Below are 72,089 nucleotides of genomic sequence, written 5' to 3'. Positions count from 1 at the left end.
TCATTTTTGCCAAAAAAATTGATTTGAAAATATCATTGTGTGTATAAAATATAACTATATACTCTAAAAGTATCATATACCCACGAATAATACTATTACCCACAAGTTTCTTATGACCAAAGAAGAACTCCTTTTGTGCTCAACCTGCGGCATCATTTTAACAGTTAAGCACTTAATAACTGAATGTTTTAAATACGAAGAAGACGCAAAAAAGTTCAACATCTCATCTAACATAGGTCCCAACACAGTAGACATCAACAACATGATCAACTTCCTAAGAAAAACTGACCTTCTCAACCAAATTTAGATCAAAACGGTATCGCAACACAGCTTCACACGGCAGAACTACAAACAATGTACCTATTATTCTTAAGTATTTCGGTATTTACCTAAATGTATACATATAAAAAAAAACTGTAACTAATGGCCTTTGCAGCCGATGTAATTTAAGATGAATAAAAAAAAAAAAAAAATACTATTAAATTACAATAAAATAGCTAAAACCGTTATTCTTGGTTATAAATTATAATATTATGTAATTTCATCCAAATTCGAACTTAAAATGTATATAAAAATAACCGTGTACTATGTAGGTATTTTAGATTTGTTGGTTACAGTATGAACTATTTACAAAAATCGATGTTTTTAACTTTTAAATTTTCAATCTTTAGCTATATATGACATACGCCCAGCGATATGTAGGACGTTCCCAGCAGACTGTATAGGTACACTAGTACCGAGAATACGGCCATGTACAGGTCGACGGTCGGTACACGTACATGAGCAGCTGCACGAGCCTGGACACCATCGTCCAAGTGTCCAACTACCAAAGATCTGAAATGAGGACAATTTGATCAGCAAATATTAACTGTGGGTCAGCTGATCTCCTGAACCCTCTCCCCCTAGATCCGTCCATGAGGCTGTATACCAGCACCGGTAACACCAGTGGTCCAACTAGGGATATTCTGATTTCTGAGGGGACTTGTGCACCTCCCAGTTTAAAATGTGCACCCCCAAAAAATAAAAGACCATTATACATAACTTCAATGTACTCGATGTATAGGATGACTGCAGCGTCGTGTAAGTTTCCACACCACCTATATGCTTGTTAAACTACATTATATCACATCGTCCATGTTGTTTATAATCATGAGGTATTACACCTAGCGCGTTTTTTTTATTGTGGTGTCCCCTGTAAGCCTAATCCACATCGCAAGCGAGATCACGCGAACGCCGATCGACTACAATAATATTGTAATTTACTTAGATCGGTACAGCGAAAACTGCACTAGGTAGTCTTATATAACGTTTTTCGTTATTTATACATAGATAAAACATATTTTAATATAAATAAATATCAAATTTAACGTTGAATAGGTTTTAATTTCAAATTTTTAATTTTGTCGCAACACGACATTCGCACATTTTCGGCTTACTAAAGCATTGCATTTTAGTGTGTTTCAGCCTCTGGAAAGGCGAGCTATAAGCAGCTTGTGCCGAGGGATTTATATTTGTCACATATCATTATAAATCCAAGAGGAGTAAAAATACAGTAGCTTTAAACTATTAAGATGATATCCCCCAAACCTTATTTAAAATTCAACACTGTCCTAATATTATAACTATAACTATATAATTATTATTATACTTATCATATTTTTATTATATATTATATGATTATTTATTTATTATTATTTAGAGATTACCATAGTCCTGTTTCTACGTCTCCTACCACTCACTGTTCCTATATTGAACCTCTTTAATCAACCTATTTTAATTGTTGTGGAACTCATTCATAAACATTTTTATACGGCCCTGGAACAAAGTGTTTATTTTGTGTGCGTGACGCCGGCCGACGATAGTGGATGATATGTTTGGTATGGTGATGAAATGGTGAAGGGACGACAATATTAAATACATACATTTTACAAAATACTTAATACATACAATTTTCTTACTTGGTTTAGACATCTATAGTTTAGCTTACTTTACGCCGACCAAAACTTATATCAAAATAATTCCATATCGTCACTTGGACTTTAACTTTAACTTTTCTATAAAGCTAGACGGGTGATGAAACATTGTAGGTGCGTAAAAATATTTCAGTCTTCAGATACCTATGTGACCTGAGAGATATAATCCTTCATTAATAATTGCATTCATTATTGATGTGTGTACGTCTAAGAATCTAAAAAGTGTAATTGTTTTATTCTGAAAATAAAAAGAACTTATACTTTATGAACTAAAAGAAACTTAAAAAGTCAAAAAGAATATAAGAAAACTTTTAGAAAATAAAAATTATAACAGTAATCGGAAAAATATAAATATTATTAACGAAAGTAAAAACTGATGTATTATAATATTATACAAAATATGTATTTTGAACAAAATTAAAACGGTAATAACAATTAATAAGAAAATTAATAACTAGGCAGCATATTATTGAGCCAGCATATCTATTATTTATTATAATAATAAATATGAATAACTTGTTAGTGTACGTTTGTTTATATTATTGTGTTTGTGCCCAACACACGATACAAAAAATTAATACCAATTAGTTATAGCTATCCAATAAGGCTGCCCCTCTTTACGTTCATAGTACATGTAATATTTAAAAAACTACTTAACAAGAGATTAACGATCAAAGTCTTCTTGTTTAAAGCTATTCTAATTCTAGTCCAAATGAGTCAGAATTAAAAAGTACCTACTCAACTGAATAAAAAATACTGTAATGGCATTATTTATTAGGGTATAATTGAGATAGCTGAGGTGGACCACGTCATCCAGAAGTCAACCAGCAGTAATTTAAATAAATACAATTTACTGGCCGAAAAATTATGTAGTAGTCACAATATTATTTAATATTTACTGTTACTGTTTCACAAAAATATTCCAAACATATAGGGAGGTAGTACATAAATATACATTTTAAATTATCGTTAATAGGTAGACAGTGTTAAGGGGTAATCATACAGGAAATCTTTATAATTTTTGCACTCCTAAAAATATTGGTCTAGTTGCGCCTGTGTGGGGAACACTTCAACCCTGCCATATTCTAAAGGCCAACGGTCGATTCGACGTTGCCGAGGATCGAGTAGGCCATATCCTGCGAGATGTTCCTGTTTCCTGGCCATCGTGTCCTCCGCGAAGTCCTCGGACCATACACTCGTTTTTTGCTGCCTGTTTCTTCTTCCACCTGGTACACGTCCTGCAGCGTGTTTATTTCCGGCTGACGATTTTCTGACGATGGCTTAGTACCTGAAAATAAATAAATACATAACATAAACACCTAATAACCAATAAGTCACCGATGAAGCTTATTTTAATGCACATTTTTGGTTCCGCAAACTTGCCTAGTATAATATACTAACATTTTCAATTCAATTAATTTGGTTTTAGTTATTATTTTTTTTAATCTTAAATACTATAAAATAAATAATAATAAATGTACTTACACGAACATTAATTGTCTGTCGAGTAAAACAGTGTCTTTTTGATGTATTTCCTATTAAAATATAAGAACATGTTTTTTCGTAATATTTTAAATTGTAAGAACCATTGACTGAACTTTTTTTATTTATTTAAGTGTCTAGTAAATTTAGGTAAGAAAAACCTTTATGATAACTTTTTATTTCACCTATTGCATTAGTATTTGTACCTATATGTGTATTAATACTTTGTGCACTGTACTTCATAGCCTCATAGGTAATGAAATTATATTATAAATATAGCCATATTGATTATACTTAGACATTAAAAATAACATTGTTTATTTATTTAAGTGGTTCTTGAGTTAGTTTCCAAATTATTATAAAATAGTCACATGCCTCGCATCTTAAATGTAATAAAAAGTAATGACTAATGTCCCTTTTAATTTAAAGCTTTTTTAATTAATCATAAAATAATAATTAAGATAATGAATACGATCTACTCGGATTGTATTAGTTAGGTAATATTTCAGTGATTTTGATTTATATAATTTAGATATTTTTCTGATTTATTATTTACGTACGCCACCTAATATAATATAGACTATAATAATCAGCGATAAACGGATAAAATATATTAGTTTGGTACCTACATACTGCGCGTATCACATACTTTCAGTCATTCCAACATAAAAAAAAATTGTACATAGTATAGCTAATAGCTATAATTATTATAGGAAATAGCCATTAGGTATGATTTAGAAAGATATTTGGTTGAATATCTCCAGACCAGTAAAAAATGTGTTGTCCTTCCATCAAGTGACCGTCTGTCATCGGATATTAGTTAAATAAAATTAGTCTATAATCTAAATTCTAATGATTAAAAACCTATTATCGATATTTCTCTGTATCTTAATACCTGTAAGTGGCTAGGTATTAGTACGGTATAGTAAACGTCAACTAATATTGTAGATAATGGGTAAACACAAAATACCTAGTTGAAATATTATGTATAATAATTATAATATTATCGAGTTAGCATTATATTCAGGGCTTGAAATAGGGTTTTCGGTAAACACCAGTAACCGGTAATTTCCCAAAATTTTGGAAAACCTTTAATCGGTTACCGTTATTATAAACCTATTTGTACTCCCGGTTATCGGTTACCGGTTACCGTGACAATTTTTCAGCTAACATAAAACGTTATAATAACGTAATATGTTTTAACCGGTTAAGAACCGATTACCGGTATTTATAAATATTGACTACTGTTACGGTAATAATAATATATAATAATATTATGTTTAATTTATTTTAGCTACATAACGACGGTCTCCCTCATCGTATATTGTACTGGGAAATCTAAAAATAGCTTGATTCCTATAACACGAATATTGTATTAAGTATACGGGTACAAAGGTATAGTACAATTTTTTTTTTAGAAAACCAGTATTCAATTGGTTACCGGTAACCGACATTTTTTGAAGCGGTTATCACTTAACGGTAACCTGTAATTTTGAATCTAGTACTGGTAATTGGTTACCGCTAATAACAGGACCGGTATTCAAAAAATTTTCAAGCCCTGATTATATTATATTATACATTTATCAGTGTTCAGTTATCACTTATCACTATTGCATTTGTATAAATAGCGTGTTGTGTCAAGTGCATATCTTACAATTTACGAACAAGTTATTGTAAACTTGTCACAGTACCTATTTCAGACTATTTCTATTGTTTGAACGATAAGTTTTTGTCATAAAAATGTAATGGTGGTATACTAGTATCGAATATTGAAGCAAATAACTTCAATAACACATTAAAATTATTTTTTTATGATATTTTTAAATAAGTCTACTTGACAACTGACAACGGTCAAGATATAACGATTAAAGTAATTTTATTTTGTATTTTTAAGAAAGCGTCTTATTTTATTGTGTTTATTTTCGTGGAGTTATACAATATGAATTATTAAGTGTGCTACTATTAATAATTGTAAACAATATACAATTATCATTATTTAGTTTTTATTTGAAATGTTTGTTACAGTATTTCAGTAATTCTAGTCTGAGCACGAATATTACGCGTACAGTCACTTCGCAGTCCTCACAGCAATGCATTTTATACCGTACGTTGGAAGGACTATAACAAACAAGTACCATGATTTATGTTATAAACATAAACACACTTGTTTTTTTTTTATGAATTTTTAACAAATTGAGAATTAATGAATTTTGTAATCCTATAAACGTTTACGACATGGTAGCAATGATAATTTTTGTAGTTTTCTAGTTTTAAATAAAAATAAACCAATAGTCTTTAAATATTGTAATAAACAATCGCCATTTTATGGTATATACACTTATTTTGTAAACAAATGTTTACTGTTATTTTATTAAAATTGCAAAAATATTATAGGTATTTATCCTTATTATATTATAATTATACTATTATGCTCTACAACATTTTACTATTAACAAAACAATTTTACATAAAATATAACCATATAATTGTTAGGAATTAGGTAGGTATCTACCAATTAAACTATTACAAACGTAAAACATAATATGTTTGAATATGATGGAAATTAGAAGAAGATAGCCGATATAGGTACATGTTCGTATAATACACATTCAACACAATATAAGAATGCATTATACTCTTCTTGTAATGTATTTTATAATATATATATTTCTCACACAAATGTGTTTAAACTTTGAATTAGTGATTTAATGAATTGAAAACATTTTTTTGCTCACTATCATAATAATTCTATTGTAGTATTTTAGTTTTTACTAACTAAAATTCATTCAAATCATTCAACAGAAATCTAAATTCTCATATCTAACAATATTTGCTTATGGACAAACTGTCCAACTGTAAGGATTATTATTATAGTTTTTTAAAAGGAAAAAACATGTTCAGAATATTCAGTATTTTACGTATATATTTTCTGTTGTGATGGATTATACCATCAAAATTTACATTATGTTTATTATTTACCATATTTTGTGATCTTAGCCATTTAATTTTAAAGTTTGACTTATAATATTATACAACTATTAACTATATAAGATGTATAATATAATATGTTTAAAAACGTACAAAATAAAGCAATAATTAAAACTCCTCTATAGTGTGTGACTAAATGTATTCAAATTCAATGGACTCCGCAACTACTCAAGACGACAAGGCTCGAGTACTCAACGCGTACCTATATTATACTTGGATCAACGATTGGTAAGTTTAATTGCGACAAAAGAAAAAAAGAAACGTTTAAAAGCCATCGCTTTTCTGTGGTTGTTTGACAGATACCCTTATCTCCCAACATTTTATCGTCGATGGTGCTTATTATTACATGAAGTACTATGTAGATTGTAGGAGTATTAATTGTGTATTTGTGTATACCCACGATCTACGTATAAAATATTTAAATAGCTTCGTATCAGAACATTTTTATACTATCCACAGTGGTATACTTCAAATTCCCTTCAACTTTAATCTACAATATACATTTATATTATTCGACACAGTGAACAGTATTGACGTATTGTGTACATTGTAATTTGTGAGTATATTATATAATATTATTATACTTCATACTATAGGTACTCGCACATGAACACCACTCAATCGTCGGTGGATATTTTTTGGACCAGCGTTGGGTACTTTTTGTACCTCTACGAATTACGATTTGTGTACTCTATGATTAACCAATTAATGTTGGTATGGCACTATAATACTAGGTTACCTATTGGCTATTATAAACTGTAATATTATATATGTAATAATATTATGTTACTTCGTCAAAGTTCATTGATAGAGCGGTCTCGCAGCAACTGTAATATATATTTTCAATCGGGAAATTAGTCAAATGGACTTACCAAAATGGATGGGTTGTAGCTGACGTGTCGATAACTCAATACTGTAATAGACACGTCCAGTGTCGGAGGTCGGTTAGAGAAGTTGATATTCTTGTTTGTATTTTTATTTTTTATTCCCTCTCCAGTCCCAACCTTTACCTCCCCGCGTCCCCGGTTCGGCCACGCTAAACAAACACCACATCGCTGGAATAATTTATTAATTATAGTATTATACTTTAAGGTAGAGGTATATTATAGAGATTGGTTTAAGGAAATAATTTATTCGGAGTTTTGTGTTCGCCGCACTCATGCGAGTCCCAAACCAATAAACCATTATAATACCGTAGCTATATACCCACTATAATACTGCTAACAACTAACTAAATACTAACTAGACCGGCCAGAGGGACAACGGCCACGATATACAGTGGCATATTTACGATTATGACACGCGGGCACAGAAGTCGGCGTGCCGTTAGTATAATTCAAACAAGAAAAGTCAATTACCAAATGACGACGACGTGCGGTTGTTTGAACGTACCTATATTAGTTGTATTTAAATTTTCGGTTCCGTTTGTGTGCAATAATAATACCTATATTTTGTATACAGATACAAGATAGTTTGACACGCGAGCACGTCGATAGTTGTTTTTACTTTTGTTACCTATTATACCTATAATATTAAGTTCGGCCATATTAAATTTGTACTATTTATTGATATTATAGATAACTGTAAGAAGTACCTATACCTCAGTCCTACATAATATATTATAATATTTACATTTTACAATCTAACGTGTAGAAACTAATAATAATATATTATAATACGCATAAGGTGAATATACTATATTACTATATAATATATAGGACTTGGGTACTATATATTATCACTACACTCGTATATATAGGCACGTTTATGGTAATTATTGGTAGAGTATAGTGGTCGTCGCGCCCCGGGTTATCTATCTGTCAATAGGTACTCGGTTACTATGGAATCTAATTAATACTTGCAATAAATAAGTTTTTAGCTCGAGAACTTGTTAAAGAGTTAATAGTTTTTAATTTAAAAAAAAAAACAAAATATCGATTGATTAATGTCATATTCCTACCTAATAATATAATAGTCGTATACACGAGTATGTGGACATATCATTATTTTTATCTTGTATGAAACATTTTTGTTTATGAACATACATACCAAACGATAAGGACAAATGTATCATTGACATGCAAAATATAATGTTTTCGCCTTTATCATTTAAAATATAATATTATACTAAGTATAAAGTATTACCCTATTACTCATAACCTAAGTAAGATATATACTATATACGATATAAGTACCTACACACAAAATACTTTCTTATAACCTAAACCTACTGAAAATACAATATAGCTAAAAATTACAATGGTATATAGTTATAGGTAATAGGTAGGTACATTCTGTAAACGAACTTAATTTATATATGGATTACATTATAATATAATATTATTATTGTTTGGGATTTTTTTTCAGTCCGTTCCGTTCTACCTACAAACGTACAATAATTCCGCCAAAAATGACTATTCCTAATAATTTGCTCCCGGGTAAAAAGGGCTTAAGTCAATTTTTCACAAAAAGTTTTTTTTCTGCAAATGTAAAGCTTAATTTTTGCTGATTTTTTTGGTACATTTGGCATAAGTCAGTGACGAATATTACTCATATCATTAAAGAAATAAATAGGGCATATCTAAACATAACCGTTTCTACGTTTGATAGAAAAGGCGTATGATGCCTGGAAAAAAAGACATAAGTCAGAACAAGTGAAATAAAAAGGGCATAACTACAGTTATCTTGTTAAATATTCATAGTAACAATAGTATTTTAATGGTTACATGCATTAAGAATGTAATATATTATATATATAATATAAAAATACCTTAAATATGTATGGATATAATTAACTTACAAGTAGGAATTTTCAAACTTTGATACTGCTGTCGCAAAAAGTTGGTAAAATGTACTTAAGCTTTTTTTACCCGGGACCAGAGCTATATATATAATAATATAAGTACCAGAACTGCGCGCATCATTCACACTTCAAACACGTATCATAATATGGTACTTGGCGGCCTTATTGTACCTAAACATTATTGTAGTACTATATTATAGTGCCCATATATAGGAAAAAACAAAACAGTTGTTTGTACTATAAAAATAGTAGGATTGACTGTACATTATAATTGCTATAGCTGTAAGATTAATCAGATTTACTAAAATATTACAGTCAAGTTATTATAGTTATTCGAACTGAAATATGTTGTTTTAACTATATTTTTTAGTTAATTCAAACATAAAAAACTCCATTAACTATAAAATATAGTAAACCTAACTATAACTAATAACTATATTTATATAGTAATAATAAGTAAATCATTTTAGTTATTTTACCTATTAAATAGTTATATTTACTATAATTTGTTTAACTATAATATTATAGTAATTTTTTTCCGTGATAGTGTGCAACATAAAATATATTATTATTAGATACGATACTCGCCGGATGCGGAGCCTTCGTCGTATATTTCCCGGCTCACGTGCGATCCAAAACGATCACACCGGTGCAGTTTACACTGGACGCGTATATATACTTACCGATAATATACACCGATTGAAAATACGTTCTATATATCTACGATTTATATTAGATATTAGAACATGTTTAGACACGCATAACAAGACGTATCGGTGAAGAGTGTTGTTTATGATATCAAATTATATGACGTAATAAACGAAAAATACGCATATGTTTTCAAATTATCAAACACAATCGTAAATACTATAATATATTATAATGGTTAACTATCAGCTATTACGATATAGTTCTAAAAAAAATGAAACGTTCCGAGAGGTTTAAAGAGTTTAAGACGTAAAAATATATTGAACTAGTAGACATTTTTTTTTACTAATCGTTTTAATGTGCTTAAAAATATATGCTATTTTTATACACGCTCGTACATTTTACAAGCACTTCACGAGTACAACATATTATATTATTTCGATCGAATTCAGTATTTTTTATGTCGTAACTATATTTATTACCATAGGTTATGATAAAAAAAAATTCAAGTAAATTAAATTTTTTATTTATTAATTTTACTTTAATAATACCATGTGAGTTCAGAGATTAATTAATTTAGGAGGGAAGGAGGCTATGCGTAACTTTTGAAAGTGCCTGGCCCCTCCACCATTCCAGCCTCCTTAGTTGAGCTTATGTCCATAATCTATATCCGTTGTTCATTGTCATATTAATTCTAAAACGTATAACTTATTAGGTAGGTATAACATTAATATCATATAGGTACATAGTTACACAACTATAATATAATAGGCATCTGGCTATAATTGAATAAACAACTTAACCGTTTTAAATGCTAAAAACGAAATAATATAATATTAAATATAATGCCATAATGTAATAAATAATATCTTGGACCATAGTAACGAGATTTGTTTATTTAAATTTAAGTTTTAAGAATTAATTATGTACACGACCACAGGCGTCCGATCAAACCCATATACCGGACGAACTTAGAGAGAAACGCTGGTTGAGTTAGATAGAATCATCGGGGAATGTCCAGTGGCGCCAGACTAGAATGGCGCCTATACAATAATGAGACATACTGCACCGAGGACAAAGAGAGGACTAGCGGCGGGCAGACGGACCTGGACGCCACGAGGCCGATCCCGAGTGGACGCGGTCGGCCTCCTCTGCGGTGACCGGGCCACGTTCTCGTTGGGCAGCGACGACGGCTAAGGATTGGTGTACTACAACGTAATATGCGGCCGAACTGCCGGCGGCGGAGGAGGAGGGTGCGAGCTCGACGGCGGAAATGGATAAAAAAAAAACTATGGCGTGCAGCGGCACTTGCAGCGGCCGAAGAAGAGGATCGGGATCAGCGAGGACGAGTTTGGAGATCAGCCGCCGCCGGAGGACCACCGAAGGCATAATGTCATGGAAATGCTGCCCGCGTCCGGGAAACCGGCCCACCTGTGAGCGAGGACGGTGTTCGTTCTGCTGTGGTCGGGGCGGGCAAGCGGCCGGGCGAACGGGACTAGAAAGCCTGCTGCAGATGTCGAGGTGCGCGTGCCAGAGTTGCAGGTGTCGGGACCGGGAGATGGTGACAACAGAGTCGAAGTTGAGGAGGAACAAACGGAGTGACGGTGAAACTGAACGGGGTAAGAAGAGACGTAGCAGTTCCGAGAGAAAAGGACTACATAACATTTATGCATAACAGCAAAAGCTGGCACTTATAGATCAGCCAAACCCATGTCCAAAATCCAAATCAAATATTACCTATACTACCAATTACCTGCAAACAGACAACATGACAACACATTACATTATAACGTAAGTTATAAGCATACAGTATTTATGAACTAAAAGTGTTACGACTTATTATATAATATACTATATTATAACAATGTGTCAAAAAATCGTCAAAATTGTTAATAATTATTCTCAAAATTACAATTTCAGCATACCTACGATTGACCGGCGAGCTTCCAAAAGAAACGCTCGCCGGAATTCTTAAAGCCATATCGCACTGCTCGGAACTGCCATCGTCTTCAAACCATTTTACCCTTTTATCAGTTTCGCCGTCATCTCCGAATGTTCCTCATCCTCCTCTAGTCACCATCTCCGGTTCCGGCTGCACGCACGGGCCGCACTTCGATCTGCAGCAGAAGCTTTCTAGTCCAAACCGCCCGGCCGACCGCCTGCCGGACCCCAGAACGAACACTCGGGCCGGTTTCGCGAACGCGGGCAGCATTTCCGTTGTGGTGGTCCTCCGGCAAAGGCTGATTTCCTGCAGACTCGTCCTCTGCTTGGTCCCGTGCAGGCTACTGCCGCCGCTGCATGCCATAGAAATCGCCGTCGAGCACCAGAGCATCCTCCTCTCCAGAAAACTGCCGGCTTGGTTCGGCCGCTTGTTGTAGTGCACCTAGCGCCGTCGTCGCGGCCTGACGAGAACCCCCCGCGGGGGTGGCTCGGTGGCCGCCAGGCGTCCTGGTCCGACAGTCCGCCGAAAAATGTCCTCTCGTCGTCCTCAGTGCAGTATGTCCATAAGCCGGACATTCCCTGATATCAAAAACCAGCGTTTCTACTCGACGGTAATCGACCGGTTGAACATACACAAAAACAATATAGTGTAAATCAGGAATTGGCGAAATACTTTCAAAATTTGTCTTAAAATACAAAATACATTTGATTTTAATGAGTTGTTATTGTCAAATACAGAAGACTTTATTATATAGATACACTTGAAAAAAAAAACCTACATACCTAATAAAATAAAAATAAATTGTAAATTATTTAAGAATAAATTGATGGTTGTTTTACAAAAGCCTAATTGTTTTGATTTTTCCTGAATACGTTTACTCAGCCTGAGTTATAATAGGTTGAGTGCAAAAAACAAAAATACTTTTATTTAGATTATTAAAAAAAAAAGTGGGTAAGTGGATGTCTCTGCTGTACAGTAGGTTATAAGTGGGTCACTGTAATGGATGGTGTTAAATTTGAATTCAATGATATAATATCATTGTATTAGAAAAACGATTCTGAACGAAAACGGTCAGTCAGCCTATAATATCAGTATATCACCAAGTATATTTGATGATATTATTGTGAATAAAGTAATTTATATATAACCTATTTACGTGGAGCCTTGTTTTCAATTTTCAATCCTTAGCTATAAAAGTTGAACATTTTATAATTATTTTTTGAACTTTAAATGCTTAAAAAAAAAAATTGTGCCTATGTATTTTTAAAATTTTTCAACTGCAATTGTAACAATACATCAGGAGCCTTGTATTAAATTTGCATGCTTTTTTACGCAACAAATAAAATGTTATTGATATTTATAGAAAAAAAACTAAGAAAATATGTGTAGGTATTAAGTAGAGAGCCTTTATAGTTTATATATAATAATATATTTATTATCTAGACTCTCTAGTGTTAGCCATTAGGTATTTACTGTCTTAAAATGTTCGATATTGTTACCAAAAAGTAAAAACCGTATAGGTAATAAACTTCGCTGTTTTGACGCGCCGTGTTCATTTTGAAATATAGTGCGCCATCTATCGGAACAAAGTGTTAGTTTTTACTTTAGTACCTCCGTAACAAAATAATCGCGGTACTATCGGTATAATATGGCAATAGCTTATAATCTCCTTTATTTGTTTGTGACCGGTAATACATCATAGCGTAATAATATTATTATTTATTAATTATTTTAAGTATTATTACTCTTTGTATTAATTATTATTCTATGTAATAAATCGTTGATGGTCGATCGATAAAAAGTTATGTACTATTAATATATTTTAATAATATTTAATGTTTATAGGTACTATTGACCATTTAAGTATTATTAATTATATAACTAATATTATTTAGTTTAATGATATATAAAAATAATTTGAAGAAGACGTAGACGTTACCTCTAGATATTTTAACCAGGTAGGTACGTGTTATCTCATCACGTTTTTCTTATCAACGTTCAACGCCATAACCGCAAAAATCGTGTTTACAAAACAGGCTATCGAGCGGGCTATCAAGTTATAATTCAAGTACCAATGTTTTAACTGTCTTGACTTGTAACTTATTCAAACGATCATTCAACCGACAGAATTTTACCGGTAGACGGGAATTATTTTTTACAATATTAATTCGTTTTTTATTTATCGATTTATTCTAATAACTTTAATGTAGGTGGTCTTGTGGTCTTGTTTTACATAGTTGTGCGATTTGAACGAGAAATTTGTGGATGAACATAACATTCTTGTGTCTTATAATGCAATACAATTTGTCGCAAGGTACTTATGTAAATTATAACTAAATACATTTTAAAAATAAAATAACAGGTAAAATATAATAATATTTTATCCAATTCTACGGTGGGTGGAGGTTGATGAGGGTGCCAAATCCCCATATTATGCTTTACCTATTAGTTAATTGTTTATTTAAAATCATATAAATAATATAAGCTACAACATGGTTGGTATAAATTGTTGTTAACACGGTTTACAATCGTTTTATAAATTATTGTTGGTAATTGATTATGAATTATGATAGACCACAGTGGTTATAACTTGTAATCAAAATAGGTTTATAATTTGTGTTAATTCCTTACTTTGTCTGATCAATAACAGTTGAATACATACAACTACAAAGACTTTAAATTTTAATTCAGATATATGTTTTTGACTTAGTTTGATTTAGTTATTTTGTAACTGATCATTTCTATACTGATTACTAGGTATTTAATGTGAATTGAATTTCTTTGAAAAATTATTTTATTTCTTTGATTGTTTAACCTGTTATTTTAAATCAATTTTTATAATTAAACAACATCATTTTATTATAATATTAATTATTATGTTTAAACTTAAAATCACTAATTAGTGATTATTCCTGTACAATTTACAAATAAAAGTTATAGATGATAATATTAGTTTGTTTATAGGTTTATCTGTCTTACTTACTGAACTAATTGCCCCTAAAGTAATTAAATATTATTATTATTATTTTTAATTATTTATTACCATTACAAAAAAAAATACTGTAAATTCCTAAAAAAAGATTAGCTTACTACTGGGCCAAGAAACATTAACATATTAACTAATAACAATCTTACTAATATCTCATATTATTGAGATACATTAAATTATAATTGAATTTGATATAGGTAAGCATACAATATACAATTATCTATTAGGTGAACTATTAATTATTATTGAGACAATGTTGGCGTTCACTGTTTAATATAAATACAATTAAATAGGTCCCATATTTATATTTATATAAGTTTATATGACAGTATTAATATAATTATAGACATAAGTAGTATATTTATATTATATATCTTGTGGGTTACTTATTTGCAGTTAATTTATTAGCTTTTTCCTTCCATTATTGTTTTATTTATGTATAATTTGTACTTGTTTCAGAATTTTGTGGATGAATCATTTCTTAAGTTTACAAATATAATTTTGTAATTTAATCCATTTTTAAACAAGGTAAGTTTAGTCTTCATACTCGTTTTAAGTTTTTTGTTTTGACTTTTGTTCGATAGCCATTTTAAAAATAAATACTCATACTTCAAAAATTGTATGATGATATTATTTTGTTTTACCTATAAAAAAATTAATTAAATAAACTCTGTTCCATGAGAGAACATGCTAGTTCTGTGTAACCCTACTCGTATACCCCCTCGTAACCCTACTATCGAAACCAATTCCCCTATAGCAGGGTGTTATGTGGAAAAACCGATTTTGGTCGGGCTACAGCATGTTCTCTCGTGGAATAGAATATAGGTATGTTTTAAATTTAATTAATATGTACCTATTAGTAAATTATACAACAATATAATATATATGTTTTATAGTAAGAATATAATAATTTATCATAGTAAATAAATGTTTCATACCCTGTGCTTTGTAAGTAATAACTTATTAAGTACATCATTGAAGATACCAGTTTTTTTTTCTTGTTCTTTGTTTATATATTTAATAATAAAATGATTGTGTTATTTTCTTATTATATATAATATTTAATTATTTTTATTCAGGCAGATTAAAATGGCTTCATTCGATCTGAGAAGAGAACTTCATTCTAGAGGACCTCCAGTGAATTTGAATAAAAGTGTGTCCACAAAGAAACATACACTACACTTTGATGGCCGTTTTGTTAGCAAATCAGACCGATACCAGTTAGAATCGTATGGTCTATATACACCTAATCCTGTACTTGAAGGATTAAGTATATCGCATAAGAATAAATTAATATGGTCGGCTCGTTTATCAGATAGTCTATGGGCATGGTTTGTATATGGCCGCAAACTTCTAGTATGGAATGCAGAAAACAATAAAGAAAATAAAACAAATCCTTGTTTTGAACTTGGATTACCAGCAAGTGAAGTGGCTCATCAAGCCGCTCTAGTTTGGGTTTTTGAACCTGAAATAGAAAAGTCGTCATCTCATGCTTGTTGTATAGCTGTGTCTCCTGAAGGGTTGATACGTTTTTGGAGAGACGTCTATGACGAAGTTGAATATTTTGAATACAATACAGATTTGATGGGAAAAGAATGTGAATTCCTATATCAAGTTGACAGTTCAAGGTACATTTTGTTGACAACTACTGCTGATTTGGTCATGGTAACAATCAACATGGATACTGTTCGCCCTCAAATAAGTAGTAAAATATTGACTGAATCTACTGGTTGGCTGGGTAATATATCTATGAACATATCATCTCTTGTTTTTGGTTCAACTGGTCAACAGACTGACCCTAAAACCATATGTGGCTGCGTTTTAAAAAGTTCTTCTGATTATACTGAACGCATATATATAGTTACAACTAATGGTACAACCTTAACTAAGTGGAATGTTTCAAAACCAAATAGCGAGAAACAATTATTTGAAGTAAACTTGGCAAATTCTTTACAAGAAAAATTTTCAATTATGATGTTTAATAGTGTTAGTACTGGGGATATGGATATGGAAATAATTGACATGAAACCAACTAATAATCGTAGTGAAGAGGTTATTGTTCTCATACACACCAAACCAAACCAAGCTTACAATTATTATATCTTAGCAACCATACAAATTCAAGATAGTAAGTGTCCAATCACTTCATTACATGTTCTTAATAATGTTGAAAATTCCTACTTGAATGAATCTACACCTCAGCTACTGATTACTGAACAACAAGCATTTATTTTGTCTAAACATTATATCCTTGTTGTTACTTTTGAACCATTCCAAACCGATGTCATTGGTATTGATTGTGATTTAAAATTTGGTGGAGGTTCAGTGGTAAACAATTACGGTATGTTTTTCACTCAATCTCATTGTTTAACTGTAGTCACTAAAATAACTAACGTGGAATACGATTTCAATGAATCAAGAAGTGTTCTTCAATCTCCAGATTTAAATCAATCCATTGCTGTAACTGCTGAAGTAGAAAGTGGTAGCAATGAAACTAGATTAAAATCCGCTTTTCTACAGTTTGTCAGCCGAAAAATAGACAATTGCAGAGCATTAGTGAAGCAAGCATGTCCAGAAGAATTGACTTCAACTGATGAATCTAGTCTAGATAAAACTGTATTTAAAGTTGGAGAAGATCTTGTTAATGATATACCCATCAATGATCCACGTTGGTTAGGTGTTCATGGTGAACCTACTATCAGATCATCATCAATGGTAATATTAAGTCATTTAGAAGAAAAACAGCAAGCAATTCATTGGTATCTTAAATTTTTACAAGAGCTTGGGTTATGGAATCGTATGAGGCAAATTAATAAATATGAAACTCAAGTCTATACAGGATGTGCTTTAAAAGATTTAAGTGAAAAATTACAAGCTACATTAACATTTAGAAAAATTGAAGTTGAACATAGTGAATTATTAGATACATTAATAAAAGAAGCAGTCGAAAGCAATTGTGATGGTTATTCTTCACCACCAGGCCTTACACACATTGATAAGTTTTATAAACAAGTCAGTATGTCGCACGTCCTTTTCCAGAGACTATGTATATACAGTGAAGAAATTTCTTCTACGAATCGTAGTGCTATAGATATTTGTTTAATTTTATGCAACGTCAATAGAATATTAGTTAAAGTACTTGGTGCTGTATTAGACTACAGAAGACAAAACATTGAATTTTTCCCTATTGACAAACAAAAACAATCAAAAATATCTTGGATTCTATGTGAAAATAATGAAGGCATATGTTCTGAGCTGATAAAACAAATAAATATTAGTCTTGAATTTGCCAAAAAGGCAAATATTACCAAAGAAGTTCGTTCAGAAATTTCTGATCAAGTTGCATTTTTGGTAGATGCCTTACTATCCAGCTCTATTGATGTACTTTCTGAAATGGACAGCAATTACACACAACTCAGGTATAAGCTACTTAAGAAACTTATGGACTTTAAAGAACACCACAAAGTAATTGAATTGGCTGAGAAATATGCAGACCATAGAGTTATAGTAGAGGTTTGTTTTGAAACAAACAATATTGATTTATTGTATAATTTTATGGACAAACTTAACGATCAAAATTTTCGTCGAACCGTGTTTTCTTGGTACTTAGAACAAGGTAAAATTGTAGAATTGTTACGTAATTTTTGTCGCAAACCTAAATATGAACATGACATGGCATTAGCATTGGAAGCCTATCCAAATTATGGTTGGATAGCTGGAAGTCTTTCTGAAAATATTAACCTAACATGTGAATCCCTAAAACAGTGTTGGTCTAAGGAGGAAACAAATGTGCTTAGAAAAAAATACCAATTGAATTTGTACAGAATGGCGGTTTTGGCAAAAAATGGGCCATTATCTAAGAACCCAGAGTTGGACCAAATAGATAGACATTTGGAAGTTATTGAACATCAGATAAATATTCCTGAGTGTGTCTTAGAATTATTAAATTTAGATTTGAATAATATGCGTGTGTTATCTCCTGAAGAAATTTTCTATTTATACTTGCACGAAAACAATAGTACCTTGGATGAAAATCAATGTTTACGTGCTTTGTCTGTGTTACAATTTGTTCAAAATAAAGAAGAATGTGAAGATCTCAGTCGCTATTTGTGGTGTGAAACAATATTAAGAGAGACATTAAAATATCCACTTCACGACCAAGAGATTGGTGATCCTATTGAGTTTATACAGAATCTTCTATTCTTTAAGACCTTAAAACTCATGTACAACAACGGCCTATTAGATATCTTACCATCTTTAGACTGGTTGTTGTTTGCTGATGAATTAGAAACTTTCCATTCAAATACTATGTGGCAGTTTGTTATGAAAATGGGATTTGAACATTGCTTAAGACCTGCTAGTGTTAGTATGGATTTTGAAACTTCACTTGTTCAGTAATTCATAAATATTGATTTAAAAATCTATTAATATTTTTTATATACTTATGTGTATTATTTTAATGTTACGTACATAATGTTTTTAACAATAAATAATAAAAAAAAATGTAAGTCTTTATTAAATACATTTGGTTTATTAATTATTATTCTCATTGGTTACTATATATTATTTTAATTGTGTTCCTACAAACAAATGTAATATTATTGAATATCCATTATGCTGTTAAATAAAATGTTAGTTATAGGAAACTTTTTTTAGAATTTAGTACTACCCGAAAAAGTTATGTATTCTAACTATATTAGTACTCACAGTAGGTTCTATAAATATAATTTGTATGGTTATTTTAAATAATTTGAGATAATTGTTACTACTTATGATCTTTATTAATTAATTATCAACAAATAAAGAAAAAAAAATAGCTTCTACAAAAAACAATATGCACGGTTAATAATTCACTAGGTATGTAATTTCATATTAAATATTGTAGGTAGGTAATATTATAATATTGAAAAAATAATAAATATTAACCTTTAATATAGCCATACATGTGACTTTATTTTACAATATTTTATAGTGTAAATTGTAATTTCTATTGAGAATAGTTGTACAATTATTTAATTGAAAATAAATTAGAATAACAATCAATAAACAATTGTTTTAAAAACACATCAAAAAAGAATTCAAATTACGATAAAATTATAAATTACAAATTTTAGCATTTATTTAATATACAGTTATTATATAGTGCTACTGATCATCGTATCAGTTGTTTAATTTACGTTGGCTACCTATTACAATTATTTTTATTTGTTTTACAAAATAGATACAATAAATAATTGTATAACACGGATGAGCATACATTCACAAATCACAATCAATGGACAATAATGATCTTATACTACTTATAGTATGCCTATTTTTTTTTTACCATAATTTTTTATTTGGCAATTTGTTACAGTTATAGAGCATTTAGCTTAATTTATATAATAGTATAGACAGGAAGAACAGCTTTCTCTGCACTGCCAAATTTTTCCCTTTGAGTTTTGGTGGCAATTTGAATGTTGTTTGTTTCTTTGTCGTCTTTGTGTCTTACGGGGCGTCGGCTCGTTGTTCTGCAATAAATGAAGCAGCTTCGTCAAGATGGAACGGGGTGAGACTGAGAATAATTTCACGAAGATCTATATTCACTTTCTGTAAAAAATATTACCTCTTTCAAAATACTGACTTGCATTCGGTCACTTAAATACATATTATACAAGCAACGCAAATTTTTAAGTCTAATGGAAAATAATTATTCTGGCATTGTGCGAAAAGAGTTCTTGAATGAGAGAGTAGAATACCATAATATACGTTATTATAGGTAGGTACTGTTCGACTTTCCGTTGACCGTATGCCACTTAGCTCCTCAAAGTTTCTGCGAAAGTAAACATGTTTTTCAAATATAGTAGGTTCATTCACTGCATTGACAAACTCTTCAAACGGCGCGCCCTACACAGCAATCAATCCCGGACAAGAAACATAAATTGTCCAACTTCCGATTTCCGAGCCGCCCAAAATAACCGATGACCAACAGGCAACCCTCAGTTCTGGACATTCGCCGAAAGACGAAATCAAGCGGAATAAGCAGTAATAACCCGGGGCACGGCATATTCCGTGTATCCAACTATTCCGCCTTTATGATACGGAGTATCATTCTTACAAGGGAGGGATGGCTCCGGTACCGGGAATCGAACCCGAGCCTCCTGGGTGAAAGCCAGGTATCCTCGGGCGAACCGCGGTTACCTATCTCGAAAGATCAAATAAAACATGTTTAGCTATCTTCTTTTGAAATTATTAATTTAATTCATATGCTTATTTGAAGTATGAAATGAGACTCATGTTGGAAGGGATTTAGACAAGGTGAATGTATAGATATATGGATATATATATATCCACCTTGGATTTAGAGCTTCGTGAGAATTTCGTACAATCTCAGCATCCATTTCTATAACCTCCAAATGTTCAATAGCTTGAAGATTTTCAAACAAATCTATAGGTCATTCATGTTGAATGCAGCGAACAAAAAAACACTTGAATCAAGCAGCAGAGTAGCACAACAAAAGTCGACAGTTGATTAAGCATTTCTGTTTTAGACTTTAGTAGGTACCAAGTCATAACATACCTAATATAATATACAGTGCATATAGATATAATCAACTACGTAGTACATATTACTATCTGAAATTTCAAAACGCAAACAAGTTATGATTATGGTAATGTGTTTGAATGTTTGATGTATAATACTATAATTTATATAAATAATTATAATAATAAATAATAGGTACCTACTTAATTAATATCAGGCGCGTCACTGAGGGGGCGATCCCCCCTCCGAAGGTCGTGAGATATTCTGTTTTTGATTATAATTAAATGCATTTTATAAATTGTGTTAATTGTTAAAAGCGGTATTCAAAAAATTGTATCTGTGGGGAGGGTACTGTAGGTTTTGAACATGTGTGTGTTTGTTTTGGCACAATTTTCGAGTGGGCACCTGTAGGTATCTGCCATGCCCGGATGGGGGGTGGCGGCCTCTCTCTTCGGACACCGTAATTATATTTTCAAGCATTTTTTTACACCATTTTTAATTTTTTTGAACATAACACATTCAAATCAAATATCAGCCAATGGCAAAACATAGGTTTAATTTAAATAAAACATATATATATATATATATATATATATAATATATTCTAAAGCAGATATCTTTTGGAGTATTTCAATACCTACATAAAAATCAATTTTCGGACTACTTATATAGGATTTATATTTTATATAAAACTATTAAATTTAAAGTTTTTATGAGCGGAGTGCCGATAGTGGTACACGTAAAATGTTTATCTAATATCTATTACTCCACAGTCCACTAAAACATAATATATGTACCTAGTACCTATATATTTTACATACATATTGTATAATTTTACGATAATATGTCCATCATTATTAAAGTTTACATAAAATAATGAGACGCAATGATCACGGTATTAGGCATAGGTATAAGAAAAAAATGTGTGTAATATGATATATAAATTAATATAATATATTAAAATAAGTACAATATTGATATAAATAATAGTACAAGTAAAAAGTGTATTAGCATAAGTACTAGGAAGGTACATATAGTAAATAAATCGACCGCCATTATTAAGGCTCTAATCTAATAGAAGCTTTTTAAAAGTTTTTAAAGAGCCCTACCATTACAGCGTAAACGATTTTTCGTATACAAATAATAGGATTCTACTACGATACACCACACGACCCGTTCGTAGTTTAATATACAATCCGGTGGTAGAATAAAATTCATTCGTATACAAACGTCGTTCAGGAATACGGTTTTGTCAAAGTAGTATAAAAAATACAAATATTCAGTACGGATATCGCTTTCTACTGCTTTCAAGAATAGAGGCCCCCAGAGGCAGATGAAACATGAGAAGAGCAACTGGTGTGCGTTTGAGGTCATGACTCATGAAGTCAAGACAAAAGAGTGTGTCAGTTCCGATTCAAAACTCTTTAGATTAGTCATAAATAATAATTAATATTAAATACATAATATAAATATTATGATTTATGTTTATGCTCGTGAGTATTGTTGTTATTCGTGATATCACAAATAGAGATAAGATTACCTCAAGTTTTGTTTTTATTATGATCATGGACCACAATTTTAGTCATTCATGAAAAATACATAATATCAAGAATCAAGATTGATATACCTTTCAATAATCTTTAATCATGATTCGTGATACAAAATATTCATAATAATATAATATGAGAGTATGATGAGTATTGAGTAGGTAACACGATTGTAACATGATCACTGTTATATAATGGTTATGACGTTATTATATAATAATAATATTATATTACCATTTCGTCTTTTTACTACCCTCTCTTCTATCTAGATGGACAGGTAGGTGTATAGTAGTATTTGACAGTATTTTTAAGTATAACATAATGCTAATTGGGTACCAAGTGAATTTGTTCCAATTTAAATAAACAATACATCAGGCATAATTGCAGACAAATTTTGTTTTTATGCGGTAGGTATGTATTTTATTTTATTGTCAATTAAACATTTGTTAAATATGAACAAATAAGCTTTATATCAGTGCAAGTGATTCGGTTCACTTAGATACATTATATTTTTTTTGTATAAATCATTTAAATACCTGTTTGTACTTAAAGTTTGTATTTTTTAGTAATTTCAAATTTTACGAGTATTCAAAGTGAAGATAAGACTTCAGGAAAGGTACTAAAATAAAGTTCAGTATGATAGTATATATAATTAATAATAATTTAGTACCTAGGTATTAATTATACAAATATTATACACTAATACTCTTTGGGCTTGAACATATATTATGCATTTACATATCTTTGTATACTTAATATTTGTATAGTAAATGCCTATGCAATGAAAACTAATTAATTATTAGCATAAAATAATGTTTGTACTCGTGTTTTACAGCCATGGAAAGTTGGAAAAAAATTACATATGTGGTGGCCATTTTTATGTTTCTGATACAAATACGTCCACTAGAGCCATATTTAACAGCTTATCTCACTGGGCCAAATGGGAACATTTCTCTTTCAGAGGTACATAAGTAGTATTATTTTTAATCTTGGTTTTAAAATATTTCTTCTATTACAAAAGTATTTATATGTTAATTGTTTAAATAACAATTACATGTACATTATTAGGTAAGTATTAATAACTATGAATTGATGTGTGAACTTAGTTATAATTTAAAATGTAATGTTATTATGAGTTACCTACGTAACTGTTGTTGTATTTGACACAATTGTATCTTTGACTCGTGGGTGGAAGTTTGTATAATCTGAATATTTTGTTATGTTACAGGTGGCTAACTCGTTGGAGTCCATTAGATCGTATTCTGCTCTTATAGCAACGTTAATAATGTTAATCATCTCAGACTATCTACTGTACAAGCCGGTGGTCATAATCTTAACATTTTGCTCATGTATCACTTATATTCTGATGGCGGGTTTACCTAGCTTAACACAACTAAAAGTTAGTGCTAATATTAAATACATAATGTCAATAATGTTATTACAGTATTCGTATACTAATAATTCCAGGTGTCTATGTTCTTCTATGGAACAGCATACTGTACAACAATAGTAGCATCATGTTATTTATTTGCCTGTATCGAAGACAGAAAACATTTTCAAAAGTCTGCCAGCATCGTGGCTGTTGGTTTGCAGCTAGGAAAATTCTTTGGAGACATCTCTGGGCAAATCATAGTCAGCTCAAGTGGAGGAAGCTATACATCACTGCCATACTGTAATGCATTTGGTTAGTATTTAACAATATAATATGTTTAATTATATTTTTTTTAAAACATGTATGAAATCCTACTCAGTTTCCCATTGTGAAATGGCAGTTACTTCAATATACACAATATTGAATTACCTAACACTTATTTGTCTTACAAATTAAATGATAATAACATTCAGTGCTTAAATTGGGAAAAAATTAGAAGGGAGAAGCAAAGTGTAAAAAAAGTGCGTTTCTGATTATTTAAATTTCTTATTGATTAGGATATGATTGGTTATGGATACGCATAAATATATTCCATAGAGAAGAGGGACTTCATCCCCTCCCCCTATGTCTATATTTAATTTTGAAATAATTTATGAACATTTCTCAAAATTATTTTCCATCTAATTTTGGATAACTTATTAATTATAACCAATATATTGAATTCTAAGTTTGAAATCCAATTCATTTAATTTAAAATTTTTCTGTCATACCTAATTGTGTTATTCAATTTAACCCGTAAGTGGTACGGTGAACAAAAATTATGCTAATGCATGCTGTGGTCTCCTAGACCACTTAGTTTTGTTAATTATATTAAGACAATATTTTTCAATTGTTCCGTCGCATTATTTGTAAAAATAATATAAACAGTGTCAACTTTTATTTGACAATCATTTTTTCACTTAAGTTTAATAATTTTAAAGAAATCAATTAATTGTTTAGACATTTTAAGAAGTAAACCAAATCAAAAAACTGCAGCGGTCTATGGGACCAGACCATACCGCTTACGGGTTAAATAAAAATGCACAGCTAACATATAATAACAATATTAAGTTACAACATTTTTATTAAGTTTCATAAACTCAGCATTATATTATTCACCATCAGTTATTATACTACTATGCCAGTGAAACTTCAATTATTAATCTAAATCCATTTCTTTATTTCAGCTATGTTCTTGGCTACAATTTGGGCTTTTGTATTTCCTCCTATTAAACCAAAGGATTTGTTGACCACAAATTGTCCAGATGAAAAGACCGTGCTTCTCAGAAACAGTAAAACAATTACATCTGACACTCATGAAATAAAATATTGTAGGTAATCATAAACAATAAAAATAAGGCACAATTTATAGAAACATGACAGTAATAAGTAATAAGCAATAACCAAACATTAATGTCTTGTTTGGATTTTATTGCTGGTATATTTACATTTTTAATGTCTAGGTATTAACAGGGTGGATAAAGATTATAAGATAGTAGTTGTTATAAAACAAATCTGGTTGGATTTTAAGACTTCACTCGCAAATAAAATTATACTAAAAAAATCTGTTTGGTATATATTTGGCATGGCGGCATATGTTCAGGTACCTATTTAAATGTTTAAAAATAAATTTACATTTAATGGATTATGTATGAAATATTGAAATTACAATGATTTAATAACTTAATATAATTATATGTATTTAAAAAGTAGTTCATTTACAAACTATGTAATTTAACATAATATCTGGTATATATTGTAACTCTATTTGTTATTATTCATATTTAAAAAAAAAATATATTTAGCTGATATCTGGCTTATACTAGCGCATTATAATTTATAATATTTTATTAATTTGATATAGTTAATGTATTGTAGAAGTATGATAGTATATGGTATAGCAGTGTTTCTCAACCTTTCTGTTATAGCGATCTAAAAATGTAATCTTAGTTGTATAGACTCCTCCTCCCAAAAAAATAAAGTATGCCATTATATAGTAACATTAATAAAACATTTTTTTTTGTTTTGAGTTAATAAGGCTTCAACATCTAAGGTCATCAGTCTCAAGGTTTTACATATAATCACATCATTTTATCACAATTTACAATAATCTTAATTCTATTTAATTCTACATTTCACTTTGAACATTTGGAGAGAATTTATGATATAAATTGCCTTAGAGGATCTTTGATAGATCTTATGTCTGTGAAAAATGTGAAGATATTTCTTGAGTTTTCATCTCCAAATGCTTGTTTTATAGTGAGTAGGTTTCCAAGAATTCATCTAAAGTTGTTAAACTTGTGCATTTGAATACGATATGTTTGATGTTCAAGTGTCTGTCACATAGTTTGCAGGTTGGATGTTCTTCTTAGGTTATAAGATACAGGTGTGTTAAACAAATAAACATTTTGATAAGTAATTTCATTATTTTAATTTAATGTAATGCATTACTGAATAATGAATACTTAATTTTGTTAAAATATATAAAAATTATTTTTAAATTAAATATTTAGGCACACTTCAAAATAAAAAAATAAAAATAAAATTGACGTATTATAATAATACAATTCATTCAGTTTGATATCTTATAATCTTGATGTACTGCAGATTTGTATGGGAAATCAACATATAAGCACCTATGACACAACGGTACCATTGACAATCATCAGCTCATTTAGCAATAGCCAACAAGACAACCTATTTCCCAATACCGAAATAAAATAATACAAAAGTTATTATAAAATATATAATGGATACCTATGTCTAACCACTTGTTATACTTCATATTATTACCATACGTAAAGGTATCAAATAGAATATAATTTAAGAGTTTTTAATCAATTTACAACTAAAATTATTTTTATGTATTTTATTAATTTTTATCTTATATAATTAAGATATTTTGTTGTTATTAGTTTACAAACAGTGATCCATAGGTTAGGAAACACTGTATTTTAGTATATAATGGTATTTTAATATATTTTTTTTTTCATAGGTTTTAAATAATATGAACGTACTGTACTCATATGTTGTTAATAAACATGGAGATAATGATATCTTGTCAAATGGATTTGCTGAGTCAATGGTCACATTGTGCGGTTAGTATTATCAAATTTAATAATCAGTTACCTACATAATATATTAATATATTAATTAATAATTTTGAGTTTTGACTAACTATCATTAATTTTATTGATATTATTACAAGGTAATGGGTTTTTTTTTTGTCACTTAAGTTTAGATTATATTTATTATTTATAGCTCCAGTTTTGTAATAAAGATGGCCTAAAACTGTTTTGAACTATAGTATGTTTTACAACAACTATAAGTCGTCCCTAACGCACTTATAGTGTTTTTTTTTTAGGGTTTCTAAAATTAGCGCGTAATATGTGCTGCAAATTTAAAATTGTTAACGAATATTCTTCTATCCTAGATTGAAAACCCCTGATTTGTGACAAAACCGCCACGAGGTGCGTTGGTGTCAAGTCACAGTTATTGTAAAATGCATTATAAAGATAATAATTTCTGTTGATATTATTTGGACCACATTCCTACAAATTTTCTACAATTAAAAAAAACATATTGTATAAAGCTATTAAAAAATTAAAAAAGAAAGAAGGAATATAAACAGTAGTTAAATAGTTTAACTACCAAAATATATTATAATACATGACACATGAACATTTTTGTATGGTTACATCAATACATTGATGAGTGATGACTAATATCCTTATAATAAAATTAAATACATTAATACATGTGTACGATCATAGTTAAATATAATTTGACATGTGACTACTTATTATAAATATATTTAATACAGTGACACTAGTCAATACACTGCAAATGTGCAAAATGTCTTATACAATTGATGTGTAGTCTTAAGATGACCAAAATTGATTAACTTAAGAAAAAAGGTATGAAATATTTCAAAATTGAAGTATACAATATTTACAATAGTAGTTGATTAAACTATCACACATATTTAAGTATAAATAAAACAAACATGTTACATTGGATATTGTACTAACTATTATTATTTATTAATACATTTATGTCTTAGGTGCATTGGGTGCGTATCTAATTGGTAAATTGCAATTGGATTGGAATTATTATGGTGATATATTTACATCATTTTGCTCTATTTTGATGGGTGTTTTCATGATGTCTTGTTACTTTTATGAGCATATACAATTAATATATTTATCATATATATTATATGGTCTAGTTAGTGAAGCAATATTAGTAATAACCTTGTGAGTATACAATTCAATAACTTTTAAAATTATCCAATAAATAATATAGTAATGCACAGTTAAAGGCAAGGATGTCACTCTATTTAAGTTTATGGTGTAAACAAAAACTACATTATGGAAATTAATCATTTATTGTTTATGGTTTGATGACTTTTTCTTCTGTAAATACTTTTTGAAATTAATAAAGTTATCCTGAAAAAATTAGCCATTTCCAGGCAATTTGAATACTTAAGTAATCCGACCTAACATCCAACGCAAAGTATATTTTACTGTTGATAAATTCAATACTATTTTTAAAGTTCAAATTCAAATGACAAATTTAAAATATTGAAAATATGCATGGTTTTGGTGATTTTGATTAAAAAAAAGTGTCTTGGTTGAGGTTTCTATACAGTTGTCTAATAAAAATAATATAACTTTTTATTAATTTTGTTTAATTTGTATTTTTGTTTGTATTTAGGTGTGAAATGGCAAATCATCTTAAGAGTCATTGTTATTCCCTTGTAATAGGGTTTAATTTATTAGGTTCCTTAGTTATGTCTGCCATTATGACGTTTTTCTTTGTTCAATTTAATTTTTTAGAAATTACTGTCCCTGGACGAGTAAGTAGAACACATAATATTATACATTCATGTAACTTAAAATGTTGTACTAATGTAAGTTATTATTAATTTATTTTAGTTTTTGTTCATTGGTGGATTGTACAGTGTCCTCGGAACCATGTTTTTAATCATCCACTTTTTCGACTGTGAAAAAGAAAATAATATATACTGACTGATATTTATTAATTATTTATTTATTGATATACAATATATACAGTGGCGCAAATAGGGCTAAAATGTTGAGGGGAAGGGGGCTGTAGCCCCCACTTGATACTACATGAAAAGTAACCCGCGAGGGCAATGTCTATATTACCTTCTAAATTTAAAAAAATCATAAAAAAAAAAAAAAATATATTTATTTACTCAAGTTTTATTTTTCACAATAATAATATAATGCCTGTGGTAGGTGATCGGAATAAAAACCCCAGATTTAAATATTACTCACAACCACATGAAAATGATTGAACAAATATTTTTTAAACGCTAATAAGTATAATTAGTTATTACCACATTATTAATATTTAATATTTCATTACAAATATATAATTATAGTAAATTGGTATACTTATATCATTAAAAAAAAATTAAAAATCATATTTTGTATATTATCATCCATATTCAAAGCTTAAAATAAATACCTATTGAATACAATTTAAATTACTTTTATATCTATATAATATATAAAATTGAATGTATGTGTGTCCATATTACCATGGCAACCATTTATATATTATTTTGAGATTTCCAATGGAAATTTTATTATTATTCATATAGAGTTGGCATTTTTAATGGGCAACAAAGTGCACGGTATCAGCTAGTTTATATTATAATTTTCAAACATTAACAATAAGATTTTGTTTTATGTTATGTATAATTCTGTAAAAATGAAATCCCTGAAATATAGTATTACGTTTCCTTATAAATTATAATACCTCAAATTTATTAATAATAATAATAATTATTGTAAAAATGACTTCTAATAATAATAATTATTATTATTAGAACTTGGAAGTCATTTTTTCAAGCTTTACTTATAGATACAATATTTGAAAGATTATAAAATAAAAAATAAAAATATTTCAAATGATCGATACATCAAATAATACAAATAATTATCAAACAATAGTTAATGAATGTAGGTACCCATTCTTTTAAAAGAACCATATGTTATTTCAAATTGTTATACAAAACAAATAATATTATTGTTAATGTTTGAAAATGATTGATTATATTTTAATTCAATGATAAATATTAAATAGGTATACTAATACGGCTATACCTAGAGTATATTTGTAATTAAATATTAATAATGTAGTAATCACACTCATTAGATTTTAAAAAATATTTGATCAATCAATTTCATGTATTTGTAAGTAATATTGTAGTCTGGGGATCCTTTTTCCTAGGGTCGGGGATTTTTTTCCCTGATTGTTCATTGGGGTTTTTTTCCAGGGATTTTTATTCCGCAATTCACTATTTGTATATTATAGTTCAGTGCATATACTGTAAAATTATGTATAGTGATCTTACCAATATATTGACATAAATCGTTTCCTTAAAACAAATACAGGCATACAGCTAATGATGTTTACTATATTTATCATAGGCAATATAAGATAATTAAAAACTTAAAATAAAAATTAGATAATTACTTTTTTTCAAAAAAAAAAAAATTAGAAATACAATTTGTCAAGGTTTATTAATATTTTAGGAAACAATTGAATAATTTATTTTTGTTGGGCTGAGCCCCCCAGCCCCTCTCCCTAGTTGTGCTTCTGAATATACATCATTACCTCAAGTATTTTATATAGTTATTACTGGTTTATTTGAATTCATACACAAAACTATGAAATTAAACCCAAACCTGTGACTTGTAAGTATTTATTCAAATTATATTGCCTGTCTTCAATATACCATTTTTAAATGAGTCATGAAATATTTTTTTCTATTATTAATACATAATAATTATAAATTATTTCGAATGTATGTATAAACTAATAAATAATCTCAAACAACTCAAAACTATTTTTGTCAAAGAAATTAATAATATTAAATGTAAAAGAAAAGAATTGTTACAAAAATGTGTATACTCTTTCGAAATAAGTTTGGAAAAACTGTGCAGCCTTGGAACTGTAGGACTGTTTTGATTTGCTGCAGTGGTCGGCAACGCTGATGGCAGCAACAAGATTGCACATGCTCAAACCATGACACTTTTCCGTCGGGATTTCTTTCCTAACTTATTTGAAATAGTTGATATATGTGTATATATTGATTAGTAAGAAACTTGTTGGTTAGTTCGTTGATGATAACGACTTCACGGGGCGACCGAAGTCCGCCGCCCCAGACCTCACGTTTTGGGTTGCAACTCCGCAAGCAGGACTCAGCCGCCGATCTCGCGTTCCGTCCTATAGGCTTCCTCTGCCTGCCTCACTCTCTCTTCCTCTTCTTAGAGTCAGGATCTCCTCCACCATCTTGTAAAAGATTCTGAACGTCTTATCTATCGTTTAGCACCTAGGCTCTCGCTAGGTGGTCGGTCGGTAGGTTTTCAAAGGCTGGGCCACAGATAATGGCCATAATAAGTGATTATAGAACCTAACTTAACATATTAAGTCCAGCTTAGTTAAAAATTGTAACCATTAATAAAATCTAAAATAATGTAATTTCACCAAGAGATTATAACCACATACTTCTCGAACTATGTTTTAAATTTGATAAATATTTGCTCGAATAATAATATTTCAAATGCATTTAAAATTCAGACATTTGTTGATAAGTGTTAAAATGTCAAGTCTTTAGGTTTGATTTTTGGAGTTACTACTGTATAGCTATAATAATTTGTATGATTCGGTAAATTGACCGTTTTTAGTTGAGCTCAATTATTGTTAATAATATCATAGATATTAATAAAATAAAAAGTTCAATATTCCATGTTCCAATATTTTGGTTTTTCCGAAATTGAGAGTTTTTTTAGAAATTTGTCTATTGAGAGTCAAAAATTACTTGTTTAAAATACCAAGCTGGGGTGATTTTTATCTAAAGATGTGTAGATGAATTGTTCACATCAGTATATATCTATCCAATAATTTGCATACAGGATAAAAAAAAGATGAAGAAATAAATATAATTGCAAAACCAATAAATAGATCCCTTCAGTAGAAATCTAAAATTATAATTTAATGTAAATAATAATTTGCTCTAAATTGAATTTAAATGTGTAAAATAAGGATTATTTATTTTTATTTTTTGGGACTTATTTTGGATAATATACCTAGTAGGTACCTACCTAATGTGTAATTTATGTAATTTACTAATATTTTATAATGTTTTGGTTGCATGCTCAGCGGATTGGTCTGCTTCTTCTTTAAGTGTTTTACTATATTTTTATCTAAATGTATAGGAAAATTCCTCTATGCCCCCCCCCCTCTAATACGCCACTACTCTCATACTCATATGTTTTACAAAAATTACTAAAAACCGTAAATGGGTATATATAAGTAGTTTGTAAATGATGGATGAGTATTACGTCATGTTTAATAAATATTTAAATTTTACGTAAATACGTAATAGGTATGTTAATCTTTAATTGTTGGTTGTCGGTAACATAATTACTTAAATTATTGTTCAATAAGTAGGTAAGTATGTAGTTTATCGGAGTAAAATTTAATATTAGTCATTAATATTTTTTTTTCAAGAAAACGTTATCATCATAATAAATTCATTGTACCCTGTAAAATAGGTTACTATAACACTGTAAATAATAATTATTATGATTCAGTAGCGTATTTAGGAATATCTCATGGAGGGGGTCCTGCTAATTTTCCAAATATATTTAAGTGGGGGGGCTTCGCTACAGAATATATTAACACATATATTAGATGTTTAGATAGATATTTATGGGGCCAATGGGGGTGGGGTGGTCCGGACCCCCAAGGACCTCCCACCCCGTAAATACGCCACTGTTATGATTCACCTCAGTAGCCAGTAGGTACTTACTTTATTACATACAAATTGTGAATTTAAATTTTAGTTGATATAGTACTATGGTCGATCCATATTATTAGCTACCTATATATATATATATAGGTTATAATACCTGTATATACTAACATACCTAGTCACCTTTCTACTGAAGTCAAGTGAACACAAAGCGAGTTGTAGCTGTATAGGTAGCAATTTATAGAAGGCATATTAAGGGTTATTAGTTAGGTATATACTTTATAATATAAAATATGATAATATATTAATATATTAAATTTGTTAAAAAAAAATGAATTTATTTTATAATAATTTGTTCACGTTCTTAGCGATGGAAAGCTGGAAAATAATTACGTATAATGTCGCGGTATATATGTTTTTATTTGAAGTACGACCTCTTGAAACATATTTAACAGCCTATCTTACTGGACCAGATGGAAACGTTTCGCTTTCAGAGGTAACTATTATTATTTATTTATATTACTTACAGATACACAGTTATACGTATACTAACATTTTAACGTGATCTTTGATTTAAGCCGAAACTTACAATAGGTGACGATGGTTGCTAACTGCAATTTACGTGTTTGATTTTACAGTATAGGTATAATAGTTGTATAGTAAGTTAAGTACCTAAATACCTTATTTTTCTTGCGTGGCATCACTACAAGGGGACCGAACTGTTTTCACATTGCTTGGCCCTGGTAGGTATAGGTAGGTACCATGATAAAGATATACATATCAATTATCTAAGCTACCTATAGTTCTAACATTTTAATAGTAACTAATTATTAATTATTAGGTAGGTACCTATGCGTATACTGTTCATCTACTTGTTAGGCACTGAATTGACTATAAGTTACTTAATATTATAATATAAGCGTCAAGTATCTACGATCAATAATTTTTGAATTAGATCAAATTAACTAAAATTGTTATTTCTCATTTAAAATTTTAAATAGGTACTGAATTTTGTTGAAATTTCTGTAAGGATAAAATACTTATAAAGAACATGAAACCTATTATATTTTCAAGCTGAGCACTAGAAAATAATGTTTTTTATCAACATAAAATTAATTCAACCTAAAAAAAAGTAAAAAATTTCTAAAAATCTAATTCCTAACCTATCAAAAATCAACATATTTTATACATTTTTATATTAACATGTTTAGAAAAAAAGGAAATTATTATTAAAAATTATGTTAAAAATGTCATATTCCTACTTATGGTAATTTATTTTTGTATTATAGCCATAAAAACCAATTTTGTTGAAACTGGCGATGGCGTTGCGGAAATATTCCGTTTCTCCATCATAATTTTTTTTAAGTTTATCTCTATTATTTTCAAAAGTACCTACTGAAACGTTTTACCTCCCCACTCCCACCAAAGTACCAACTGCATTCAATTTGTTATTAGAGAAACCACGTAAATATTAAAGATAGACATACTTGATCTTCTCCAAAAAATTCCGTCGTAGGTATAAAATAATATCTATTTTCATCGTTAAAAGTGTATAATAATTGTTCCTCTAAAAATCTAAAATCTGTACAAATGGTAGACAGAATTCCGTTTTTTTTCTTTGTTAGGTACATTAAAGTACCAAAAAAAAAAAAACCATAAAAATAAAAACCAAATTTTTATATTTTGCTATTATATCATATTTCATAAGACTTAAGTTTTAATTTACTAATTGAAAATGTAGATACATTTGATCAGGTGTATTGTCCGTTATATATTATAATATCAAAACCCAATTTGTAAATATTAAATAACTAAAAAAGTATACAAAAACTATTTTAACTATGTTATACTATGTTTCGGCAGTACCTTACCAAATTTTTATTTTTTTACTTTATTTAACTATTAAAATTTTTATTTAACCTGCCTTTTAGTATAATAATGTGAATTCACTTGTATAATGACACATTATTTTTTTCATCGTTCTTGTAAACTAATTATTTACCAAAACCAATTAATTAGGATAACTAACCCATTAAAATGCACATTATCAATAATAATAATAATAATATTCATGACCTGAGCATTAAATTAGTTTGTCTTGTATTTTTCAAATAGTATAATATTATTATACTTCAACCTTTTGTAGTATTTGACTTTTGTATGTATATTCTAGTTATTGAATTTTTAGTTTTTAAATATTCGATGTCAAATAGTTAACTTTAATTAGCTCCTACACTTCTACATCTAATATCTAACAAATTTGGTATAAAAATTATGGTTAAGTGTAATTCTAAATTCGAATCTATTTAAATCAATTTGATTTATTTCCGAGTGTATGTAGGTATACAGTGCAGATATACAACAATTATTATTACGAACTAAAACATATTCTCAATTAAATAAACGTGACTAATATAATTCAAGAAATACTGTTTCAAGATTAAATTATCCAAGTAAATTGCATAATCAAACATAAACATTCATAAGGAAATATTCAGAGATCATTAAAATTATTTAACGGTTTTTAAAAAAATATTGATTGATATAATACTACAAAATATGTAGACAGTAAAATATCTATATTTACACGATTGTGTATTTAATTGATATATTTATTTTATATAATATAAAATCTAATAATCAAACAGTCTGTGCAGTATGGTAGCTTCTTATTTTTTTCTTATTTTATCATGCGAACAAATTAATTACTGTGTACATTGCATATTATTTATTTTATTGGTTACCACGTTGTTATAAATATTAAAAATTAAAATATAGTGTTAGGTTATAACGTATTTTAAAAAAATCGTAGTATTTTTTTAAATAGAAAATTTGAAATCATTACAAAAAACTATTTTTGAAAATTATTTATTTTTACTATTTTTTACATCATTTTTGAAGTACCTACCTACCTATTAATTTTATACTCCGTAGCAGAATATTTTTCTAAGAACTTCAATAATTTATAAAAATAAACTTAAACATTTAAATACATAGTAATTAATCGTCAAAACTCAATATTTGTAATATATTGATCTTTACAGAAAATTGTTATATGTACTACAGAATATGAAAAAAATGTACGCTGTTATTCAAAAAGTAAAAATTAAAAAATGATGATGATAGAAATAGAACATATTATTGTAAAATATTATACTTCACATAAAAATAATGTTTTCAAAAACGTTAATACTTTAAGATTATATAATAAATTACTAATTTATAGTCAATTTATAGTTTCTGGCAATATTATGCATAGGTATACTGTACAGTGTACAGAAAACTCACAACATGATTATAAATTATTACCTATAGATGTTTTGAATAGTAATGGTAGTAGTATGTTGGTAACAATAATACACGAAAAAATAGTTAAAACAAACCGAAAAGTAGGTTATGAGTCTTCAAATTTCAGTGAGATACAGTAGGTACCTTCCAATGTACCCTGATGAATTAAAAATATGAAAAAGAATTTAAAAAATAATATTATACCAGGTGATTCATTTAGGTGTCTACACTCAATATGAAAATGTTTTTTTTTATATAATTTGATGATGTCATTTAAAAAGATAATTTCTGAAAAAAAATAATATTTTTATTATTTTTTATCATTATAATTTCTTTAGTTTTTTCTCTTTGAATGACACCATACATTTTTAATTACACCCCACAAAATATCGTCCATTACTCCGTTCAACTAAACTTCTAAGTATTATAACTTATAACCAATGAACTACTTTTCCAAAATTTGATATTTATAGATTGAAATACTCCAAATAATATTTTACTTCAGAATAAGAAATTAAAAATGGTCATTCAAAAAAACTAAACACTAAAAAAAAAAAGAGTGAAAAATATAATATTTTTTTTTGCAATTAAATGGATCACTCTGTATGTATATATATATATATTATATATGGGCATAATATGGTAAACTCGCATTAGATTTTCTAATAAACTAATGGTCATTAGTCACTGAAACCTCAGTTTTTTATTGGAGATAAGTGTTGATTAAGTTAATCGTTTTAATGAAAATCATCATGCCGGGCGATTTTTTTTTTAACAGTTACTTACCTAATTATCATCATCTCGAAAAGTATTTTTTATTTATATATAATAGTTTATGTTTTTGGAAAATTTAAATTTTACAAAAAAAATATCTTGAAAATCTAATAGGTACTCTTCGCCTGGCTTCTAGGTTTAAAGTTCGCTCCACTTGTATGTATCCCATTAAGTACTTACTCATGTTAGGTACATCAGACATGCGGCTCTCTGTTAGTTTAGTTAATTAAAGGTAATGAAAATGTATTTTTCTTTTATTAGGTACTTCAGATTATATATATTTCAGAGAATCGATTTAGTTTAAAATTTAAAATGTTACGTTGTGAATAAAATAATTTTATTTTAAATATTAAAAATGATTTCGTACATTTTTTTATTGCTGAATGTATAAAATACTTTATAGTCAGATTATATTAAATTATGTTTTAGTAGTCCATATTTATATATGTGTATAATAGTGTAAATAATAATTATTTGCAATTATTTATTATGTCGGTAGGTACATAATAGAGGTTAGTTAATAGTTAATAATGAAACGTATCGTAAGAATTATAATATAAATACCTATTATATATTTTATATTATTAAAATAACTGTAACAACAAATATTTCTAATCAAAATATGACCATGATCGAATGACCTATTATTATCACATAATTACAATGCAATTAAATCCTTTTAGAACTATTTTTTTTTATATGATTAAAACTCAATTAAAAATATGTTTGTATAAATATATTTTATACTATTTTAAATTTTTAAGAAAATGTAACATTTTTTTTTTTTAAATGTACATTATTTATTATTAGTTATTACCATATTGCAGTTTTTAGAAGAGAACTTCAGCCTTACGTCTTACCTATATAAATATATAATAGTAGACTGTAGTGATAAGGAAAAAGATAATAATATATTTTCAACTTCCATTGACAAATATTTGAATAATAATGACATGATATAAATATTTTAATGCAAAACCATTAAATTATAAAAACAATAAACGATATAGTTTTATAGAACCTTGAAAAATTGTGTAGGCACAAATTATATCTATTAGATAATGAGATATTTATTGTCTACTAAGATTGTATAGGGTATCTAGGTACTATTTTTGTTAATCTATCAGTTTTCAGATAGTTAAAAACAAATAAATATTCTTCCTGTTTAGTTATTTACATTATTTTAAGTACTTATTGAATTTAATTGTTTGACACGAGTATAGTATCGATGTCTTTGTGTACAAATCATTATAGTAAGTTATCCGTATCATCATACAGATAACCTAGTTAGGTAGGTACTGAGGTGAATACTTAATTTATATTAAATTGAAATACTAATTGGTTAATGCACATTTAATATGTTCTATTGATTCTAATCTTAACTGCTTGCCAATATAAGTAATACAATATAAATAAATAATAAAATATCAAAGTGCTTCGTTTAATAGAAGTGCAAATAATATTGTACTACTATGTATATTTCATCATAACACCAGTCACCAAGTCCTAACGTACTGTATTACACTTAATTAGGTACCAAAATAATAATTTTAAAGTTAAAGGAACATCACAATATTTTAAAACTTGTTAAATATCGCTTTGCTTTCAATACTTAATGTTGCTCCCAACTGTTGACTACAACTACAGTACGTAGTCTATTGGCTGTAACTTATACACACTTACCGCTTACGTTTGATAGGTAACTATACAACGATAATTGATAGTATCATACAATCTTTTACACTAGGTGGCTAATTCTATGGAGTCAATCAGATCGTATTCAGCTCTCACTGCAACTGTAATAATGTTAGCCGTTTCCGAATACTTTTACAAACCGGCCATCATAGCCTATACGGTTTGTTCATTTATCGCCTATATCCTCATGTCAGGTTCGCCGAGTTTGATACATTTGCGGGTTAGTACCTATGCCAATTAAGTATACAACATAATATAGAACCTAAATTATAGTACCTGGCAATTGTTACAGATAATACGATAAACGTAGATTTGTGTGTGTATTAACGACGTTGTCACTTGTCATTAGTTTTCACTGACAACAACCCTTAAATAATACTACTGCTATACCTACTACAGGTCGGTGTGGCTGGCATTGGTGCAACATCGAACGCCTACATATTGGGTTTCAGCTATTTGTACAGTCAAATTAGTGACAGGCAACAGTATCAAAAGGCGACCAGCATTATCTCAGTCAGCCTACAGCTAGGCATTTTCTGCGGTTCTGTACTTTCGCAAATAATTGTCAGCACGACTGGAGGAATTTATACAATTCTACCGTATTTCAATGCATCCGGTAATTATTTATCTGTAGTACCTACCATTTTATTTAGTCGAATTCATGTAATTTGTGATTGGTTTTTATATTACCTATTCTACATTATAGTATACTTGTCCCCCCGCGTTACATAAACAATCACTAATAACATTTACAAATGCATATAGAGAGCTAATGGTTCCTTAAACAATATTTAGTGGTCCATGGACCATGGTGGGTTCATATTAAATTATATTGAACCATTAAATTATCAATTGTTTAGTCAAATCGGTATTGGTCGTCTACTTTTTGGCATTTAACGTGCGTTAGATTGCATGCACAGTGCACATATTTTGGATTGGAACTATAAGTAGGTACAGGAAAACAAGGAAAACGGAAAAATTGAAACATAGTGAAGGCACTATAAAGCAGGTTATTGCGGCGGACCATGGTATATTTGTATGTACAATGAACGGCCATTACTAACCAGTAAATCGGTTTACAACGTTTAGTACTTAAGTTGCCATGAGAGCGTTTTAAAAAAATGATTAAGGTTAGGTTAATGTACCTATATACGCAGGGCCGTCCTTAGGGGGGCGAGCAAGGCCTGGGCCTCGTGCTTTTTACTTACATTGGGAGGCTTCGCGTTTGTAAAGAAGTGGTAAAATTGGTTTAAAAATTGGTTTTTGCCCTGGGCCTCGCAAATTCTAAGGACAGCCCTGCTTATACGAACAAAATATGGACACCATCTTTCGAAAATTAATTTCAAGACATGATATTTTTAACCCTTGGACTCTTAATAGAATTTAAAGTAATTACTGTTTTCGATAAAACAATTTTGTAAGTACAATTTTTTACTCATTTGAATCTCATAATATTTTCGATGTTTCCTGGAAGAACCTGTAGGTATAATTATAATTTTTGTTATATTAAAGCCAAAAGGCTAAAGGTAATAATTTGTTGTCTTCCTAGGTTGTACATTTGTAATGGTATTTTATTTTTATTTTTTTGGTAACGTAGGTATGAGTGCCACACGATACCGAATATTATGCATAAATGACAGAGGATAATAATATGAATGGTACCTATAATAATTATTATATTCACGGGTTTCGAAAATACATCCCATTTGGTACACTACTATAAAATCTCGTGTATTATACATAATATATTATATTTTTATGTGATTTATTCTCATTAGTTAATTCACGTAACATGAACTTTTAGCTGCTCTTTATTATTAAATACGCATTTGTTTATAATAAAAACATTTTTACTTGTTTTCAGCTATGTTCTTAGCTGTAATTTGCGCTTGTCTATTTCCGACGAAAAAAAAACATTCTTTTCGAATGGAGAATGTGCTTAATGAAAAAACCAGACTTCTCGAAAATGGCCTAAAAAATAAAATGGAAATTCGTGAAAAAAATATCGTAGGTAATCGTGTTATTGTTAAGAAAATCGGTGTTCATACCTAACACAAACCAACATAAGAAAATTACACCAGATAACGGTGCCAAGTGCCTTGACTTGATTATGTAATTATTATTTCAATTTTTTTTTATCTAGGTTATAATGCAATCTATTAAGTACAACACTGCAATGGAAAATACTTTCAAAGGATTATTGTTCGACTTTAAAACTTCATACTCGAATACAGTCGTGCTAAAACGGTCTATTTGGTACATAATCAGTATGGGATCACATTTTCAGGTATAAAAGTACCTAATCGCCTAATAATACCTAATAATTATGTATTAACATATTTTCAATAAATATACTATTTTACTAAGAATTAGGATGTATCAATAAATATAATTCAAAAACTGCATTGGGTGGGTATTATAAAATACTATTAATTATTTATTTTTATTATTATTAAATAATAAAATAGGTTTTAATCAATGTAAAAAATAACTTAATACTGATAGTAAATAATAAACAATAGAAAAACAAATAAATTACAAAAAAAACCACAGTAGAAAAGGCCTTGAGGGATAATATAACCTATAAATTAGGTACCTTATACCCACCCTTGGCCCCTCCACATTAGAAAATCATTTATATTTAATTACTTAAGATGTACTAATAATACAATTGTTTTATTTAGCATTTTTATACTTATAATATTTTATAATAGTTAAATAAAATAAAAAATACCTACATAGGTATCATAACTTATGAACCTATGCATAATGACCGACATGGCATAACCATGGAATTGACAATTTATTACCGAATTGTATATACCATACGCTTAACCTTAGATAATAATATAGTATATTATGATCTAAGTGCTTATCCCTATACTTCTCACTTTTATTTTATGCTTTATATCGATTTTTTAGGTGATATATTGATTGTTTTAGGTAATTCAGAACACTTGTTTCTATAAGATAATGCAAAAAAGTAGATTTTAATGAAAATGTCAGTTACGTGGTTCTGCCATGACGGTAACGAATTATATTGTATTAGGTACTATTCCGAATTCCCCGCATTGCGGCATACAAATTTTTATTATCATATAATAAACTTAAGTTTGTATTTATACCAATGTAAGGAAAATGGAAATAATATAAATTTGTGTAGGTACTTAAAAAATAAAATATGTAAATCTGTAACATTTATGCTTTTATTATTATTGATTATTGTAGATTATAACTAACATGAATGTATTGTACACGTACATCGTCAATAAACCTGGTAATCATGATGTCTTGTTAAACGGATACGCGGAGGCAACAATTAGTTTGTGTGGTTTGTAATTTTGTATTTTAGATTCTGAGCGGAGTGATGAATGTAATGATTTTACATTGACGTGTTTTTTTTCTTTTGGAACAGTAAAAATGCTCCCAAATCAGTTTTTGAAAAAATTCGATTTTATTTTTTATTGTAACTCTAAATTACCAAATAGATGTATGCCATATTCACATAATGTTTATAATATTAGCAATTTCTATGCACTATAAAAATTTCGAAATATTGCAATTCTTTTTGAGGCATAAGAAGATTTTGAATTTTATTAGTTTTTTATTTAAATAATGTCGATAAAAAATGTTTCGCTTCCTCAAAAAACTTGAAAATGTAATACAACGGTCTTCACAAGTTTTTGTTAGTGGAAATTCGAAAAATTTGAGCGTAAATCTACAATAATTTTTTATGAGGGTCTGAAGATAAATTTTTCACAAAATTCATCAAAAACACGAAAATTGGTAAATTATTGAAACTAAGTTTTTTATGACATGATGCGGGGCTAGCCGAGAAAATACTTTAATTTATAATATTATATTAAACAGTTATTTTAGCCAAAACGTCCAATTTTTATTCCATCATACTGATCAATTTAGTAATGCGATAATACTTTTAAAAACAAATTTAAATTCGTTATTATGTCTACTTAAGATTGGCCCCAGTCCACTTTTTCCAATTTCAAAAATGAATTTTAACCTACTGTTTTACATGTACTAATGCCTAATAGTAAAATAAATTACTTTTATCACAATGTTATCATAAAATATACTAAGTAATAATAGTAAAGACTGTATTCGCTCAGAATCGTTTTTCGTAACAATGATTTCATATCATTGAATTCAAATGTAGCACATCTATTACAGTGACTCTATAGACACCACCTTACTCATAAATAAATCGATACAAAATTAAAAAAAGTCGACATTTAAATATATTTACAAATAAACTAAAAAATAGCCAAAATATTTTGAAAGTTATACAATATCATGTTTAAAAAATGATGATATAAATATTTGGTTAAAATCAAAGTCTCTTCGTTTGTTCATTTTTAAATTACGTACAAGAAAAAAAATCGATTTTGTCAAACACTTGTTTTGAGTGGGTTAAGGGGGCTGGGGGGCTGGAGCGTGATTCATTTTCGGTCGAAAACATAGCTCACGACTTCAATCACTACGCCCAATATAATGTTCTCATATTAATTCTGAAAGCAGATTTGAATTCGTCACTAAACTATCTATGCTTTGACAATTTCATTTTTTTATTTTTATTTTTTTTTTTACTTAGAAATTTACTAACAAAAAGAGTAAAAATAGATCATATTTATAATTCAAATTTAAATACATTTATATAGAATATGAATAATGTACGATAGTTAAAACATAGTAAATTTAGAGGAAAATTCAAATCTGCTTTCGAAATTTAAATCGGAAAATCCTACTGAGCGTACTGATTAAAGTTACTGGCAGTATTTGTTGAAAAAAAATGTTTGTAATTGTATAAAGTAATAATATGTGGTGACATGTGTATGCGCGTAGGTAAAATTACAGCCGTATACGGTCACTATGATGCCCCTAACAACGTGATCGGTACTAGGAATTATACACACTAATGTTCATTTACTTTCAACACATTCACAAGACCCATATAAACTGAAATATAAAATGCCTAGTTTTTACTCCTAGAATGCATTACGCACCAGCCCCCTTAAGTATACATTCCCGTTTTGTAATAATTGTATTTCCTTGTTTCCCCTATTATTTAGAAAAGTACTATGTATTTTTGACACTCTTTTTCCCCGCAAGTACCAACTAGATCCAATTTGCTACAAGAAACCACATTCAAAATTGAAAATCAAAGCATTTTTACTGCTTTTAAAGTCAAACACACAAAAAACACACATTATATTATTATCATTGTAAAACCAATACCCATTTATTTCAACGCTCAGATCCTAAAATGTAAATATCTATATATTATGTACCTATACATTGTGTATTTCACGATTGTATAGGCAATTTACCCAGGATTTATCTATTAATTAATTTTTTGATGCATAAATATTGCGTTTACAGGAGCTGTGGGTGCCTATCTAATTGGAAAGGTGCAGTTAGATTGGACTTATTACGGTGATGCCGTTACAGCGATTTGCTCCTCTATTATGGGCATTCTTATGATGTCATGTTATTATCACGACCATTTGTTTTTGATATATTTATCGTATATTTTATACGGTATAGTTAGTCAAATGGTATTTGTCTCAAATTTGTAAGTATAAAATATTAAAATCTGTATGTACACTTTTGAAAATATCAAATAAAACAGTTACCTAGGTATCATAACTAATTTTAAAGGTTGACACGCTTCATACTCATCTATAAACTAATTACCTACTAAATAATATTTATTTTTTTTCAAGCTCCGAAATTGCAAAACGCCTGAAGAATCAGTGTTATTCTCTAGTATATGGAGTTAATTTATTTGGGTCTTTATTAATATCCACCTTCATGACAATATTTTTCGTCCAAATGAATTTCTTGGATATTTCTATTCCCGGTCGGGTAAGTTAAAACTTCAATTATATGTTACGAGTTACGACTTACGTTATAAACTCAAATATATACTTTAATATATTACATATTATTCTTATTATAACACAATATTTATAGGTACCACTACTTGTTTTTCAGTTTTTGTTCATTGGTGGTTTAGACGTCTCTCTTGGAATAGGATTCTTATTTTTATCGTATCTCAAAATGACCAGGCCTCGATGATGAACTACACTATTTGTCAATGTAATCTGAATCATTACTGTGTTTAATAATATTGTTCAATGAAGAAGGGTATTCAATACCATAAAATATATTGTAATTAATTGTAAAAAATTAGTTGCAAGACTTTTTACTCATAAATTAGTGTGATAATATTTATCTTAATAATAATATGAGTAAAATAAATTGTGTTTGATTTATATATGTATTGTATGTGATTTGTGAAAAACTAAAACAACTTAAGGTATTTTGATAATATTAGGTAAGTACACTTTTAGTGATGTTTTCGTTAATGTGACAATAAAAAGTTTTAATTTTTAATTAATTAATATCACCCATGCCAATTCAACCACGGCAAAGGAGACCTATACCAGAATGCTTATAGTTTCTGTAGCGGAAACATTTTTAAATTGTTTTCCCAGTACCTACTTGCGCACAGTGGGTATAACTTTTAAAAATGTGACTAAAAATTGAATCTTGATGCAAAAAAAACGGCCATTACTAATGGTTTGTGTTTATTATAGACATATTATTGTGTGTAAAAAATATTACATCACCTAATATAAAAATGTATTATAAAGACTGAAGGTGGTTCTTTTAACAAACATGCAATGCCAGTAGGTTACAAGTGGATCACTGTAATGGATGGTGTTAAATTTGAATTCAATGATATAGGTAACATCATTGTATAAGAAAAACGATTCTGAGCGAAGACGGTCAGTCAGCCTATGATACTGCCACCAAGTATATTTTATGATATTATTGTGAGTAAAGTAATTTTATAACCTTTTTACGTGGAACCCTGATTTAAATTTTCAATCCTTAGCTATAAAAGTTGAATATTTTATAAATTTTTAACTACAAAATAATTATAACATTTTAATAAATATGATACATTTTGCCAAAATTTAAACCTTAAATGCTTATAAAAAAAAATTGTACTCATTTTTAATACAGTGATCGCCGCTTATTGGACTCACGGTTAATTGACTCATTCGCCTATTAGACTCAAAACGGCTGGTCCCGATTCGCACATATACTAACACACAGCAAAAAATTCGTCTATTCGACTCACCACTCACACACTGGTTAATAGGGTCATTTGAAAATTAGATAAATAAAGAAGAAGTCCAAACTACCGAACTCGTTACCGAGGAAGATATATGTGGTGAAATACAGTCAAAACGGCTTAAAGAGAATGTGGCTGGTGATAGCGACAAAGGGGGATTTAATGAGAAACCACCATCAACTAAACAAATGCTAGAAGCGCTTCAAATTTTACGTAGAGGGATTCAGCAAAGAGGCGATTTTGACGTATTCGAGAAACATAAATCTTATGAAGATATGATTATGAAGTTGGCCGAAGAAGGGAAAATCCAATCAACATTAGATGGATTTTTATCAAAAAATGTATTTATTTTATTAATTATGTATGTATTTTATTAATTTTATTTTATTTTTAATTGCGTATAGCTAGATTTTTATTCTTATACATACCTTAAATCTCAATACATATTTTTAAGTTTTTAAATTTTTTAAATTTTGTTGAGTCATTCGCCTTATTGGCTCATTTGGTTAATCGACTCAAATTGTCGGGTCCCAAAGTGAGTCCAATAAGCGGCGACTACTGTATTTTTCAACTACTATAATAAAAATAAATCAGAAGTCTTGTATTAAATTTCCACGCATTTTTACCCAACAAATAACATTTTATTGACAACTATCGGATTTCGCGTAAAAATTCCCGTTTTTTCCGTAATTTTTCATTTGTTTTTCTTGGCGCTTTTGAAAACTACTGAGAATTTTTTCTTCGTCAATGCACCAACTAGCACTTTCCCATCCAACAAGATACTGAAGTTGAAATTCGAAGCATTTTTACTGTCCCAAAAGATGATGACAGGCCAAAAAAAAATAATTTAAAAAAAGAAGAACACAATAATCAATATATTCTTTCGCTCCACTCAGAATCTAAAACTATTCGTTTGGTATATAAAAAAGGTAAATATGTCTGAAAAAAATAAAGATACCTCTAAATGTCTAAAAATAAAATGGAAAAGTTAAAAAGAAAGTTTCATTTAGAGTTATTTTTTATACATTGATGAAGTTTATAAACATACTTTGGAATGTTTTTCAGCGAGAGATAAGAGAGAGTTGATAAAAGGTCAGGAGGCCTCACTGCCAAGAAATACACCACTGATTAATTTACAATTACTTTATACGAGTACATAATAAATTATTAAGATAAAATTGACTTGATTGAATTAAAATGTGTTAGATATTTGTCAATAAATATATTTCCTATACCTATAAGTAACAACAATATTAACATCTGTTATTTAGCTAAAATCGATGTAACATTGTAACATATCAGTGAGCGAAAATCATTTTGAAAATAGATGTATTATAAATATAATGTATCCGTAATCTGATAAGATGTTGGTAACGTGTATCTTTATTTGTTACGATATTATAAAAAACGGAAACAACCCATTTCTTTATTCCAGTGATCACGGACGACGACCTTTTTAATACATATATTCAAAGTTGTTTATGCATGGTATTGTAAGTTTCAGTATAATGCTATACATTTTGCTATGAAATATGAATTAAATATTATACCTAATATTGTTATTTGACATTTTTCAAATAATTAATAATATTGATATGAAATATTTAATTGATAACGTATACCTACCACGCGCCCCCGGAGACCGTCTTCGAGGCCACAGTCACCCGATTTGGCCATAACACACGGTGTCTAAGCCAGTGGCGTACGCAGGATTTTTCAATGGGGGGGGGGGGCTTGAAAATGAGTTACAATTTTATTTTTATTTTGTCCAAACTAAATGTTTGTAACTTCTCTAACTTTTCTGGTAGAAATTTCTTATCGGTTCTAACTTTCTAAGAAAAAGTCCTGTATTTCAAATAATTGAACATTTTATTTAAATTGGATTTTGTTGTAATCAAATAATTATTTTTCACAGAAATATTTTTGTTTTATACACAGTAAGATGTGGTATTTTAATATTCTAACTCGAAATAATCGTATTATTGGTACGCCCGAGACTGATTAATTTACACACATACGGGTTGCATTTTTCATTGGTAATGTACCGAGAATGGTCGACAACAATGATGTGTTTTTCTACAATCTTTACCAAATATCTACGACTATTACGAGAAATAATATTTATATAGTTATTTATAACTCTGTCTCACAGTCTCAAACACAGTCACACACTCACACATTTACACATACGAGTAATTTACGACTTGTTAATCTTATGGTCATACTGTAATTTTATGTTTTGCTTATTAGTTATTAGCAACTTCTAAGACCTAAACCCAGTACACTTGTTAATCAATTAAAACCATTTTTGAAAATTGAAAACACTTCTTAAATTAATAATTTCTTACCTAGTAAAATTATTAAATTAATTTCTGATTTTATTAATAACTGTTTAATTTTTTAATTACCCACCTCATAATAAATGATTTCAAAACTATTATAAAGCCAGTATTATTAGTTTTCATTTTCCGGTATAAATTTAAGAAGGAAGTTCAAAAAGTTCTAATAATATCTGGATGAATGTAACAAACTAACATTACACTATTTTAAATTAGCAATTAAAAAATTAATTTTGTAAACTGAAATAAATTGAGTAAAATTAAAAAAGTATTTGGAATGTATTTTAAATACTTTTTGAATGGATGTATTTGTATTTGTATTTAAATTCAATTTTAAAAGTATATTTTATAAGACTGGGTCAAGTTATGACTTTATGAGTAAAAAATCTACCTAATAAGCAATAAGGTAATTTTTGAAAAAATTTATTGTTATAACTGGTAAGAACCGGAATTAACCGGAACCAAAACCCATATTTTGTAATTTTAAGAACCGGAATCGGAACCGGAACCTATTATATTTTTTTATAAGAACCGAACCGGAACCAGAACCGGAAAAATCCTAAAGGTTCCAGTCCCTGCCGTCTTTATACTACAGTTGTGACCAATGTTGAAGTCGGTTGCCATTTATAAAGCAGGCAATGTTTACATTTGTTTTACATTTATTTATATACATATATATTTATCTATACATAATAACTGTGATAATATTATTTTGTAAACATTGCCTGCTTTGTAAATGGCGGCCGACTTCGATGACAAGAAGGAGACGGCTATCTAGTTGTTGTATATATCTATGGGTTTATAGGACGGACAATGGACATAGATAACATATCATAGTCCGTGATAAACCTTGATAACACTGCGTGTTTTCTTTTTATCAAAATTATAAAAAAATAAATAAATTGTAAACATTTTTTTCTGGGTACCGTAATATTAAAATGAATAATAAATACAAATTTTTTCTCACAATTACGAAATATTTTCAAATATGCAAAAAAAACTCTTTCTTACGCATTCAGAATTGAACGAATCGTCCACATTTTTTACTCTCATAAGTCTGCATTGACCCAGTAACGATATGTAAAAACCTGTAAATCAGAGTTTTACTAATGAGTTGACACCATTGCTATATTTTATATCAAATAGATCTGAAGTCAGAAGTATATAATAATATTATATAGGTATGTAACTTCTAGTCAACTATAAAATACAAATTTTTTTTTTATCAAATAAAATAAAATAAGGTCATAATAGATTATCAAATTATGTAATTAATGTAGCTTGATATCGAGTGTTGTATCATATAATTATTTATTCTTGAAACAGATTAACTTAAAGCTTGTTACATTGTGATCGTCAGTGTGATACGTAGATGGTTCAGAACGTATAATAAATAAAATATATATTATATATATTTTATAAAAAGTATAAGATTTCATTTTATATTTTAAAATTAAACAAAATATGATAAAATTATTAATAATGATAAAACAACGTTTTCAGTTATGAAAGAATGGCAAAAAACTACATACATGGTTGCAATTTATTTGTTTTTTCTGGAACTTCGGCCACTAGAACCATTTCTGACGGCTTATTTAACAGGACCAGATGCAGACTTGTCTCTGAACGAGGTAATGACAGTTATATAATATTAAGCCACTAAACGTTTTTTGACTTACTGTTTTTGTCCAAATGTAACACTTACTTATCTGGCTGATCAGTGGCTGAGTAATGGTTTACTAGTTATTACTTCATTGTCAACCAAACCTAATATAAACACCAGGTTTGTTGAAATAAAAATAATACTATTACTTGACTATTTAAATTAATTGTTTATGGATACCTGTTTAACGCAGCCATATCATAGAATACACAGCAACTAACAAGTGTCGACAACTTAAAAGATTTATCTATTTTTATAAATTACATTATATATTATTATTTATTAGCTATATAATTATGTTCAGACATTAATTTATAATGAATATAAGTGATTATTATTTACTATCATAGGTTGGCCATCATGACCTCTAGTTAGCCATATTTTATCATATTGAAATACTAAATATTAAATAATATGATTATCTTTGAATTTATAGATTATATAGCAAAAAACTTCAATAAACTTTCAATAAAATTAAAATTGTTCATAGTGTGCATCTTTCTTCTCCTTTCTCTTAATATATATACATTTATGCTTTTTTTGTCTGATCATCATATTTTATAGATTCAAAAATTATTGGACCGTTTTTAATAAAATGTACATCAATAGATTCATTGAGACATTCATGTTTTCGTTTTTTAATCCCTATAGGTCGCTTAGGAGGGCTGTACTCCTTTCGCTCGCTCTTGGGTGGCTCACATACGAATTTTGTTTCGGCTCACAAATTCGAATTTTTTTTGTTATCTATTTATAGGGTTGCTATTGGTTATATATAATAAAAAAGTTTTATGATTGGAGATAATTTTATATGGTTAATGTTTAAATAATAAAAAAATACTCAACCAATTTTAAAAAATGACAGTTGAGAATATTTCAACTGAAGAAAAACGGAAACTATTGGATATATAACTACTGGGCATTAATGAGTTAAAAAGTTAAAGTTAATTTAATTTAAACTTTTTAACTTAACTGTTAACTTACTACATTTCTTTTTTAATTAACATGAAATTAACGAATTAATTTTTCATTTTAAGAATTAAGTTAAGTTAATTTATTTTGTTTTTAATTTTATTATATTTCACTATTTCAGTTTATTTCGTTTTCATGTCAAAAAATATTTACCGTGAATTGTTCAAAGTTACAAATTTGAGAATCATTCGAGTTTAACTTATATGGAAATACTGTATAAAGTATATAAACTATAGTCTATAATTTAGTTTTGGGTTGGAAAAATATTAATTACGCTAGCGTTGTATAAACAAATTAACTTTTTTTCAACTTAATAAAAAGTTAACAAAAAGTGTATATCAACTTTTAATTTAACTGAGTTAACCTATAGTTAAATTAACATTTAACTTTTAACTTTCTGTTATTGGTCCATATTAACTTAACTTAACTGAGCTAACAAAAATCATTAACTTGTCCAGCCTTGGATATATCGATAATAATGGAGAGTCGTCGTATTAGTCGCGTTATATCTAAATTACGTACATGCAATTCTACAGTTTTTGATAAATTGTCACCAAATTTTGCAGACCTATTATTTGCAATCCCGAGCGGACCAAGCGGGTCTGAGCGTGTAAGAGTATTAGAATAGAAACCACGGGCAACAGCTATTATATTATTATATTATATAAAAGGCTAAGGGCCGTTCTTACAATTTCCGGTAAAGTGTCGGTTAACGCTAACCGACTGATAACAGATTTTATTACCGGCAGAATTCGGCCGGTTAAGTGTCGATTAACTTTAACCGGACATTGTAAGAACGGCCCTAAGAGTATTTCTGAGGCTTATACTACTATAATACGTCTATACTCAACCGATATTTACGATTCAAGGAAACTTTAGATATATATTGAACCCGATATTTTACGTAGAGTTACCTGTCATTAATAATATTAAAACCATATTCGTTTATTTCTGCATGCAATTGGTTCACGTAAGAAAAAAATGTTACTTATTAAGTACCATCCGCCGCAGGTGGATTGTTTATCTCGGCTTCATGTATCCCCGGGGAGTGCCGGGACCTACAGCTAGAAGTAAATAAGCAAATTAAGTTATACATATTTAAATTTTAAACATAAAAAAAACATGAAAAATTTGGTTGTTTTTTAAATGAAATGTTGAACAATTTAAGGGGATTCGATACCGTGATTTTCTGTGTTTGTCTAACACACGCGTGACCTAGGTATAAGTAGACGTGTTTTTTGCCAAACATACCAATTGATCTAATGAAGCGATAAGAATATTCTAAAAACAGATTTGAAATTGTCGTCAAGTCTACTTGAAATCAATTTCCCACATTTTTGATAATATCCCCCAAACTCCTAAAAATGTCATATTAAAAAAGAGTATTTAAAAGTTGTCGTATTTCCATTTTTGAGAAGTTAAAAATCAAAAAATCATAAATGTGGAAAAGTTTATTTCAAGTAGACTTGACGAAAAATTTAAATCTGTTTTTATAATGCTAATCGCTTCATTAGCTCAATTGGTATGTTTGGCAATGAATCCGTCTAAAATCCTACGTCACGCGTGTGTTAGACAAAAACAGAAAATCATGGTATCGAATGCCCCTTAAAGCTATTTTATTTTATGCTAGCTGTATTAACTGACTTTATCCGGGTTGAAATTATTATATTTTTCTATTATTACCTTCCGTTTTAGTGCAAATACAATGTAAATACAATTACAATTATTAGTTATATGATTTTCTGTAAATCTGTAATATCTGTATAAATACAATATAATTCTTGGCTTTGTAGTTTAAACGATTCGATGAAACGTTCACACAGTCTGATTATAATTTACCTATACGTAGACCTCTCTCGAATTTAATGATCTTGAAGTCTTCAGCCATTATCGCAAAACTAATTGGTACATTGATCGCCCCGTTTATTATGTTACATTTTTACAGGTAGCCACCGTGATGGAGTACATCAAAACATATTCATCGCTATTATTATCAGTGTTAATGTTTATGACTGCTGACTACCTTCTGTACAAGCCAAACATTATATTTTTGACCGTTTGTTCATGTGTCTCCTATTTCCTCATGACTGGTGCACCCAGTGTTGCGCAGCTGAGGGTTAGTACGATTGATTATTCCATAGATAATAGTACCTACCTACTAGATCATAATTAAATTTGTTTTAATGATGCTCTACCATATGGTTTTTTTTATGTTATACTGAGTGTAGGTGTCCTCGTGTGGTATCGGGGCAATATATAGCTGTGATATGATAGCATTCTGTTATTTGTATGCCAAAATCGAGGACGTAGAACAATTTCAGATGGCCACTGGTATTGTTTCGGCAGCCATACAACTTGGTAAAGTTGTCGGAGATTTCTCAGCACAAACCATAGTCAACATGACCGGAGGGATTTATACTCTCCTGCCATACTGCAACGTGTTCAGTAATCAGACGATTTATAATATGTTATAAATATTATGTATAATTATTTTTATTCACAGACACGAAACAAGATTAATTTAACTATTTAAAAACGTACAGTTGTTTTATAAACATTTATATTTATAATTATTAATTTATAACCCAAGTACATTTAAAATTAAAATCCTAACCATAAGCCATAAGTTAATTTATTGAATTGTGTCTTGTGATATAAACTAATCGGGGAAACCGGGAGTTCTTATTTGAAACCTGCGGATACTAATCACTCCTAAAAACTTCAAAATGTGCATCTATGATTTTAATGTTTATTCAAAACAATAAGATTAATAACAATTTTCCAAAATTTAAGAATCGTAAATTAACGATTTAAACTATTCGCACAGGTATTTAAAGTTTTATACATTCATGTGTTTGCATAAAATATATAGGTGAACCCCATTTATTTGTTTCAAGGTTTGTTGTTAGCTACAACCTGGGCTTGTCTGTTTCCATCTGTCGAACAGAATAATGATAAGCTAAATTCAAAAGGGCCATACGAAGATTCGCCACTTCTTAAACACGGTGTAGAGAGCAAAACGAAACATTTTAAACAAAATAAAAGTAAGTATAGATTCGTAAACAACATTAACTCTTTGTTTCTTATTATAATTCACTATGTTTACTTAATAATTTAGTTACCTAATTATGTTATTCGAAGTAGATAATGTAGATTTAAAGGTGTTATATTTTGATACTTTCTTTTGTCTAGATAAAATCGAGCTCGATGAAGAATACAAACCTGTGGTATTTTTCTCGAAAAAAATATGGATGAACTTCAAATCTTCATATTCAAATCCAGTTGTACTGAAAAAAAGTTTATGGTATATAGTGGGTATGGCAGCATACATTCTGGTAAATCAATTTTTAATATGTATTGTGCTTATTTAGTTATTTATTATATTGACGAAATTGATTATAATATCGACACTTAAACAGAACGGGCCTTCTTGCTCAGCATATTTTCCTGATTTCGTGTTGTAGCTTAATGGGAAAATAGCAAGTACCTATAGTAATTCAACATGTATAAACATAATAATACAAATAAGTTAGGTTGTAGTTTCCGTTATTTTGTTTTGTTTTTTTCACTTTATTTTACTTTATTTTTTATCCAAAAGTGATGATTTATATTATTATTATTTAGTATAAATAGTATTATTACTGTATATTAATATGTAGTATTTACACTGAATAAATTAAGTTATTTTTATTTCATTTGTTTTGTGGTAAATCTGGTATTTATAATAAAATATACTATACATTATTATATGATGTAGGTACCTTGGTATACTTTGGTACACAACCTCAGTACCTATGTATGTATAATGTGTAGGAAAAAATGGGTGTAATATAAATATTATTTCTTCGGAATTTGAGTGTTTAGTAAATGTGTATTGTATTTAATGTTACAGGTTTTAGCTAACATAAACGTTTTGTACTCGTACGTAGTCAAAAAACCAGGAAATCACGATGTCTTGTCAAATGGACTTGCCGAAGCAATAGCTACGTTATGTGGTTAGTATTTCCGTATATTTATAATCAAGCAATAATTATTATTTATAGGAAAAGAAATAATCATTAACAATATTACAATTTTTTTCTGAAATACAATAAATTAGTGTTATCATAATTCTTTAAATATGGTTTTGTAGATTTCCGTCAGAATGACGAATCTTATAAATATATTTTACAGGAGCCGCGAGTTCGTACTTAATTGGAAAAGTACAATGTGATTGGGCGCGCTATGGTGATATGTTCACGGCATTTTGCTCTATTGTCATGGGAGTGCTAATAATGTCATGTTACTTGTATGATGAACTCATTTTTATATATTTGGCATACATATTATTTGGTCTAGTATGTCAAATGCATTTTGTCATAATCTAGTGAGTAAAATATATTTTGACTAGTACGATAGTTGGGGATGGGATACAGCCATGCAGGGTATAATATTATATTCTAACATAATAATATTATTACCTATGTAAATATTTATTTTTTGGGGGATTAAAACATATTTAATTCGAGTGTGCCTTGCAGCATCGTTCTCTATGTTCGAAATGGGTATACACTGTTGATGTATTTAAAAATATAATTTTTTTGAATTGCCTAGTACTAAGTAGTAAGTTGAGTTTTACTATAATTTGATACTTAAAACAAGCAATATCGATATAAATGGGCAATACGGAATTTTGGCGTCTATTAAGATAAATATCGTAATGTTAGCGATAATTTATGTTTCTAATATAAATGCACTAGGTCCAGTGATTAGTATATTATCTAAGTACTTGATTTATTTCAAATTTTTTCAACCTTTGTATAATATCAAATAGTTTTAGTGTATCAATTTTTATTTACCAATTTCAAAATCTATTTCTAAAAAAAAATTCTAAATTCTATTTTATTCTTAGTGAACATGCTCCCTATTAGCAATCGATATACTTTTTTTAACCTTGATATACTGAGTGTTCACAATATTAATATAAATGTAATTTATTTGTTTCTGTACTTTTAGCACCGAAATTGCAAAACATCTAAAGAGGCAGTGTTATTCTTTAGTAATAGAATTCAATTATTTTGGATCTTTAACGGTGGTCACTATTTTGACATTATTTATTATTCAATATAATTTCATGAATATTAGTATTCCCGGGAGGGTAAGTCAAAAACTTTATATTTTACATTATTATTTACATATTTTCTTAAAAAAATATTAAATTAATTTTAGGTGGTATATGTATCAGTAATTAACCTTTTAAACCATAATATATTTTATTTTGTTTCAGTTTTTGTTCATTGGTGGCTTATTTTTCATGCTAGGTATCATATTCATGTTTATTTGTATACTTGAGATTAGAAAAAATAAAACATTATACCGACTATAATAGTAAGATTTATTTTTTAGATTTTAATTTGAAGATACAAATTATTTAAACCATATGGTTAAAGCTGCTAGAACTAGAAGTTCTAATTTAAAAAAGTGGATGTCGCTCTGCTGTTCAGTAGGTTACAAGTGGGTCACTGTAATGGATGGTGTTAAATTTGAATTCAATGATATAATATCATTGTATAAAAAAAATGACTCTGAGCGAAAACGGTCAGTCAGCCTATGATATTACCAAGTATATTTGATGATATTATTGTGAATAAAGTAATTCATATATAACCTATTTACGTGGAGCCTTGTTTTAAATTTTTAATCCTTAGTTATAAAAGTTGAACATTTTATAAATGTTTAACTACAAAATAATTATTAAATTATAAATTTGATAAATTTTGTCAAAATTCGAACTTTGAATTCTTATAAAACAAATTGTGCCTATGTATTTTTAATATTTTTCAACTGATATTGTAACAATATATTAGGAGCCTTGCATTAAATATTCACGCTTTTTTACCCATCAAATACAATTTTATTGATATTAATGGAAAAAAAAAAAACTAAAAAAATTGAAAACTGACAATATCCGTTAACAGCCCAAATCGAGTCAAAATATTTTCAAAATTATATGGTGTATAAAAAATGCAAATATAAACATTCAATAAAATTTTCATGTATCTACAGTTATTCGATTTTGAATAACAATAAAATAACAAAGCCGCTACATGAGAAATCGAGTGAATATCCAATATTGTAAAAGTATAAACTTCAAACGCTCATAAAAATTTAATTTGAATTAGTTGTAGACATTTTTTTGGTTGATAAAGATAGACAAACGTATAAATAATCTTGTATTACAATTTCAAATCTTAAATTTAAAAAGAAACATTTTTATGAATTCTCAACTCAAAATAATTTGCTAATTTTCGTGATTTTTCTGTATTTTGTCAAGACTTGAACTTTAAATGGTTATAAAAAAAAACTGTGACTAAGGATTTTTAATATTTTTCAAATGTCATTGTAACAATATAATAGTAGTCTTATATTAAATTGTCAAGCTTTTTTACCCAACAAATAAAGTTTAATTGACATTCATAGAAATAAAGACTAATAAAATTGGAAACTGAAAATGTTCCTAAACAGTTCAAAACAAATCAAAATATTTTGAACATTTTATCGTGTATAGAAAATGTAAATATAAATGACCAGTGAAAATTTCATGTGTATACGTTCATTTGTTTTAGAGTTACACCAAAATCCAAAATGTTATGTTGTTTTTCCTGGCGCTTTTGAAAAGTATTGGGAATTTTTACAAATGACCTCCCGAATGCACCAACTAAATTCATTTTCCTATCGAACAAGATACTGGTGAAGAAAATCGAAGCAGTTTTACTGCCCCAAACCGTGATGACAGATACAAAAAAAAAAAAATTAAAAAAAAAAAAACACACATATCGTTGTAAAATCAATTCATTCTCAGAATCTAAAATAGACAAGTGCTTTCATGGTTTTCAATAAAACATGGGTTTTACTAATATATACCTAATAATAAATTAGGTACTAAAATATACCCTACGAATAAAGTGCTTATCATGTAGAGACTTCTTTGTTGACATATAATAAAAATAATTCGCGGAACAACATTGACTATATTGTATTTAATATTTATTATCTAGGTATATTATATTATTATACATTATTAAAACTATTTATTAATAATATGTACCTACTATAAGTTCACTATACTTAATTACATACCTATAACTTTTATGAAAATATTGTGGAATGATATTTATCTCAAATCAAAAAATCTACAATCTTTTTAGTGACATTTTTTCAATAGCATTTAAAATAGGAATATTACTTATTGTCGGTTATCGACAAATGGCAAACATTTAAAATAATTTTTGTTTTAAGGGTGAAGACTTGAAATTTTGCTTACAAATATACAGCACTTGTTTTCTGTAAGAGTAAATAATTTTAAAGATATTAATTGTATTTAATTGCACTTTGATGATGTTATATTCGCTCGACCCGCCCAGACGATAACTGCAACGCCATTTACCGCCTTCGTTTTGAACCTTTCAACTGAATCTTTTCGTGACTAGCTCACTTTAGTCGCTAGACAGTGCTGTCGTATAGGTTTTTGTTTTAATGAACCGATATCGATAACGGAAAATATATCGTTGTACATCACTAATATCTACATTATTTTGTATTCAGAATTATCAAAAGTTCATCAGTAACCTTAATATGCTGTTTAAAATGACAAATAAATTAGTTTAGTCATTATAAAAATATATGTAATTAGGTAAATATAAATTTATTACACTATAATTATATATGATACGAAAAATTAATATTATTATAATTGCTCTTAAATAATACAGTGTCATAAAATATGTTTGATTAACTATGCAGTTTATTGTACAGAAATATCTAATTTTAATTGTTGAGATTTATTAATAATACTGTACAATTTCCATAATTGTTATTATGATTTGTAGCCTTGTAGGTAACAATATCTTAATTTAAAAGTTTAGTTAAGTACGCATGTTATCGACACTTAAATTCGTGTTCAAGAAATAATATTTTCATCGAAATAAAAAAATTAAAGTATTCGTCAAAAATATAATAATATTATACTTGTATTACCCATGATATAATGATATAACTTATTAGTTATATCATACTTGTACCTATAAGTAGTGACTTTTCATTTAGTAGTTTATTTTTGTTTCATTAATTTTAACTGTTCAAAATTCCATCAAGTCTTGTCACTTTCTTCTATAACAGGTTAGGCATTTAGTTTAAATGTTTACGGATTTATTCAAATAATATATTAGTTTTTCATATTTTAGATTCTGAGCGGAGCGATGAAGCTAGTGGATTTACAATGGTGTTTATTTTATTTATTTTTTTTTATATCCTGTATACAAAATTTCTACCGGAAGAAGTGCTTCGATTTCAACATATAGTACCTTATCTTTTAGCAAATTGGATCAAGATGGTACTTCAGACAGGTCGATTTTCTCAATAGTTATTTAATGCTACGGGAAAAACTACTGACAAATTACGAAAAAACCGCTTAAAATGGGATTTAAATTTCTAACACTTTGTTTATCACCGTAGCAACGAATAAAAAATTATAATATTATAATATTAATTTAACTTAAAGGCTATAATAAATAATAAAAATTTAAAAAATCCAGACTGATAAACCGTCTCCGCTCAAAATCATTATTCTTGTACAGTGATATTATATCATTGAATTTAAGTTTAATACAATCCATTTTACATTGACCCACTTAATCTACTGTACAGCAGAGCGACATCCACTTACCTGATTTTTTATTTACGATAACATGTGATAAGCTGATCATTGTGTTCCACATTATTTTTAATTTAATGGTATAACAAGTTGTGATCTCACCATTTATATTATGTACAAGTATAATAAGTATATAGGTACATATTATATTAGGCCACCACTGGTTTTACTTATTTTTTTTTTTTTTTGGTGTTCAAAAGACGCCATAAATTGTTTGTTAAAAACCATTTTGCGTGGCAAGAGTCACATCGGCTTTGTTAAAAAACCAAATTTTGACCATAAAAAAGAAAGAACTTTGACTGTGGAGTATTTTCGTTATTTTTTATAATCACTTATATAGAAAAGTTATAATTATTTTATAATCTGTTGTTTTTAGGTTTTTTAAACTAAAATAATTTTTTTTTCAACCGTGATTTCAAAAAAATAAAAGTAATATTGCACAGTACAAGTTTTTCTATTTTTAAAGTAAAAATTTGGTTTCTTATCTATACACTATAAGTCTATATCTATTGTCTTCTTGGTACTATCTCATGCAAAAGCATTTGTATATGTATAATTTCGTATATTAAACATCAACAAATATCATCGATAATGACCATTGATAAGTACTTTGGTTTTTTAATTAGTACTTACATATTATATTTAAAATATAAACGTTTATTTATCATTTTTATTTACTGTGCTGGACCTCTTTAAAATCAAAAAAAAACTTCAAAAACTCATTTTCCCCTTAATTATTCGAGAAAACAATAATAATATATACACAAATATATACTATGAAATGTTTGTCTATCAGTGACTTAACATAATTGTTTGTCTATACCTAACACTTATAAGATCTACTAGAATAATAAAATAATTCAACACTGTATGTTTAAATGTTTAAATCATGGAGTTATAAGAATTATTCTTATTACTCTATGGTTTAAATACTCCTCTCGTTCTGTATAATCTAAATATGTTAAATAATATTATAAATATTTTCCCATTTCTTTATCGGTGTACTTATTTCCTATAACCTTTTTGCATTGTATGAGCACTGTTTTATCAATAATTGTTCCTATTATTATTGAAATCTTCGGAATATTGTTTTGGATAACTATTAGGTACCGTAATGGAGAGGAGAAATAATTATAATTAGTACTATTTAATAATTAATAGTAGTAAGTAATTTTGGGTTTACCTTAACGGCTTAATGACTAAACTAAAAAAGAAAATGTTTTTCTGTTTCTTAAAAAATCTTGGTAAAGGCTATTTTATAGAAGTAATTTTTGTAGATAATTTAAAAATTATATACTCTTGATTAAGTATTTAAATATTAATACAATAGTATTAATATTTAATAATTTCCATCAGTTATTCAAGTAAGTATTTTAGCATATATAAATACCTATGTATAAATAGCTATGTGAGTTCTGAAGTTTCAGCAGGAGGCGCACAAGCACGACGATGGTGAAACCGTCGAGACACCGCGACTACTCTGCATACAATGAAGAAAAACGTTTGACGCAATCCACCTATAGGCTATAACGTTAAATAGCGTAATGATATATTATTGTTTCCACAGTGGGTTCGCCGTCAAGCCGCCCAGGAATTGTATATTCCCAAAACGATGTACAGGAATAGACTGGCGATCGCCATTCTTTGCAGCAGCCCCCTCGGGACGTGCTGCGGTTATCCTGGAGCTGTGTAATCCGTGGATTATTTACTCTTGGTGGTCAAACGTACATAATATATAGGTACTAATCCGGACAGCGATGCTATAATATTACCGGACAGGAGTAGGGATATAGGTAATGCGTTAAGAAATGTTAAAAGGTATGATGCACTTAAATCATAATAAGAGTAATATGCGTTTTAAACATATTATATGCCATTGAAATACCACCATTGAATTATGCAATCATCAACAAGTTTGAACTCGGTTAAATAATATTATTTCGCATTTTAGATTCTGAGCGGAGCGAGGAAGTTGGTGGTTTTACAATGGTGTTTATCATTTTTATTTTTTATTTTTTATCCTGTATACAAAATTTCTACCAGTAGGAGTTTGGTACCTTATCTTTTGGAAAATTGGATCAAGATGATACTTTAAAAAGGTCATTTTTCGATTTTCTCAATAGTTATTTAATATCATGGGAAAAACTACCGACAAATTACGAAAAATCGCTAAAAATGGGATTTTAATTTCTAACGCTTTGTTTATCACCATAGAAACGAATAAAAATTATAATAATATTAAAATATCAATTTAACTTATAGGCTATAATAAATAATAACAATATTAAATATCCAGACTGATAAACCGTCTCCGCTCAGAATCATTTTTCTTATACAATGATATTATATAATTGAATTCAAATGTAACACCATCCATTACTGTGACCCACTTATAACCTACTGAACAGCAGAGTGACATCCACTTTTTTAAATTAGAACTTCTAGTTCTAGCAGCTTTAACCATATGGTTTAAATAATTTGTAACTTCAAATTAAAATCTAAAAAATAAATCTTACTATTATAGATCTATTACCGATCTTTTCATTCCACCACACCAATCTGAACGACTGACTGGGTGGGATGAAATCGGTCGTAGCGCGTCGTCAAGACTGCGCCCAAGTACGATATAATATTATTATCTTCGTATTATTTACGTGACTGTATAGTTTACCCTGTTGGAAAAGTCTGGGCACGCCTGCACTATATTATATAAATGTCAGTGTTGTAAAGTATTTGAGTAAAAGTATGCAAATTACTTTTGTTGGTATCGATTACTTTTTTAATGATATTTTTATCATCCATAAAGTATATTTTTAAATACTTACTATCGGTATTGAAATAAATTTATATTTTTGGATGATTTAGTTTATTTTATTAGTAATGATTTTTCGTCAATTGTTATTTCAAATTTTAAATGTATCCCTACGTAAAGTATAGTTGTTTTTATAAAATTAAAAACAATATATAAAGAAATTAAGAAGTCAATAGAATCAAATAGAAAATTAAGAAATCAATATATTAAGAATATAATTGTAAACATAATTTTGAAGTAACCTATATACAAATTTAGAATAATAAGTTAGAATAAAAATTCTAAGAACGTATTAGTAAAAAAATAAAATTATATCACTAGGCAAAGGTAATAATTGTAAAATCTATAATAACTATATTTAAATGGTAAAATGGTAAAATTTAGTGTCTATTAATCATCTTGCAGTGGACATATTACTAAGTAAGTAATAATAAGTATTGTGAATAGTGATACTGGGATGGTATAGTTAGAGAGACTGTCATAATTAAAATATATTATTCTATATTACACTAAAATACCGTAATATCAAGATAATAAGTTTTAATATATTATATTATGCAGACAGCAGATTTCATCGCTAAACCTCTATTTGGATCGTTGTGAAGGTTGGTGTTACTTATTGAACGACCAAAAACTGTTTTGAAAACAATGATTTTTTGCCAAACTTTTTACATTATGAACAATTGTAGACGGCAAAGAGATTTTGTTTATGTCTTTTGGCGTTTTGTTACCTTAAGGAATAATTTTATCTTTTATTCTTATTCACGTATACCTAACATTTGAAATACATTCTGCGCGTTTTCTACAGTTTTATAAAGAAACATAAATTTACGCTGCAAACGTTCGCAACGACGACGGTTTTTAAGACAATATGACGTTCGGTTACTCCCATGTTGTAATTATAATTATTATTATTACATATAATACCTATTGTTGATTTTGAAAAATGTTTGTAAATCTGAATAAGAAAAATAGATATACGATTTATGGGGTTCAATATTTTTAGGATGTACTCAAATCTGCAGTGTAATAAGTTCATTACAAATTTATTTTTCCATAACGATTGTTCGTCTTCACGGAAACCACAGTAACATTTGGTAAAAAAAACCGCGCAATCAGTAAATTTTAGTGTTTGAGTTCAATCACTTTATAGGTATGTTATTATTGTGTTAACTTAAACATGTACCCATACCTAATTCCAGTTTATTTGCATTCATCTATCTGCACTTGATTTTAACTGTCATTTTGGCATTTTATGTTTCCGCTGATATTATAAGAATAATATTATATTTTTATAATGCGATAAAGTCAATATGCATGAGTTTTCAGTGTTTTGACTGCTCGAACATACACCATGAAATGTCATGAAAATATATTTAATCTAGGCAATCGTAAGAAATACGGTATTTATTTTCAAATCGCTACTCAGAGAAATAAGCGTCTTGACTGTAAGATTTTGTTGTTGAAATATTTTTTTTTTTTATCCGTCTAGCTAGGTAATAGCTTGGGTGATAAAAAACAAAACAAAACTGTGATTACCTATTTTCTCTAGAAAAATATAGACGGATTTCAAGACCGTTACTAAAAGTTTCTAAAAGGTCCCTACGGTACATTAGGTATATAATATGATATTATGTTATTATACGTGTTATAATATAAGCATGTTTGTATAAATTTATAATATTTTACTATTTTAATTAACATTTTTAGTAGACGATGCGTACATATACATACAAATATAGTGACTATTATTATACCACAAAAAATTATTTAATCAAAAATACAAAATGTATGTTCTGTAGCATAGTTTAAATGAGATATCTCGTGTATCATAAGCATAATACAATATTATTCATCATAATTGTAAATACATAATAATACAAACTATATGTTGTGTAAAACGTTTACGCTATCATAATAAATTAGTGAAAAACAAATTCAACGAACGTATCTGAATAACAATAACATGTCAGTATGATATAATGTTAAGCCAATAACGAAAGTTTATCACAATTTTTGACGATTTGTCTGCCTGCCGGAAACAGCATATAATTCATAGTATGAACCTAAAAAAATATTGAATAATCATTAATTATATGGACTTTAATACGGTAGCAAGAAATTTAAACTGAAAATTCGGTATTATTCAGAACATTTAAAATCCAGGTGTTGCAATTTGGTGATATTATAATTATTAATCTATATTTTTAAATAAAAAATATTTTATAATAGAGACTATTATAATACCAATTAATATGTATCTTTAAATCATTATATATTCATGGAAAAACATACCTTTATCGAATTTGTTCCAATTTTTTTCTAAAAGATATTTCAACCTCAGACATGTTACAAAAAAATGTATAGACTATGCTTAAAAGTTAATACTTAATATTATTTGATAATGACGATTTGTCTGCTTAAAAACATTTATTTAAGTAATGTTGTTTATTTTTAAAATATCATTACTGTTGTTAAGTTAAGTATATTGGTATTTACGGTGGAGTAAAATGTGTTTTGGTTTGTGGGCAACCACACTCTATCGGCGAACGAAGTTGCAATAATCTAAAAATATGTAATGATTATGGTTAATATTGAACACTGTTGTAATGTACCTATTTTGCCTATACAATACGCCGGGCAACACTTTATGCTTACACAAAATGTAGGTAGGTACATATTAATACGTATATTATTATATTATACAATATAATTTTATAATATTATATTATTATATTTTTTATACCTACAGCTCAATTTTTTTTTATTATTTACTACGATTTTCAGCGTAGAATATACATGTAGATTATATTTATGTATTAAATATTTTATTTTTTATTATAATATAATCATTAACTTCTATTAAATAGGTTATCAATCGTTATGAAGACTTACCTAATCCAGAAGAACTAAGAAAGAAGACTGTAAGAAATAATAAGTCTAGAACAAAGATTCAAACTCCGCTTCTAAATTCTGAATATTTTCAGAAACGGATTTTGAATTATGATTAAATATTAAATTATAAATAATGACTAATAATGCGCATCAGCTGTTACATCATCCGCCGTATAATATATTATTAAAGGATTTGTTTAACTGCATCATTATAAATATTGTAATAATAAGCATTCATACATGTGATTTGATTTTATCGTATCTATTTCACAGAGAAAAAATTCAAAGGTTGGTTAATCTTTATAATATAATATTTTGGCTGGGTTTTTATGAAAATATCCCACTGTGCATCGCAACTCCGCATAACTATTAAAAACAACAAAATATTTAGATTTGTATATTCTAATTTTCTTGGGTCATAGGTATCTAGTATTATTTCCCAAATCTACAAATCATAGATTTTATTTGAACAATAAAAAAACTTTTAGTTTTGTATTCTTGATTGATCATTATAACTAAAAAATAAAATTGTAATAAATAATTATCGTACCCATATAATAATATATTAAAAAATCTAGATACTTTCAGATTTACACAAACAACAAAAATCTCGTTGCCAAGTGCATGAATGTTTGAAAAATCTACAATTCGTATCTGTGTCACATAGTTACCACTTGTCAATAATCATTTCTGGTATTCATTACGAATAATTCTTCATTCTTGCGGTCAACCTGTTAAAACGTATTTCCGTTAATTATTCTGGCTGTATTAATTATTATCCGATAAATTATTATGTCCGACATCAATATTCCGTCTAAGAGCAAAACAATGCTACTGGTTTTCAACGACCTGCGAAAAAATACACCGAAACCTTTATTAGCTGAATGCTGGTATTTGAAAAGTTTACGTGTGCATAAAATATATGTATATCTATGCCGAACATGTCCATAATGGATACAAATTTCTCAGCTAAAGCGATAGAGATCGGGTGGCATTCAACGCCAAATCTGAAGTTTCGGCAGGTCGCCAGTGATGTACGGAGACATCTTCGGAACAACGTGATTCCAAGAATCTACTGGACGGCCGCGGCAGGCTGTGTGTATCCACGCCGAATTTACCTGAGTGTCCAAATTTAGCTGGCGATACACCAGCTGCAGAGATTGGGTGGCGATCAATGCCAAATCTAAAGTTTATTCAGGTCGTCAGTGATTTACGGAGACCGGAATCTTCGGAACAACATGATTCCATGATCGCCGTGTGTCCAAATTTAGATGGCGATGCTCCAGAGTCGCTCCAGAGTCCACATCGTTCGTTTTGGCGCCGGACGAAGAAATTCGTCAAGTGGTTGCTTTGTTGCTGTGGTTCTATTGACATGATAGACCAATAATGTAGATTAAAGGGTTAAAATGGTTTCTAAACGTCCCCTCCCCTTCCCTCCCACCGTTATCTCACTCCCATGTTCGCTGGTACTATTGTGTCCGGCCAGGATTCTGAAACCGTTTATCATGTCCTCCATTGTCGTTTGTACCAAGTTAGTGTAGGTTTGCCTCACGTTTTTCATGCACTGTACGTCTGTACCACTGTCGGTTCTTCGCCACCTATTTTGTGCCGTTAGTATGTCTTAGAGCTGTATAGTGTATATACCTTCTAACTTTGCTTTTGCACTGAAATAATTTCATATTGTGTACCTAATTATATTCTGTATAATAATTGAATAATGTAATAATGTATTAATGTAATAATATATTAATGTAGTAACGATGTAATAATGTAATAAAAATGTAACAATGTATTAATGTAATAACAATGTAATCTATACTATTATATAAAAAGGAGTTGTTAGTTACCGTTGTTGAGGGTAATCTCTGGAACTACTGAACCGATTTCGAAAATTCTTTCACCAATAGAAATCCACATTCTCTGTGAGTGTCATAGGCTAATTTAAAAAGGGAATTGATCACCCCTGGTAGGTGCTCAAACAAGAATTTTGAGATTTGCGATAGAAATTTTTGTTTATCAATAGTTGTTATGGGTTATAGGAGTTGAGAATAATATTTATTAATTATTATTATTTTTAATTTGAATATTAATGGAGCGTCTCAATCAGTCGATGTTACGATCAAACTTGCGTGACGTCATCGCTACGCGGCCCACATTGGTCGTTTGACCATTCTCTCGGCTACTCATAATGGAAGCCCACGCATGATGCATTCAATAGCTAATTGCAACGGGAGCAAGACTATTATCGAGATGAACTGGCTGAAAGAGTCAAACAAAAGAGCCAGTCTTTTGTCTAACATCATCACAAATCAGTGGAAAACTATACCAATAATAGTCGCATATTTTATCTTGATGGTATTAAGAGTAGTTCTCAATATTTTATTAAATCCGGTCATATTTTTGACTCAAACCAATATAAATGGTTCATACATCTTAAATTCCATAAATTAAAAATGTGAATGCAATCGTATCTAACAATTAATCTTATCTATAATTTATTATGTACTAAAACTATGAATGTATTTTTTCAGAAAAAAATTTAACTCCCCTCCTCCTCCCAATTTCACATTTCTAGATCTGTATCTTAATGTCGTATTATACTAAAAACTTATACAGAAATCTATTTATTTTTTTTTTCATTAAATAGTCGAACACAGTCAAATAAACACGCCGTTAATTACATCGCTTTCAGCCATAAACGCGTTATGATATAAAATATACCAAGATAAATCCATTTTACAGTTATCAATGAAACTCCCCTACGGTATTATGTAAAGGACGTGGTTCACACGTCTGTGAATATAAATATAATATATTATCACGCACTGTCATATTATATAATATAAAGTTATGACAGAAAACCGCTGATAAACGATAATAATTTCACTCCTTAATAAATGGCGAGGGTGGCACAATATTCTCATTATATTCAACGATCAGCAGTTACCTGCCGTAGTTATACGAGACAGCTATCTAAGTATTTAATATATATTGTATCTATTATATGCGTGCCTTTAGTTGTTCGACATTAATTTTAACAAAGTTTTCTAGATTTAAAACAATATAGATAAAAAAATTAAAATAATATCTTAGTTAGACGAAAAAATCGTTTGGTATGATATCAATATATCATGAATAAAATATATAAATATATATGATAGAAATTAGAATTAATATTAATAACACAACTATGATTATGGCAATATGACGTGCAATTTTTTAGAAAATATTGCAAAAAACATCATGGATAGAAAATGTCGTGAAAATATTAATGTGTTTAATTTGTACTAATTTAGAATAATTTGTTAGTATACTTTAGTAGTTTAGTAAAGGTAACATGAACATGTGTGTCTCTCTCTGTCGTTTCAATGTCATATTCTAATATTCTATTGATTTTTGGTGGAACAAAATAAAACAGTAATATATATATTATGTACACAGGAATTGTGCGAGCGTATCTAATTGACAAAGTGAGATTAGATTGGAATTATTACGTTATTGGTATTGTGCTTACAGCGGTTTGCTTCACAGAATACGAGTGGGTGTTTTTGTACTGTATATAATATCGTCCACATAATGTGAACGAACGTTCGATTTTCGTACATTTGTCCCATACAGTTTTAGTGAAGTATTCGGAGAAGTTTGATATTATGCATGATTGATCACAACTCAATCAACAGAATTAAACATCATACAAATATAATACACGTCTAATAATGTCATGCATGACGCACTTCATTTAAAAAATTAATTTTGGTATTTTGATATTATATACAATTATATTAATAAATTGTAGTTATTTATTATAATTAACTAATAATTATTATTTCTTATTATGTATAGGTTCTAGCAGAACATTTTAAATATAAAAGATAACACAATGTTCGTAAATAATAAAAATTTAATTCCGTTATTTTTATATATTTTATGTCTTATATTTTTTTTTCATAATATACATATATTGTGATTATTCATTTTGATTTTATATAAAAATTAATTTGATATTATATTCACTCTTTTTTTTTATAAAATTTAAAAAAAAATACTGAACCAAAATTAAGTAAAACTAATTACTTTTCAAACTTTCAGTTTTATAATATAAATTAAGAAACACAATCATTTGGTTTTATAAAATCCTTAATTAATTTGAATTTATATGCTAAAATAATTTTTTTTACGTTTTGAGTGATAATGATATTTTTATACTCTCGGAAACTTTTGGCAACTATACTAATCACGACAGAAAAAACCCAACAAACTTACAGCGTTTAAAATTAGTTTAAATTTATTTAATAATAATTAGTCTAAAAACTATACAATTTTGATTTTTAAATTATAATTGTGAATCGAATAAAAACGAAATAAATGACATACATTAATTACGCAATAAGTATTATACCACAATGTTTATTATTAAAGTGTTATAATCTATAAAAAATGTATATTGAAATTTATTGACGATCATATTATTAATATAATATAATCATGTTCATACCTTATTGTTATATAGAATTTGCCATTTGGTTTGTATATTTGTCATACGTATACAACATATTATAATTTATTAGACGCCTTAGAAGTTCAAATTACTTGGTATTCATTTACAAATTATGGCCAAGAGTGGTTGTAGTGGTTGTACGATTTATGGGTATAAATTATTACTATTGTTTCTTTATCATAGAAATTATGTTACGTGTAAACGTATATATAGTTTTAAGGATTAAATAATAAATTAGATATTTTACCGAGGTTGATGTGGAATAAGTAAACCAACTGTTGAGTTTCCTAGCAACTATAGCATTCGATTAGCTTATAATTTTTGATCATATTTGAAATTTCCTGCTTTAATAAAAATATGTAATATTATGTAGGTAACTATAAAGTTATTTTTGATTTTTGTTAAGTACGCACTTACATGAACATTTTGTTTTTACAGTGTTGTAAAATATTCACTATATTGCATCAGTGTTCGATCGGAGACAAGCTTTATTGGCAGCAATACACTAAAAGTAAAATGATCAATCATCAGGCCTTCACTTTACGCCTTATAACAGCCATATTATATGCATAACTAGTGAATAGAGTACACTATATCTACTCGATTTCGATAAATCACAGTTACTTTATAATAATTGTTCAATACTTAATTTTCTTATTTGATTAATCAATAATGTCAACAAATAATGTATATCTCCGAGTTATAACTTATGTTATAATGATTAAAACGCAGTTTCTGGATTTTAGCGGAAAAGAGAATAGCTAATCATTTTGATCGTTTAAATACAGTGAATAAAATATAATTGGTGCAAAAAAATACTGAAACTAAAAAGATGCACAATGCCCGTACTATAATGGTCTACATAGTCTATACCAGCCATCAGGGGTCTCCAACCTACGGCCCGCGGGCTGAATCCGGCCCCCCCCCTAATTTGTTCACTGGCCCGTCAAGCTAATTAATGTTTTGAAAATAATATATTTATAATATTTTTTTCTTTTGGTGTTATTCGTAACATCTTATAATAGTAATTTATACCTATATACTGAGTAGTAACACTAACTAATAATAGAAAAACTCGTTATAAAATAAAAAAAGTATATAAACAATAATTCATTTGTCTAAATAAATCTTATCTATTCTTCAATTTCTCAACCACGCTATTCCTCTAAATATGTTGGCCCTCGATTCCAAAGCGTATCTCAAATTTGGCTCGCCGTAAAAAAAGGCTGGAGACCCCTGGTCTATACATTTCCAAGTATATTCGTGATTCTATTTATTTATTTTTATTTATTTTATTTTATTAATTCAAACGGGCAAAGCCCAGTAACAGTTTTAAATCAAACATCATAATAACAAAATAATTTAACAGATAGAAAGAAAAAGTGAAAAGAGTGAGTTTAATAGATATTAAATATACAAAATAGCGAATAATTAATTAAGATTAATAATAACAGTAATTAACATAAATATGGTTTATAATATTGATGAATAACTCACATGTAATAATTATTAATATAATTATAAAAAGACTCGATAGAGTTAAAATTAAATAAATCGACCTGTGCATCATTAGCTAATCTCATAATTTTATTCTATTAATAGGATCATCAATTGTTAAGTAATTAGTTCTATGTAATTGCGCATAAAAAGTATTAGTAGATCTTGTAGAGGCCATTAAGATAATTTAGTAATTCACTAGAATTGATGATACCGTTTACCACTTTATACATAGGAGCTTTAAATCTATTATATTTCTCCTGGTTGCAAGACTATTCATATTTAAAGTGTCTAATAAAGGCTTGTATGGTGTATGACGTTGACGCGGGATATTGCACTTGTACGATAAAAAGCGGAGGAAGCGATTTTGTGTACATTCAAGGCATTGGATATGGATAATTACAGAGGGCGACCAGATAATCGAATTATATTCTAGAATAGAACGTACTAGTGAAGAATATAGTGCCTTAAGAGTAAAGGGATTAGTAACATCTTTACATGTCCTACTAATAAATCCTAGTATAGATGACGAATTTTTTAGAAATGGTCGGATAATGTTTATTGAAAGTAAGATTAGAACTAAATTTAATACCTAAATCTAGATTTTCAACAACCCAATTAAGTAGAACATTATCTAAATAATAATTATGAACAACTGGATTACGAGACCTGGAGAAAGTGATTACTTTACATTTATCGACATTT

General features: G+C 28.6%; 4 protein-coding genes, 1 long non-coding RNA gene and 1 pseudogene across 13 annotated transcripts; 4 read left to right on the top strand and 2 right to left on the bottom strand.

Annotated features, from left to right (window-relative positions):
- Positions 1-2,839: 2,839 nt before the first annotated feature.
- On the bottom strand, positions 2,840-9,293 carry LOC132950972 (uncharacterized). Its single transcript, XR_009665270.1, has 3 exons — positions 9,244-9,293; positions 3,459-3,508; positions 2,840-3,261 (listed from the first exon to the last, which is right to left on the bottom strand). It is a non-coding gene; the product is annotated as an uncharacterized LOC132950972 (long non-coding RNA).
- A 2,528-nt stretch (positions 9,294-11,821) lies between these two features.
- On the bottom strand, positions 11,822-12,411 carry LOC132950971 (uncharacterized; annotated as a pseudogene).
- A 1,458-nt stretch (positions 12,412-13,869) lies between these two features.
- On the top strand, positions 13,870-19,368 carry LOC132950838 (nuclear pore complex protein Nup133). Of its 2 annotated transcripts, XM_061022428.1 has the most exons (4): positions 13,878-13,973; positions 14,047-14,150; positions 15,285-15,353; positions 15,905-19,368. In XM_061022428.1, the coding sequence occupies exon 4, from the start codon at positions 15,915-15,917 to the stop codon at positions 19,221-19,223; it is 3,309 nt and encodes a 1,102-aa protein (XP_060878411.1). In that variant the 5' UTR covers positions 13,878-13,973; positions 14,047-14,150; positions 15,285-15,353; positions 15,905-15,914; the 3' UTR covers positions 19,224-19,368. The 2 variants fall into 2 exon arrangements, with proteins under 2 accessions (XP_060878410.1, XP_060878411.1); XM_061022427.1 differs by having other exon boundaries at positions 13,870-14,150.
- Positions 19,369-22,805: 3,437 nt separating this feature from the next.
- On the top strand, positions 22,806-38,930 carry LOC132950093 (thiamine transporter 1-like). Of its 6 annotated transcripts, none has more exons than XM_061021319.1 (12): positions 22,806-23,172; positions 23,462-23,524; positions 23,731-23,858; positions 24,124-24,294; positions 24,363-24,579; positions 25,494-25,637; positions 25,770-25,909; positions 27,302-27,404; positions 28,370-28,562; positions 29,023-29,164; positions 29,244-33,596; positions 38,910-38,930. In XM_061021319.1, the coding sequence occupies exons 3-11, from the start codon at positions 23,733-23,735 to the stop codon at positions 29,334-29,336; spliced, it is 1,329 nt and encodes a 442-aa protein (XP_060877302.1). In that variant the 5' UTR covers positions 22,806-23,172; positions 23,462-23,524; positions 23,731-23,732; the 3' UTR covers positions 29,337-33,596; positions 38,910-38,930. The 6 variants fall into 6 exon arrangements, with proteins under 6 accessions (XP_060877302.1, XP_060877298.1, XP_060877299.1 ...); XM_061021315.1 differs by having other exon boundaries at positions 22,807-23,172; positions 23,462-23,511; XM_061021316.1 differs by having other exon boundaries at positions 23,162-23,302; positions 23,462-23,511.
- Positions 38,931-38,937: 7 nt separating this feature from the next.
- Positions 38,938-45,267, top strand: LOC132950094 (folate-like transporter 2). Of its 2 annotated transcripts, XM_061021322.1 has the most exons (9): positions 38,945-39,077; positions 39,150-39,173; positions 39,257-39,473; positions 40,722-40,864; positions 41,001-41,144; positions 42,086-42,188; positions 44,255-44,447; positions 44,599-44,740; positions 44,870-45,267. In XM_061021322.1, the coding sequence occupies exons 4-9, from the start codon at positions 40,724-40,726 to the stop codon at positions 44,951-44,953; spliced, it is 807 nt and encodes a 268-aa protein (XP_060877305.1). In that variant the 5' UTR covers positions 38,945-39,077; positions 39,150-39,173; positions 39,257-39,473; positions 40,722-40,723; the 3' UTR covers positions 44,954-45,267. The 2 variants fall into 2 exon arrangements, with proteins under 2 accessions (XP_060877304.1, XP_060877305.1); XM_061021321.1 differs by having other exon boundaries at positions 38,938-39,077; positions 39,150-39,473.
- Positions 45,268-49,678: 4,411 nt separating this feature from the next.
- LOC132950453 (thiamine transporter 1-like) lies at positions 49,679-56,574 on the top strand. Of its 2 annotated transcripts, XM_061021928.1 has the most exons (11): positions 49,679-49,783; positions 49,862-49,989; positions 52,936-53,106; positions 53,219-53,435; positions 53,888-54,034; positions 54,183-54,325; positions 54,883-54,985; positions 55,164-55,356; positions 55,986-56,127; positions 56,257-56,290; positions 56,376-56,574. In XM_061021928.1, exons 2-11 carry the CDS (start codon positions 49,864-49,866, stop codon positions 56,402-56,404), a joined length of 1,305 nt encoding a protein of 434 aa, XP_060877911.1. In that variant the 5' UTR covers positions 49,679-49,783; positions 49,862-49,863; the 3' UTR covers positions 56,405-56,574. The 2 variants fall into 2 exon arrangements, with proteins under 2 accessions (XP_060877911.1, XP_060877910.1); XM_061021927.1 differs by lacking the exon at positions 56,376-56,574 and having other exon boundaries at positions 56,257-56,365.
- Positions 56,575-72,089: the final 15,515 nt, after the last annotated feature.

The sequence above is a fragment of the Metopolophium dirhodum genome, chromosome 8 (genome assembly GCF_019925205.1).
Source record: "Metopolophium dirhodum isolate CAU chromosome 8, ASM1992520v1, whole genome shotgun sequence".
NCBI classification, from domain to species: domain Eukaryota; kingdom Metazoa; phylum Arthropoda; class Insecta; order Hemiptera; family Aphididae; genus Metopolophium; species Metopolophium dirhodum.
The sequence above is the reverse complement of the archived record's forward strand: the minus strand, read 5'-3'. Positions and strand labels throughout refer to the sequence as shown.

Bases quoted from the DNA above. Each gene is read 5' to 3' on its own strand.
- LOC132950838 (XM_061022427.1), top strand. From the start codon at position 15,915: ATGGCTTCATTCGATCTGAGAAGAGAACTTCATTCTAGAGGACCTCCA.
- LOC132950093 (XM_061021319.1), top strand. From the start codon at position 23,733: ATGGAAAGTTGGAAAAAAATTACATATGTGGTGGCCATTTTTATGTTT. The intron at 28,563-29,022 runs GTGAGTATACAA...GTTTGTATTTAG, and splicing joins GCAATATTAGTAATAACCTT to GTGTGAAATGGCAAATCATC. The intron at 29,165-29,243 runs GTAAGTAGAACA...AATTTATTTTAG, and splicing joins AAATTACTGTCCCTGGACGA to TTTTTGTTCATTGGTGGATT.
- LOC132950094 (XM_061021321.1), top strand. From the start codon at position 40,724: ATGTTCTTAGCTGTAATTTGCGCTTGTCTATTTCCGACGAAAAAAAAA. The intron at 40,865-41,000 runs GTAGGTAATCGT...TTTTTTATCTAG, and splicing joins AAATTCGTGAAAAAAATATC to GTTATAATGCAATCTATTAA. The intron at 41,145-42,085 runs GTATAAAAGTAC...TGATTATTGTAG, and splicing joins GTATGGGATCACATTTTCAG to ATTATAACTAACATGAATGT.
- LOC132950453 (XM_061021927.1), top strand. From the start codon at position 49,864: ATGAAAGAATGGCAAAAAACTACATACATGGTTGCAATTTATTTGTTT. The intron at 49,990-52,935 runs GTAATGACAGTT...ACATTTTTACAG, and splicing joins CAGACTTGTCTCTGAACGAG to GTAGCCACCGTGATGGAGTA. The intron at 55,357-55,985 runs GTGAGTAAAATA...CTGTACTTTTAG, and splicing joins ATGCATTTTGTCATAATCTA to CACCGAAATTGCAAAACATC.